At 39.7% G+C, this 72089-nt stretch overlaps 1 pseudogene; it reads right to left on the minus strand.

Annotated features, from left to right (window-relative positions):
• Positions 1 to 35990: 35990 nt before the first annotated feature.
• On the minus strand, positions 35991 to 37009 carry LOC117086268 (annotated as a pseudogene).
• Positions 37010 to 72089: the final 35080 nt, after the last annotated feature.

Below are 72089 nucleotides of genomic sequence, written 5' to 3' on the forward strand. Positions count from 1 at the left end.
AGGAAAAGTACAAGGCCCCCACAAGGGTCTAGAGGAAAGAGTGACTCTTTGTAGGGCTTGATAAAAGCAAGAGGTAAGTCTTTATGTGGAGGGGGATTCTCCAGACCAAGAGGAAGGAAAGGGACACTCCAGGTCGAAAAAATGTGCAAAGGCTTGAAAGAGGCTGACGTGAGTGACATTTGATGCTCATTAAGAAGTGCAATGTGTCCAGAATTTCAGGGGAACTGGAATGGAATGGCAAGAGATGAGTCAGGTAAGGCTGAATTCCAAGCCATGGGAGCAAGATGGGTGACCATGCTTGGGTATCTCCCAAGGATATCAGGTGAATGACACCAGCCTCGCCATGGCAGAGCCATTGCTTTGGGCCATCGGGAATATAGCTGAAGCAGCCAGGGAGAGGTTTGCACAAACTGAGTTAGCCTCACAACTCTAACACTTCCCTTGGATGCTTGGATGATAACAGCCTGGTTTCTAGCCCTGCCTCATCTAATCCATCCTCCATTTGACTGACATTGTGGTTCCTAAAGCAGCCTCCACCTACTGCTCTACTGTTCTCAGAATCAAGTCCAGTTTCCTTAGTGTGACATATAAGGCCTTTTGTAATCTGGTCCTGGCCTTGTCTCTCCCCAGCTTTATTTCTCTGAACTTAGTCCTCCAGCTACGCAACTATTTGAGTCTGTCCGCAAAGCCTTATGCTATTTCATGCCTCCCTGCTTTTCTCCTGCCTAGGATGCCCCATCTCCACCTCCCCTTCCTTCTTGACTCATGGCTTAACATCTAAGACACAGCTTACTCAGTCTTCCTCAAAGACCCACTCATTTCTACCTCCACCCTAGGCTGATTTCAGTGCCCCCTTCTATCCTTCTAAACCACACTGTATACATCCACATTACTCTTTTCTCATGCTGCTAATAAAGACATACCTGAGACTGGGTAACTCATAAAGGAAAGAGGCTTAATTGACTCACAGTTTCATGTGGCTGGGGAGGCCTTACAATCATGGCGGAAGGGGAATGAGGAGCAAAGTCACATCTTACATGGTGGCAGACAAGAGAGAATGAGACCCAAGCAAAAGGGGAAACCCCTTACAAAACCATCAGATCTCATGAGACTTACTCACTACCATAAGAACAGCATGGGTGAAACTGCCCACATGATTCAATTATCACCACCAGGTCCCTCCTACAACATGTGGGAATTATGGGAGCTAAAATTCAAGATGAGATTTGGGTGGGGACACAGCAAAACCATATCAATGTCCTTGGGAGAAGTGAGGAAAAATCAAAATTTTTGTGTCAGGGAGAGATTTTTCCCTCTCATTCCCTCTGCTTCTCTGTACCTTGGTGTCCTTCAGACAACTACTTAACCTTGCTGTAGCTTTGCTTTCTCTTCTATGAAATAAGGATCATAATCTTGTTTTGCATGATTACCATGTGGATTAAATGGGGTTGTGTATCTGAAGCATGATTGACAATGTCTGCCTTGGCTGGAGTTGCCTACCACTGCAGGTATTATTGCAGGCATGTCTCTCCTGCTGTCATTATTATAGCATTTCTATTTTTTACATCAAAGTTATTTGTTTATGTGCTCTGTGTGTCTGCTTTTTCCCTTTGTCATGAGGGAACTACCTTCTGCAGTCTCTGCATTCCTATGCTCAGCACAGGGTGTATCTTGTACTAGGTGCCCAAAAGATATTTACTCTGAAATCAACTATAAAATATTTTAAAATATTTTCTATGATATATAATACCCACACATGGTCATAACAACGGTGGTGATGGCAATAAACATTTGCACAACTTTACAGTTTAACAAGGAACTTTAGCATATTATTAAGTTGTGTTCCTTGTTTCATTTTTCTTTACCAAAGAACATCTTTATTTACCAATTCCTCCACTTAAAAAAAGAATGTGTTACTTACTGCATTCATTAATGTTTGTAAGAAATGTACCTGTGTGCTATTCTTTTGATGAATTTGACCTATAATTTGATTACATAAGAAAACATCTCTGCAGGGACTCCCTGAAGAAACAGGAAAGAGCATAGGAGATGAGGAACAAACACAGCCAATGGTGAGGCCCTCAGTAGGGTGCAGGGAGGGGGTGCTGTTGTTAATAAAAAAAGAAGAAAGAAGATTTTCATCTAAAATGAGAAAAGAGAAGAGAGAAAACAGCTGCATTTATATAAGATGGTATGATTTGCTTCTATTCATGGGCATAATGGGAAAAAATAACTTGAACGTTGGGGTTAAAATTGGGTTGAATTGAAAAGAAATCCAGCTGGATAAAACGGCAGATCTGAACGGAAATATAAGGTATCTCTGAAATGGCATTAAAATGGTGAGGAAAACAGTCATATTTTAGGAGGGGTGATTGCTCTATGACCCAGAGGAGTCTGGGCTATATTATTCATTTAAAGTTCTCCGGTTTCCAGCCTGTAAGAGTTCAGAGACTTGAGCTTCGCTGGGCTCAGTCTGCACTAGGCAAGGGTGGGGCTGAGCTGGCTCCACTGGCATTGTGGCAATCTATGGAAAGGTTCCTGTGCTTCTGACCCAGTATTTCTCCACCCTAGTTGTGCAGTAGATCAGTATAAATTGAAGCCCCAGTTTACCTTCACTACCTCCTCTCCACCACTCAGCTTATCATGACCTGCTCAGCAAATAGCTCCGCAATTCCTAGGAGCTGTCCTTCAGTGCTTTCCTCTCAACTCCCTTATCCAGTCCATCAACAAGTGCTCTCAATTCCACCTCCTAAATATGTCTCTAATCTGAACCCATTCCTCCGTTACTTTCAAACCACTAGTCCAAGCCTTCGATATCTTTTACATTCTAATTGGTCTCTCTGCTTCCCCTATTGCCCTTTTCATACTCAATCTCTTAATAGGAGCCAGAAGGGGTTCTTCAAATGGATCAGATCTTCAGTGGCTTGAAAAACCAACCCTCCCAAAATGACTTAGCCAGCTCTGCATTATGTGGCCCATGCCTTCTGCTCCAGACCCTTTTCTTACCATTCTACTGTTCATCCACCACACTCTAGACACTGGCCTTTATTCAGGTTTTCCCCCAGCCATGCATCTTCTATTATTCTGTGGGTAGCAGGGCCCCAAAGGCTCACTTATGTCCCTCAAGCCTTATGGTTCATGTGCATACAACTCAGGTGACTAACCTTGACCTCCAATGACCTGTCCCTTATCATACCCCCAACAGATGTGGTTACTTTGTCCAAAGAACTTGGCCTTCCCCCTCCACCTGGTCTTTGCCGGATTGGTGAAAAGAGACAAATCTAAACCATCTTTAAATCCCATTCCTTCCCGCTTTTAGAGGTTTAGCAAGTAGCTGGTGCAGTGGGTCTGCTATCCACTCTCCTGGAACAGCTCCTGTAGTGGGTGCAGCCCAGCTTTGTCAGGGGGATAATGAGTGCTGGAAGATTGTGTACTCTGTGCTACTTCAAGACGTTTAAGCTTCCCCCTCTGAAGCCCATTTCATATATACTGCAAGGCATAGTTTCAGTGTCTTTCTGCCCCTTTTGCCAAATCACTAAATTCATCTCATTCTCATCACTAGAAAATCAGCTCCAAGGGGGCAGGAACCCATCTGACACACTTACCTCTATATCCCCTCCCCTCCTAACACAGTGTTCAAGAGCACCAACACTACACCCAATAGCCTGGCAGAATCTTAGCCTAAAACTTTCTGGATGTTTTGAAAGAGATACATCAAATTTCTGTACCCCCTTCTTATTCCTTGTAAAATAGGAAAAATCGCTTTCTACGTTTGGGTAGATTAAATGAGCTAACATACACCAAACACTTAGAATAGTGCCAAACACTTGAAAGTTCTCACATAGGTTTGAATGATTCTTTTTATTGGCCTGTGATAGATGCCCATCAAATGTACTTTGAAAGAATGAATGAATGGACTCTGCAGGTATCAGCTTAAACATCATCTCTTTAGCAAGGTTTTCCAAGAAATCCAAGCTATAGTAGGTTCTTTTCTATAAGGGCACATTACCCCAGTTTGGCCTTCTCTTCTTTGTCTTGCTCTCAGGATCTCTCTCTCTGACTAGACATGATCACTCTGAAGGCAGCCTGTGTTTGCTTCATGGACACATTTTTCCAACAAGTGTTTAGCACATGAAGTTGCCCAGGGTTAAGTACTGAATGAAAGAAATGCAACAGGAAGACTGAAAGGTTTTTGGAGTGTGTCTGAGTAGTCGTGTGTATCCAAGGAATGTAGGACATCAGAGGTCAAAGTTAGATATCCTCAGATCTTATGCACATGGACCAGAAGACTTTGGGGATCTAAGGGCAGTTAGATGAGGGAGCTTTGGAGACCCAGAGGCCAGTGACTAATGGGATCAATTAATTTGAAAATCCACACATACACACTTAAAATCAGAACAGTACCAAATATAGCCAATATAGTCATGGTCTTTGGAGTCAAAACTGGTCATAAATTCTGGTTCTGCCACCTACCGGCCATGTAACTTAGGCAAATGACTTAACATCTTTGAGTCTCAGTTTCCCTATCTATATAACAGGGATAATTATCATTCAGTTCATAGGATTATTGTGAGAATTAAATGACAGAATGCGTAAAACTTGCTTATGATTTATAGTATTGAATTCTTATGTCTATTCAGCTCCCCACTAGATCATCACTAAAATGAAAGTAAAAGAATGAAAGAGGAGAGGTAGGAGAGGAAAAACAGCCTATGAGAAATAGCAACATATATCAGAAGCTGGAAAGTGCATGGAGTAGGGGTCGGTGACACAACAGAGCAGAAAAAGCAGAAGCAGAGAGGAATGAGGGTACAGAGCAAGTCTGTACAATTTACCCTGTTGAACCCTAGAAAGGCTTGAAACTTGGAAACATCGTGAACTGCTGGGCCAGAGGTGAGGATCCAGATGAAAATCAAAAGAATTAACTGAAAGTCTGAACTAGAGCAGTAAGACTTCTGGATGTCTCCACCTCTTGCTGCCCAAAGACAGCTCCTTTCCTCTCCTCCACAGAGACTGGAGGTTTAGTCTCCAACCCTGAGGGCACCAGTGAGGAGGAAGTGGAGGAGTGAGGCATCAGGTTGAAATCGGAGGGTTTAGGAGAGAGTCTAGACTGAATAGTGAGACACTGCCTACCTGCTTCAGTTCCTGACTTGTGTCTAGAACTTCATCAGCCAGGGGTATTCCATTCTCTGTCCACTAACACACACAGGAGATCAGAAAATTATTCTATGGAGAAACGGAATTGCAGAAAACTGCTACAGATATTGGTATCCTGACCGTGTACGGGCCTCTCCAATTAAAAATCCAATTTGGCCAGGCACAGTGGCTCATGCCTGTAACCCCAACACTTTGGGAGGCTGAGGCAGGCGGATCACCTGAGGTCAGGAGTTGGAGACCTGGTCAACATAGTGAAACCCTGTCTCTACTAAATATACAAAGATTAGCCAGTGGTGGTGGCACATGCCTGTAATCCCAGCTACTTGGGAGACTGAGGCAGGAGAATCACTTGAACCTGGGAGGTGGAGGTTGTAGTGAGCTGAGATTGGCCATTGCACTCCATTCTGGGAAACAGAGTGAGATTCTGTCTCTAAATAAATAAATAAACCCAGTTTGCCTGTAAACTACCCTGCAGTGAGGCTTTCTACTCTTGTTTTAGTGACCCATTCTCAAATATGAAGTATCATTAGATACTTGAGAAATGTGTGAAAAACACCAGATAAAAAGGAACTCAGAAGAAACAAAGGCAATAGAGAAAGCAAAAAAAAAAACAAAAAATTTAAACTTTTTCTATTAATACCTTTAGCTACATAAGGCAAGATCTTGGGTCTATGAAAAAGATTAAGATTATATAACAAGGAGTAATAATGAAAAACCACTTTTCAATTTTAAAAATATAATAAATGAAATGAAAAATTAATGAGAAAGAGTGGTAGAAATATCAAGAAAACCTTTCAGAAACTAGAGTAAAAATCAAATAGATGAACATTAGGATAGAAGAAATAAGGAAAATTAGAAAACTAATCTAGGGAGTCTAATATCTAGCTAATAGGGATTTTGGAAAGAATAAAGAGAATAATATTGAGAGAAAATGATCAAAGAAATAATACAGAGAAATTTCTCAGAACAGTAGGACATTACTTTTCAGGTTGAGAGGGCCTACCCAATCCCCAACACAGTGAATAAAAATAGATTTACAGAAATTTTAGACTACCAGTGAAAATGAGAAGAATTAAAAATTTCACATAAAAATACAAGTCAGTACAAAGAAACTAGATTAAGGATGGCATTAGAAAATAGAATAAATATGCTATATGCCAGAAAACAAAGAAAAATATTTTTAAAATTTTGAGGGAAAATTATCTTCAACATATAATTATCTAATGAGTCACTTTTCAATGAAGCCTGAGTGTAAAATAAAGCCATTTTCAGATAGAAAAGTACTTAACATTTTTATCTCCTACATATTCATTTTTGGGAAGCTTTTGGAAGATGTATTTCAGTAAAACAAGGGAATAAGCTAAGACATAGAAGTAGAAAAATCCAGAATCCAGGGAACAGGAAAGCTAACAGAGAGGCAGTGAAGGAAAGTTCCAGATTGCAACCATGGAGCAGTCCTAGGGAGTCATCCAGTCTATGTTCACATTTTCAGCCACAGCATGGGAAGTGGGAAGCCAGGCAGAGCTCAGTAGATTGTAAGAGCTGAAGAAACAGAGCTGGGAGGCTGGAGAAGCCAAGGCAGCTAATAAAATTCACAGGGTATAGAGTACCAAAGAGAAAAGTGTTGTGGAGAGAACTCCAGAGATTTACAGAGGATCTTTCTCAAGTATATAGTTGAGTATTGATGCATATCTGTAATACAATGCATGCCTATGAGGAAACTATTAAAGATCAGAGGAAGAACCACCCCAAAGGATTAGAGGGAACAGTATTCAGAGCTTATGCAGAGCTGGGAATAGTGCCTGTACCCGACAGCCGAAGTGGAAAACCTTGTAATTCACAAGACATTCATGAATAATGGTTTTGCCTCAGTAGTGGAGAACAACTAAAGCTACGTGGCACCCCATCAAAAATTATCAAGCATACAAAAAAGCAAGAAAAAATTGCTTTAATTAGGAAAAACATCTATCAATTGAAACTGACCCAGAAATAACAGAGGTGATATAATTAATAGACAAAACATTAAAAATTATTACATCTGTATTCTATATAGATTTAATAAGTCAGAGGAAAGACTGAACACGTTAGGTAGAGACATAGAAGAGATTTAAAGAAGACCCTAATCAAAATTCTAGAGATGAAAATTGCATCTAAGATGAAAAGTACACCGAATAGGATTAAAAGCCCATTAGACATTGCACAAATCTTATTCAAACATTACTTTGATTATGGAATAGCTACAAAGTATTTTTAAAGCTCTGAAGGAAGCAGTGCTCTTAATTATCATTTATAATCAACACTGGACTTTCCTATTGACAGTACCTGTGAGTTAATTAAGAAGTCACCTGGCATTGATGTCGAGAAACCTGACATGTCCTTCATCAAAATAGATTCTTTTCAAGCCATAGAGGATAAGTGCTACCCATTTAATGATACTGAGTGGTTGGCTCATTAGCTTGTCATGACTACTTCCCCTTCCTAAACACATGCATGCCATGTTTTTAACCTCTTGTACTATAAATAAAAGAGTCTAATGGGAAAAGCCCAGGATTTTGAGGCCTGGTTTTCCATATTGTTCAATCAATTTTGAATGTATTCTAGGCATGCTGTGAGGTGCCAGTGACTCAGTGACAAGACACAGCACCTGTCTTTATAATGCTCAAAATTCAATGGCAAGAGACAGATGAGGAAATGTGCAATTATGATACAGTATGATATGGTTATGATGGGAAAGAACTGGGTATTAACGAAAGCATACACCATGGTATTTAGATTTGGAAGCTAGAGAAGTTTTGGAGGAAATGAGGTCTTTTATGAACCTTGAAATGTGAGCAGGAGTTTATCCAGTGAAGAGTTGGAACATGGGTCAAGCAAAGGCCCAGAGCCAAGAAAAGGCAAGGCATATTTCAGAAACTGCAAGCAATTCAGCATGGTTAGAAAGCTTGAGGACTGGTCTTGGTGAGAGAGAAGGCTGGTGAGGCTTGATTTAGATATTGTCCCAAGGGAAAAAAAAGGAATGGAAGGAATTTATAATGTTATCACATTTACTTTAAAAAATGTTGACTCAGAATAAGATATCAGAGTTGAAGAGAGGGCAGATGCAATAATCCCAGTGAGGTGAATGTTAAATGGCATGAGGCAAAGGCTGCCACTATGGAGAGAAATGGATACTTTCAAGAGAAATGTAAGAGCTCAATTCAACAAAATGCCCTTGGTTAATGATAGGGCCTATGAAAGAATGAGAAGGCTTAGGTCATTTTTGGCTTGAGCAACTGTAAGTCCCCATCCCTGAGTCACTCTAACGAGCTTTCTTTCCTGAATGCCCACCTGACTGCTGGCTACTACTTGTAAAGTCCCTCAGTCCCTGTATGGGCTAGTGTCTGTTTGAATTCACATTCTTGGAGCTCACCTCAGTCCCCAATGTTACCTGGCAACGACTGTGCATTTTTTGAGTCAGCTTTCATTCTGCTTCTCCATAGTGCTTCAAACCTCCCACCCTCTTTAAAACTCCCGTCCAATCACTCATCATTCCCTTTTCAGTCCACAGACTTGCCTTCTATTTCATTAAAAACAATCAAAGCCAACCAAACCAACTGATGCTTGTTACCCTCTCACCCCCTATATGCTAACTTATCGTTACAGCTTTCCCTTGACGTGCAGAGAAAAATGTGCCCTATTGCACTGTAAGCATAATTTCTCTGCCTCTGCACTAGATCACCTCCCTTTTCATTTCTTCAGTCACTTGGCTTTGGGGCTCCATCAATTATCTCCTCCCTCTGCACTTCCCCTACTCTTCTGTTTCCTTCCCGCCAACATCTAAATATTCCCAAACTTCTGCCATCTTGGAAAATCCTCCCTTGAGTCTTTCTGGCTTGCATGGCTCTTTCTTTTCTGTTCAGTTTGCCTAAGACCTAGCCACCCTTTCTCTCACCACTTCTGAATTTCCCATTGATTCCTCAGCCTTCAGAGGCCACCTATGGGCTAAGCCTAGTGCATTTCTTTTTAGCTTTGAGATTACTTTTCTTATTTCAGCAGCATTTAACATGACTGAAACCACTGGACACATTCTTCAAATTATTTCTTCCCCTCACTATTCCTTCCATTCCCTTTTGCCTATTCCTCTCCCTTTGCTGGAATGTAATAAATTCATATTACCTGCAGTTTTATATTCAGGTCATTTTATTTTCTACTTAAAGGATTTTAACCAATATTTGGCTTTCTATATTTTTATATAATAAATGTGTGAATATATCTCTTTACAAACCATTCATTGTTTTTGGATAAAGCCAAAGTTCCTCTAAAATGCCACCCTTCATCCCTTCCTACATTGCAGAGGTAACTGTGTTTATCTTTTGGTGAGGTTCACTCCTGAGTTTGTTTTCTCAGTTTTTACGTACACACCTATGAGGGGTCTTCAAAATGTTCATAGAAAATGCATATTATGAACAAACTATGCATGGTTTTCACACTTTTTTTGCACCAAAATAAACTGATACTGATGTGTTATGCCATGTCTGAACAGGATCTAGTTTGAGGCACTCAGAAGGATAATATATCAGTTTGAAAAGAATCCTTATCAGAGAAACATGAATTCTGCTAAAATTGAAGCAAGAGCAAACATCAAATTTATGGTGAAACTAGGGTGGAAAATTGATAAAAATCATTGATGCTTTATGAAAATTTGTGAGGATAATGCCCCAAATTATTCAGCAGTTTACAAATGAATAATTTGTCTTAACAAGGAATAAATCCAATGTTGAAGATGAAGCCCACAGTAGCAGGTCATCCACATCAACTTGCAAGGAAAACATTCACCTTGTTTGTGTTTTAATTGAAGAGGACTGATGATTAACAGCAGAAACAAGAGCCAACATCATAGACATCTCAAGTGGTTCAGCTTACACAATTCTGAATGAAAAATTAAAGTTTAACAAACTTTCCACTTGTTGGGTTCCAAAACCATTGTGTCCACCAAATCATCTGCAGACAAAAAAAAGTTTTCGATGAAAAATTTAAACAAATGGGATCAAGATCCTGAAGCATTTTTTAAGAATTATAACAGGAAATGAAACATGGCTTACCAATATTATCCTTAAGACAAGACATAATCAGAGCCAAGGTTACTAAGAGGTGGAAGTGGTCCAGCCAAAGCAAAAGTGAACCAGCCAAGAGCAGAGGTCATGGTAACAATTTTGGGGGATGGTCAAGGCATTTTGCTTGTTGATTTTCTGGAAGGCCAACAAATGATAACATCTGCTTATTCTGAGAGTGTTGAGAATGCTAGCTAAAGCTTGAGCAGAAAAAACAAAAAAGTCTGGGAAAGCATTACTAGAGAGTCCTGTTCCACCATGACAATGCTCCTGCTCACTCCTTTCAGCAAACAAGGGGAATGTTGGGAGCGTTTCAATGGGAAATTATTAGGCATTCACTTTACAGTTGTTATTTGATGTCTTCTGACTTCTTTTTGCTGCCTAATCTTAAAAAAATCTGTAAGGGACACCCGCTTTTCTTCAGTTAATCATCTAAAAAGATTGCATTGACATGGCTAAATTCTCAGGACCCTCAGTTCTTTAGGGATGAACTAAATGGCTGAAATCATAGCTTACAAAAGTGTCTTGACTTTGATGTGAAATAAAATTTACATATTTTATTTTTACCTTTTAGTTCCACTTTCCATAAACTTTTTGAAGTCCTCTAGTATCCTCAATCTTTAGGGCCTTCCTCTACCCCAGAGGTCACCACTGTTTTGGTTTGATATAAATGGTACCAGATCTTTTCCCATGCGTTTATAGACCTGTATAAATCCATGAGTATTTAGTTTGGCTTCATGGAGGTTTAAAAAAACTTACATAACTTATTTTTGCAAATTGTCTTTAAAACGATGACAATGTGTCTTGAAAAATCTTTCCTTGTTACTACTAATGGACCAATCACATTCTTTTAACATACAACAAAGCGTTCCATGGGTACTGTATTAGCTTCCTATTGCTGCCATAACAAATTACCACAAACTTAGTGGTGTAAAGCAACACAAATTTATTTATTTATTTTAAAATATTTATTTCAGGTTCAGGTGTACATGTGAAGATTTGTTACACAGGCAAACTAATGTCATGGGGGTTTAAAATTTACGGTTCAGAGGTCAGAAGCGGAAATGGGTTTCACCGGGATAAAATTAAGGTATGGGCAGGTGTGCACTCCTTCTGGAGAAAGTGTAGAAAGAGAAAAGTGACAGAAAAGAATCTCTTTCCTTGCCTTTTGTAGCTTTCAGAGGCCACTTGCATTCCTTGACCGTAGACCTTTCCTCCATCTTCAAAGACATCAGTGTAGCATCTTCAAATCTCTCTCTGATTCTAACATTTCTGTTTCCCCTTTTCATGGATAAAGATCCTTGAGATTACATTGATCCCACCTGTATAATCCAGGATAATCTCTCATGTCAAGAGCCTTAATTTAATCAACTGCTTAGTCCCTTTTGCCACGTGAGGTAACATAATCACAGATTCCAGGAATTACAATGTTGACTTCTTCTGCATATCTCAGGGCCCATAGTCTGTACCTGTAAACATCTTTCTTTTTTCTTTCTGCATTCTCCTTGGTGATCTTTCTTATTCTCCTAGATGATGTTACATTTCTATCTCCAACTCCAGTTACAGCTATTTATTGAGTATATCTGCCCTCTGAGATCCCACAGGCTCTGGAACCATGCCGTTTGTCTTCTTCAGGTCTTTGCACATTTGCTCTCTTGGTTTGAGGACTTTTCCCTCCTTTCAAGCCACACTATCTTCTTTGTCCTTCAAGACTCAAGGTGTTTGCATCCTTCCCCAGGATGTTTTCTTTCCAGATCAGTTCTCATACCTTCCAGAACTATGCCTATTGCAGTTTTCATCCTGTATTCTAAATGCCTGTGTTTTACCTGTCAACTTTCTGGGCTGATCTATTATTTCTTGTAACCCTAGTGCTTGGACCAATTCGTATATAGAAAGGACTTCATGTGGCCCTACTCCTGGCCTGTACGTCCATGCTGCTAAACCAGTGATAAGAGATGAAGGAGCTCTTGTGGCTGGCTCCCAGCTGACTCTTCCAGACCATATTTTGACATTTATGTTTTCTTCTCTTTCATTCTGTCGTTATATTTGTAGCCACAATGTTTATATTTAAACACACTCATAGAAGATAGAAAGGTTGAAAAAAAGTTTTTCAAGGGGATTCCACATTTGTTCTCCAGAACATTATTTTCTGACTCCATGTCTCTTCCTGCAAAGGTTCTTCCAGGGTGGGTGCTCTATGAAACAAGCTTCCTATTTAGCTAAGCCTCAGGCAAGCTCATACTCTTTTTTCTAAGGGATAGAATGTGTGGGTCTGCAGTCCTATTCTAGCAAATCTCTTGATACAGCAAACATTTCCTGAAGTCCTATTTCCTTCCAAGTATTTTGAAGCTTGCAAACGCAGATATAATGAATGGAGCCTTTAGCGTGAACAATCGCTGAACAGCATAAGTTATTTTAATGGGCCCATCACTTGAAACTAAACTTCCACCATCTGTTCTACCCTTTTATTGCAATGCAAAAAAGAACACCATTCCCAGTGGCATCATAAAAAGTTCGATATAAGTGATTTAAATGCATGTTTTGGTTTTGTAGTCAGTGCAATATACATCTGAAGGAAGGCTCATATTGGATTTATTTTTTATGGCAAAATCAAAATTCAGAGTGGAAGAGCTTCTCTGTTAACTGAGTACCTTTAGAGTTGGTATGGAATAAGTTCTATCATGTCATTCATTCATTCATTCATTCATCTTTCTTTCTGCAAATATGTATGGAATGCCACCATGTACTTGGCACTATACGGACACTTGGAATATAGAAGTTAACAGTGACAACTGGTAAGACCCCTAGTACCTCTAAAGGAATGTAAAATAGGACATTTCATGTAAATACACATAAAAATCACATGAAAACATAAATTTCATGTTCTGCTTCAGAATACTAATGTGAAGGAATAAAAAAAAGTTTGCAGTCAGCCAGCTCTTGATTTAAAATTCCCAACTGCTCCACAATGTAACCTGAGACTGTTTTCTTATTTAACAATGACTTACATACCAAACTTTGTCTCCTCATCTGGAAAATGGGAGTAATAATATCTCCCTCATGAGTCTGTAGCGATTGAAAAAGTTGTATACACAAAGCTGTTAGCTCAGGGCTTGGCTTATGGTTGGTGTTATATGTTAATTCTCCTTCTGTTTTCTAAATAGCATTTTTTATGGATTTGGGGAAATTACATCTTAAAGTAATATTTCCCCTTTACTACATGAAATAATACACTCATAGAACACCAGAGTAGAAAAGAATCTAAGAAATATTCAGCTTTCAGCCTGGGCAACATGGCGAGACCCTGTCTCTACTAAAAATACAAAAAATAGCCAGGCATGGTGGTGTGCACCTGTGGTCCCAGCTACTAGGGAGCTGAGGTGGGAGGATTGCTTGAGCCCGGGGGCAGAGGTTACAGTGAGCTGAGATCGTGCCACTGCACTCCAGCCTGTGTGACAAAGCGAGACCATGTCTCAAAATAAATAAATTAATTAATAATAAAAAAGGAAAATTCAGCTTTAACTTAATGTTCCATATCGTATAGATAAATTTCATTCCAGAGAGAATTAGCAACTAAAGTCTCGCAGTATGCAACAGTTCCTAAAGCATTTTGGTTGTGTACCTATCAATAAAAAAATTTTAAGCATGCACTTCTAATATATATATATATATATGTTATATATATATTTGAAATCATGGATAGATACATTAACATATTATAGTCTGGGCACAGTCCTCACTCCTATAATCCCAGCCCTTTTTGGAGGCTGAGGCTGGCAGATCACCTGAGGTTGGGAGTTCAAGACCAGCCTGACCAACATGGAGAACCCCTGTCTCTACTAAAAATACAAAATCAGCCGGGCATGTTGGTGCATGCCTGTAATCCCCACTACTCGGGAGGCTGAGGCAGGAGAATCTCTTGAACCCTGGAGGTGGAGGTTGCAGTGAGCCGAGATAGTGCCTAGGCAACAAGAGCAAAACTCCATCTCAAAACAAAAACAAAAACAAACAAACAAAAGACCAAAAAAACCATATTACATACATTACTATATATAATAGAAATAAAAAAGATGAGATAATATGAACAATATTTATTGTATCACTGGTTTTAGTGGCTTCCTACTATGCTTGAGGCATGCATATTGGTCTCTGGGGGCACACTGTATGCTTGGATGAAGCTTATTATTAACATTAATATATAATTTCACAGTCAAACACTTTTTGAAAAGATATTGAAGAGATTTTTAACTGACTGCATTATTTCTATCTTGTGATGGGGCTGACCGAGAACTCATACCAGGAGGACAAGCATCAAACTCTGCCGTTTTCTTGTTTTTCTCCTGTATTATGCTCAACCCACCATTTCTTTGCAGGGATATTTTCAGCCACTTCTCCATTTCATGCTGATTAGTCCGATTAGAACTGGACAATAAAATGCATATCCACTTAACCAGGTGCATGTTAATATACTGACAGGGAGGAGACGTGTGAGAGAGCTGCAGCTGTCCCTTCCCTTCATGGAACTTGTCCTTGAGAGCACTCTTCGCACATTATGTGGCATGTGACCCTCTCACATAGTGATCAAAGGTGGGTGAGAGTATCAATATGTATATAAAACATTAGCAAAGCTCTTATTATTTCTCAAGGATGAATAGTTAAATCGTTTTTCTTAATATTTTCTTTTCGCTGTCCCCAAAATGGCCATGCTCACCTGACACTGAAGGACACTGAATTACTGGAAGTGGAAGGACTAGAGTCTATTGATTTCAGCAAATGTTTTTTCCTCAGAAAATATAATTAAGTAAACACAAAAGAATTTTATTTCATTGTAGTCTAACTTGTTCAGAAAAATGTGCATACCAAAGTGCACACCTTCATGAAGCTTCCTAAACTGAATCCACCCATGACCATCATAAAGATCAAGAAATAGAACCTTCCCAGCACCCACTGTGGTTGTGTACTTCCATCTTCCTCCACATAACGCCTGTCCTGACTTCTAAATCCACAGATTAGTCTGCTTGTTTTTCTAATTTTATATATAGGGAATCATACAATGGAAATTATTTTGAATTTGGATTTCTTTTGTGTAACATAATATTTGTGAGATGTATCTGTGTTGGTAGGTGTAGTGTGGTTCTTTCATTTTCTTTTTGTTTTTGTTGTGTAGTATTTCATTGTTTGAGCATATAATTGCTTAGGTATCCATTCTAGAGTTGATGAATATTTGAGTTATTTTTGTTGTATGGTATTATGAATAATACTCCATTAAGGCTCATACATTTGGGGTGTACGTGTGTGTGTATATACATATACACACATATATGTACATACACACATTTTAATTGGATATATACATGTATATCCATTTAAATATATACTTAAAATATGTTTATATATAAAATATATTTATATATAATTATAAATATGTATTATAAATATAAGTATAATTACATATATAAACAGTGGATTTGCTGAGTCATAGATTAGATATATATTGAGCTTTACCAGGTAGAGTAGAGCTCATATTAATCAACCATTGTCACATTAACGGCATGAAGTTAATCACATCAAAATGAGCAACATATAACAATGAGCATTTCTTACTCACCCATCTGTGGGCTGGCTGGGATGCTGCTGATTTAAGTTGGGCTTACTCAGGCTTTGCTTGGGTGTCTCTCATCGTTCTCGGACCACTGGCTTCTCTGGGTACATTCTTTTCCCAGCAAGAGGCTGGAACCAAGATGGCTTGCCTAACTGCAAAAGCATATTTCAAGCCTCTGTCCGTCCACCAATATCCTCAGTACAATGCAAGTCAAACCCAAGGGATGGGGAAAAATCATGTCACTCACCATGCGGTCTTTGTGAGTATGTGAATATATAATCTATTACAGAGAAATGAGGAAATTCGCATCAGTAATTAAACTGGCCAGATAGTTTTTTAAAGTGTGCCAATTTACGCTGCCAGGAGTGGTTCTTAAAATTCCCGTTACTCCACATCTTCAACATTTGTCATTTTCAGTCTTTTTAAAGATAGTCATCCAATACCATGGTTTTAACTTATAGCTACCTAATGATTAATAAGGTTGAGTACCTTTTCATATGTTTATTGCCTTTTCTAAATTGCTTGCCCAAGATTTTTACCCATTTAAAAAATCAGGTTGCCAATCTTTGCCTTATTGATTCATGGAATATATTCTGACTAGGAATTCTTTGTCAGTTATATCTTTCCCCACTCTGTGCCTTGCCTTTTCACTCTTCTAATTGTGTTTTGGATGAATATACACTTTTTATTTTGAATGTAGCCCAATTATCAATCTTTCCCTTTATGATGAATGCCTCTTATGTCTTCTTTAAGAAGTCCTGGTCTACCCTGAAGCCCATATGAAGTACACACCTTCATATTGGTTGCATGTTATACATTTTCCATAGAAATTTATGGGTATAAATTGATCATAATATTTTGTTAATTTTAGTGTCTATAGAATTTGTAGTCGTGTCCTATTTTTCACTGATGGTATTACTTTTTTGAAACTTCTCTTTTTCTTGATGTGTTTTATAATGGATTTATCAATTTTATTAACTTTTCAAGTATCAACTTTTAGATTTATTGATTCTTTTTACTGTACATTTGTGTTGTATTTCAGTAATTTAGAATTTTGTCTTCATTATTGTCTTCTTGACATGTTTTTCTTGTCATCATCTTATATCATGACTTCAAGCCTGTCTTCCTGTCTGCTAGGTTTAATTGAGGCTATACGTTTTACTCTGAGCATGATTTTAACTACATCCCACATGTTTTGATAGCTCTCATTTTTATTATTCACTTCAAATTATTATTTAATTTCCATTTTAACCTTTTTCTTTCACTTATGGGTTATTCGATAGTGTAAAGCTTAAATTGAAGATATTTGGAGATTTTCCAGTTAGCTTATGCCATTAATGCTCTTCTTGCTTAATTTCATTGTAATCAAAGGATATATTCTCATTTAAATCATTTAGAATTTGTTGAGACATACTTTATGGTACAATATATGATTGGTTTTGGCAACTCCTATATGTCCTACCTACCCCAAAATAATATGTTTCCTGCAGGTTATGAATGCATTTTCCTATATAAGTTAATTAGATTCACTATTGCATACATGTTCAAATCTTACATTTCCTTAGTTTTGTTTATGATGCCATATTCCACTGATTACTGATAGAAGAATCTTAAAATTTCCCACTATAATTGTGACTTCATATGTTTCTCCTTTGAATTTGGATCATTTTTCACTTTATACATTGTGAAACTGTGTTATTTTCTGCATAAAAATTTATATTAAAAATATTTTCTTGTATATTGACTCTCTTATAATTACAACATCCCTTTTATCAAAATTTGTTTTTACTTTTTATTTTTAGATATTGGCTCTCATTATATTGCCCAGGGTTGTCTCAAAGTCCTGGACTCAAGCAATCCTTCTGCCTTGGTCTCCCAACGTGCTGTGATTACAGGTATGAGCCACTGCACTCAGACTTCCCTTTTTATCTCTAATAATATTCCTTGCCTTAAATTCTATTTTGTTTCATATTGGTTGCACATTATACATTTTCCATTCTTTTACTTTTCTATATTCTTCTATATAAGGAATATATCTTGAAAGTAGCATAGAGTTGGTATTTTTATTTTTTCCAATCTGGCAATCTTTGGCTTTTAATTAGAGCACTTACTTTGTTGACATTTTATGTAGTTACAAATATATTTGGCTTTAAATCTATCATCTTACTACCTTTTAAAAATTTGTTTCACTTTTTTCATGTTTGGTCTCCCTAATTTCTTGCCTTCTTTTAGATTTTTAAAATTATTTCAATTTCTTCTACTATTTGTTTGTTACTTTTACTTTTTTCTACAGCCTGAGATGAGGATCCGAGTTCAAGTTATTTACTGCAGGGATGCTCTCAGGAGGAGAAGAGTAAAGAAAGTAGAATAGGTCAGGGAAGAAAGTCAAGCAAGAGTGGCTCTCTGCTGTAGACTAGGTTCAATATAATCTAAGGGGAATCTCTGGAGCACAAATTGCACCATAGAGTTAGTCCTCCTTGAAGGAAGAGGGCTTTTTGTACTCCTGTCAGTCAAACATTGTTCAAGCTCTGTTGTGGTGGCTGGGGAAAGAATGAGGGTACATAGCCCACATTTCCCTTTTTTTAATAAGGTTAATTTTTTAAATGTTTGCTCACCATTTGTGATTTTTCTCCTGTGAAATGCTTGTTCAAATATATTGTCCATTTATCTATTGGATTGCTGGTCTTTTTCTGTATTTCAAGCGATTCTCCTGCCTCAGCTTCCTGAGTAGCCAGGATTACAGGTACTCACCACCAGGCCCGGCTAATTTTTTTGTATTTTTAGTACAGATCGGGTTTCACCATGTTGGTCAGTCTGGCCTCATACTTCTGAACTTAGGTGATCCGCCCATCTTCACCTCCAAAACTGCTGGGTTTACAGGCGTGAGCCACTGTGCCTGGTTGGACTTTTGAATAATTGCCATTCTGACTGGCATGAGATGATATCTTATTGTGGTTTTGATTTGCGTTTCTCTAATGATCAGTGATGTTGAGCTTTTTTTCAAGTTTGTGGCCACATGTATGTCTTCTTTTGAGAAGTGTCTGTTCATTCCCTTTGCATAAATGGGAAGTCTTAATGAGTGTATTTGAATATGTTAGTCTCTTCTATTAGAATTTGTGAGTTTCATTTCATTTTGTTCTCTTGTTTACCAAGTTAATTTCTTTTTTTTTTTTTTTTTTGAGGCGGAGTCTTGCTCTGTCGCCCGGACTGGAGTGCAGTGGCCGGATCTCAGCTCACTGCAAGCTCCGCCTCCCGGGTTTACGCCATTCTCCTGCCTCAGCCTCCCGAGTAGCTGGGACTACAGGCGCCCGCCATCTCGCCCGGCTAGTTTTTTGTATTTTTAGTAGAGACGGGGTTTCACCGTGTTAGCCAGGATGGTCTTGATCTCCTGACCTCGTGATCCGCCCGTCTCGGCCTCCCAAAGTGCTGGGATTACAGGCTTGAGCCACCGCGCCCGGCCTACCAAGTTAATTTCTACCTCAATCTTATAAAATACTTTTTAGTGGTGTCTTCTAAAAGATTTTACAGTTATGCCTTTAACATTTAAATCTTTGTTTAAACTGGGATGGATTTATGTATGGTGTGAGGCAGGGCCTCAAATTTAATTAGGAATCTTAATTCCACTTGTAATCGTAATTCCCCCTTGCCATGTAACATGATATTTCACAGCTTCTGCAAATTAGAACATAGACATCTTTGGAGTGGAAGAAATTATTCTGCTTCCTACAGTGTGCTGTTTGGCCTCAAAGTTTCATATCCAACTTACATGCAAAACATAAGTTGGAATGTTTTGCATGTAAGTTGAAATGAAAACATTCACAATTGTCTAATTCCTCCTAACAGCCACAAATGTGATAAGTAATTACAGAATACACAGTAAAAAAAAAAAAAAAAAAAAAAAAGTCATCTAAATTTCATCAGCTTAAAAAGTCTTAAGTCTCACCATCTAAATCATTTATATCAGGTATGAATGTGGCTCTGTGTGTAATCCATTCTAAGGCATAATTCTCTATCTGAAACCTGCAAAACTCAAGAAGTTGTCTGCTATCAAAATATATAGTAGTAGGACAGATATAAGATATCAGTTACAGATATTCCCATTTAAAAAGGGAGAAAATTGAAGGAAACAAGCAAACAAACAAAACCTGAGTCAGTGGTTCCAAGCAGTTTTGAAATCCAGCCAGGAAAACTCCATTTGATTCTAAGGTCTGGGAATAATTCTCTATGATTTGAGGCACCTCCCTCTGCGCTGTAGGATTCAACCTTTAGACTCATGGATTTATTCTCACAATCATAACTCCTTTTTCTTAAAAGATAGCACACATTTACAGCTGAGTAGTTTTACCAGCCTGTTTTTTGCCTGTAGAATCTGGGGAAGGGGTTGACAGACTTTCATTTCATCCTTTCCCTGCACCTTTCAGTCCAAGATGGCAGTATTTCTGCTGATATGAGATTTCAGTAACTTTGTCGATCACCCATGTATGTCATGGGGATTCGTGCCATTAGACAAGAGGCTCCTCCACAGATCTTTCCTGGATAATCCCAACTCTGTTCTTGGCTTCTGCTTAGATAACTGAAATGATCCATGAGTAACACTTCTAGTTTCTTAAAAACCCCATCTGTGCAACTGAATACTCTGATCTTCTGATCCTTCCAAAGCACTAGCATAAGGCTGTCCACCACACCCTTAATTTTCTCTCCAGAGCATGCTTCCCTGAAAGCGAATATCCTAATTTTAATATCTTTTATAATATGGATAAGCCAAGAATTTTCTGAATTATCAAATTCTAGTTTCTTTTTGCTTAACAGTTCAACAGTCTATCTATTTCCTCTTGCATGTTACTATAGCAGAGAGAAGAAACTAAACTTCACCTTCAATACTTCGGTTGAAATCTTTTCAGCTAAATATCCAAGCACATTGTTTACAAATTCGCTTTCCACATACCTGTACACAATTCAGCTAAACTTTCTGTCACTATATAAAAAGGATCTCTTTTCCTCTGGTTTTCGATAATATATTCCTTATTTCCATCCCTGCCCTCACTGGCAGTGCCTTAATGTCCATATTTCCACCAACGATCAGCTTATAATGATTTAAGCATTCTCTAAAATGTGGTAAGTTTTCCCTGTCATGATCCTCACTTTCTTCTGTGTCCTCACACACAGTCATTAACAGAAATATCTCTGCCAAGAGTGTTTGTGAGGCAATCTAGGTTTTCTTCTCTCATGCACTTCAAAATTCTTCCAGCCTCTGCCCATTGCCCAATTCTAAAGTTAATTCTATATTTGCAGGTATTTATCTCAATAACACCACATTTACAGATACCAAAATTTAAATTAGCTCCCTACTTCTCTTATAACAAATTACCATAAACTTTGTGATTTAAAACAACAAAAATTGATTATCTTACAATTACGAAGGTTAGAAGTCTAAAACAGGTCTTACTGGGCTGAAATAAAGACATTGGCAGGGCTGTGTTCCTTCTGGATCTTCTGGAGGAGAATTCATTTTCTTGACTTTTCCAGGTTTTAAAAGTCACTCACACTTCTTGGCTCTTGTCCCCTTCTTCCATCTTCAAGACAGTAATGGCCAGTCAAGTCCTGCTCATTTTGCCTCCTACCTCCGCAGTTAAGGACCTATGTAATTACACTGAGCCCAGATAATCTAGGATAATCCCATTGTTTTAAGGTCAACTAATGAGCAACCTCAATTTCCCCTTGCCATGTAATAGAACATATTCTAGGGATGCATATCTTTTTTTTTTAACTGTCACTGAGTCATAGGATGCATATCTTTATGGGGACATCTATCTGCCCCATGACATGCTTTTTATAGATTTCTGTGAATATCTTTTTTTTTTTGAGATGGAGTCTCATTCTGTCACCCAGGCTGGAGTGAAGTGGTGCGATCTCGGCTCACTGCAACCCCCACTTCCCAGGTTCAAGCAATTCTCCTGTCTCAGCCTCCCAAGTAGTGGGGGTTACAGGCCCATGTCACCACGCCCAGCTAATTTTTTGTGTTTTAGTAGAGATGGGGTTTCACCATGTTGCCCAGGCTGGTGTCGAACTCCTGAGCTCAAGCAATCCACCCACCTTGGCCTCCCAAAGTGCTAGGATTACAGGCGTGAGCCACTGTGCCCAGCTGTGGATATCTTTTAATAACTAGTTTTAAATTAATATTTTTAAAACAAATTAAGGATGTGTCTTTAAAATTTCATGAGACACAATTACATATTCATTCACTAATTTTTTCATTCATTGTGAAAATGTTTTGAACACTAATCGTTATTTTGGGTACTCTAATGGGAGTTGTCAAAATGGAACCATCTCTGAGAGGCAGTGGAGCCTGTGGCTAAGCTCACAGATTCTAGAATTTAATTGCCTGGGGTTGAATTCATTGCCTCAGCAGCAACACTACTTATAAGCTTTCTGATCTTGGGATAGTTACTTATCTTTCTATGCCTCAGTTTCCTTATCTTAGCAAGAGGCTTGAACTAGTGCCTGACATATCAAACATCACATTAAGTGTTTGCCATTAACATCATTTTCATTTTCAGCCCTCAAGGAGCTCATGGTTTAGTTGTGGATTCAGACAAGTAAACAAAGTGTGATCGTTTCCGTGACTAAGGTAAATTTTAGACATAACGAAGCTTACTGCATTTTGGTTAGACTATAAAAATCAGTTTATCTGAGAATAAATAAGATATTTTCTTCTCCCTGACTATCTTCTTCCTTTCTCCTGTGTTCCCTCATGAAATGTTAGCGTTCTGCTCAACTTACCTGTGTGAGTCTAGGTGCTCTCCTACCCTTCCCTTCCCCATCCTTCACGTCTCTCAGACAAGTCCTGTTAATTCGATCTCACTAACATATAACTTTTCTCTTCCCTTCTTTTCATTTCTTTTCATGTCCCTTTTCCATTCTTTTATCATCATTAACTTTGAATGTTTAGTAGTTTACTAATTGGGCTACCTACCTCTTTTATCTCACCTCTTTCTTCTATCATTTACAAAGCGTCCAGAGTGATTTTTCTAGAACACAAATTTGATTGCTTTCTGTTCAAAACATTTTCACCCGCAGGATTAAATCCAAACCCTTTCACGTGATATATGCATCAGTTAGTATGCTTTTGTCCATTGTAAATTAAATGTACCTAACTTGTGACATGAGTCCCTAGTAAATACATAGGGGCCTATTTTTCTCACATGATAAAATGTCTGCAAACAGGTGATGGCTGGTATTTGTTCAGAGCCTCAGTAAAGGATCCAGGGTCTTTCTACCTTTCTACTTTGCCACTGTTAACATGTTGGCAACTCTCATGCATGCTACCTCATGGTCACATGATGCTTGCTACTGCTGCAGGCACCATATTCATGTTGAAGGCAGGAAGAAGGGGAGAGACAAAATATTTCTCTTTACATCTTATTGGCCATGACTGGATCACATGTCTGCTTGTTGGCCAGTCATTGAGGAAGTGGAATGATATTATCTAATTGGTTTAGACCAGTCATGATTTAATCCCTTGACTGAGAAGAGGATTGCTTTCTCAGAGATCAAGGGATTTCTATACATGACCTGAATCAAGGTTCTGTTAGCAGGGAAGACATGGTGAATGACATTGGGTGAGCCACTGGCAGGGTTTGCCACAGCATCCCTGCCTGATCTGGCTTTTGCTTACCTCTTCAAGCTCATTTCTCACTATTGTCACTGTCAATCCACACACCAATCTCAGTCCTAATCCATCCAACCTGGGTCTCTGTTACATGTAATTTTCCAAGATGCTATTGTTGCCTTATGCATTTGTGCCTTTCTCTACGTTGTTGCATCTGTCTGACAACCCCCTGTGCTGTGTCTTCCTAGCTAACGTGTTCTCATCTTCCTGGAAAATATACCCTTATCCTGCAAGAAAACTAGAGTATCTCTCCCTCTGTGAAGACTTTCCTGAGTCTGCTTCAGCTTCCACTCTAATCTGCACACACTTCCTTTCCAGTAGGTATTGTATTTGTTTGTTGTATGTTTGTTTTCCTTCCCAAAACAATAACCTTCTTGAGAGAAGACCAATGTTTTACTGTCTTTGTATTCTCAAAGTGCATTGTGGCTGGCATGAAGCTTTTCTTTGAACATATTTGGCTGTGACAGTGGAAGGGATGTATTATCTGGAGCTTGAAAGATGAGTAGGGTTAGCTAGAGAGGCCATGAAGAAGGTCATTCAAGCAAGAGACAATGGCTTATGTTTTCTAAATGACCTTTAGGAATGTGCGAATGACCTAAGGTGTTACCTTAAAAGTCATTTCATTCTCTGATCCCCATGCCAGCTTACATTACCCTGCTGTATTTCCACTTTCCTTATCACAACCTTGATCCCCTCTTCCTCCCATCACTTCCCCACCTAGCCAGTCTCAGCAAAGGGCACTACCATTCATCATTCATTCACTCAGTTGCTCAAGCTAAAAACATAATGGTCATTCTTACTTCCTTTCTTTCCAACACGACTTTTATTCATTCCAGCAGTATGCCTTGTCAGCTCCATCTCCAAGTTACCCTGTCACAACCTCTTTTTCAGTCAGTCTTGGCCATGATCCTACAAGCCAGCAGCATTTCTCTCTTGCACTTCCTTAAAATTCTTCCTTCTGTGAACACTTTGGCCCTCTCTCTTTGCATTCCATTCTTCGCCCAGCTGCTAAGGTAACATTTTGCAAATCCAAACAGATCACACCTTTCCCCTGCTTAAAATCCCCCATCTATGTCCAGGTGCAGCTGCTCACGCCTGTAATCCCAGCAGTTTGGGAGGCCAAGGCGGGTGGATCATGAGGTCAGGAGTTTGAGACCAGCCTGGCCAATATGGTGACACCCCGTCTCTACTAAAAATACAAAAATTAGCAGGGCATGGTGGTGTGCGCCTGTAGTCCTAGCTACTCGGGAGGCTGAGGCAGAAGAATCACTTGAACCTAGGAGGCGGAGGTTGCAGTGAGCCAAGATCACGCCACTGCACTCCAGCCTGGGCAACAGAGTGAGACTCCGTCTCAAAAAAAAAAAAAAAAAAAATCCCCCATCTCCCTTAGAAGAAACCCTTTTCTTGGTTTCCAAGGCCCTATATGTTCTGCCCTTTGTCTCTCAGACTTTGCTCCTGTTCCTCCCTCCCTTGATTCACTGCTCCAGACCTCTTTGCCTTCTTGCTGTTTCTTGCTGTCCTGTCTGCCTGGACTACTTTTCCCCCAGTGACTCCCATGACTTGCTCCACCTGATAATCCTCATCTCTTCTCATTCAGACAATGTCACTCAAAATATACTGGTAAGCAATGAGGGATTTGGAGTCAGATTTCCTGGATTAAAATTCACAATTATCAGCAAGGGACATTAGATAAGTTTCTTAAATTGCCTTTGCCTCAACAACTTTAAAGTTTGTAAGTACTTAGGAGGGGGCTTGTCCGTGGTAAATCATATGCAAATGTGGCTCATTATAATTTTCTTAACTTAAATATAACTCTTCAGAGAGACTTCCTCGATCACTCAGTGTGAAAGAGTAGCCTCAAGTCTCTCTCTCTATCACATCAGTCTGTTTTTAGTTTTTTGTAAAATCTATACCATTATCTTGTTTGTTCATTTCTGTGTTGCTTCCTCCTCCCAGAATTGAGCTTGAGAGATCAGAAGGTGTGTTCCTGCTGTATCTTCAGCATCTGGAACAGGTCTACCACCTGGTAACATTTCAATTGGTAACACACACACAGGCGTGCTATTGACCTTGGAATAAAATCCAGACTCCCAGCTCCATCCTACAAGGAGGATATTGTCTCCTCTCTGTCTTTCTGACCCCACCTCTAACCTCCCTTCTCTTTCCTCATGAGGCTTCTTCCTTAGCATGAGTTTCTTCCCACAGGATTCTTTTGAGCACCTTGCAAATAAAGTTCTCAGACTTTCCTCAGAAGACCTAATATTGCTCCTATTTTTTCTGAATTTGCAGCCAGCACCCATCTTAGGTCTTTTGCTATGGGTTCCACTCTTCTGGATGTTACAACTTCCTCTTTGAGTCCATGTCTGTTACACAGTTCCTGTCTGTTAGCCTCTCTCCTCCATTCTAGAATCCCACTTCAAGGGAGTTGAACAGCACCATGCTCTTTGGTTACAAATTGAATTTTAGGAACGTTGTAAATAATGTTAACATACTGCCTGGATATTCTTGTCTCCTTGTCCTTTATACACAGATTATGTTTGACAACTCACCACTGATACAGTCCATGATTCCAATTCTTCTTTTTAAAAAATAATTATTATTCTATTTCTGGACAAGACTCCTAACCAGGGAGGTAAACAACTAAATTGTTATGACATTACATGTCTACAGAGAGAGATAAAATGATATAATAGGAGAATAATTAAAAAGCTATTGTGTTGGTTAATTATAATTTTAAAATAACTTATTCTTTGTAGGAAATAAAAATAAATAAATGGAAATCCTAAGAAATGATGGCACGCTATGTAAATAGATCTTTTTGATGACACTTAAATGTAAATACTCTTTAAAAATTGGGTTCTGATTTTGAATACACTTGGAATTTCATGCCTGGTTCCAGATTAATAATGATATAATAAAATTCTTTAGTATTTAACACATTATTGTGACACAGCGCTTCCTTATAATTTTGGGAAGTTTAATGCCAAACTGAAACAGTAAGCGTATTAACCCAATTCTTTGAGAAAAAAAAGAAAAAACTGGAATAAAATAATTAAGTCCCCTTTGCCTCCGAATGAACTGGCATGCAACTGTATCCAATTTCCCTCTGCTTTTCCTTTGATCTCTTTAAGCTCTCCCTTGGTCAAACCTCTTCTGTTTGAATTGCACTAATTTGTAACTCGGCTTCCTCCATCTGGGGATACAGATTTGTGCAGGCCCGTTCCACGCTGGGCTAAATGCGTTCGGCACCTGGCTGAACATATTGGTTTCAGCATATTTACCCAAATTGTTAGTAAAACATCAGAAACAGTCGGCTCCTGCGTATCAAATTGCAAACGGGGTCCCTATCACTTAACGCTAATACAATTTAGACTCGAAGTTCACAAACAGAAGCACGGCATTTCCAATCGTATCAGCTGCAGCTTCTGGAATCCTGGATTTTGTGTCTAAAACATCCACAGAGAGGGAGAGAAATAAGGGCAGTAATTGGTTGGTCTCAGCCTTGTGTTTTATACATATTCTGCGGATAATTTTTTGACTTTTCCTTTTCATCTCCTTTTAACGTCCCCAAATCCTTTGACTAGGGCTGTGTCCCGAGTGCTATAGCCACTCTCATTTCCTGTGGTTTTTTCAAATCCATTCCTTTTAGCTCCCTCTGTTTGGTTGAGGGATTAGAGCTTCTTAGCCTTGAAGCCAATTTTGGAAAGCAGGTTGAGGGTCAATGGTGAAGAAACTGCTTCCTCCTTCCATTTTTGTCTAGAAGTATCCTTTTTGACTTACATGTCTAGAAACCAACAAAAGCCCTTTATTATTATGACAGTTGGAAAATGGCCCAGTTCCAGCCCAATCCTTTGTAGCAAAGAGGTCGTTCCCCCATTCTTGCCTTATGCTTTAGAATTCATTATTGTGATGCCTCCTTTACTTACATTTCTATCTGGTGATAATAGGCTTTTCAGCCTTTAGGCTTCAAGGTCCCTGGCTGCAGAAGGAAGGCCAAGAAAAAGAGAGAAAAATGTGGGATGGCTGGGGAACTTACCCTGGGACTGGTTTCTCTGTGTAGATTCTGAACACTGAACTCACTGTATCCTACTCATCTCTCTTAAAAAATCAGAATCTATGAATGAACCAGTTTATTTTCTTAGTTTAGTGTCTGGCTGGGGTTTCAGAGCCATGAGCAAAGTTAGTCACTTGTTATCCCTTCTAAGGAGTGGATGTGGTGGTCCCAAGATGGAAAGAAGCTACTCTATGCTGCTGTAGGAATGGGATCTTTAGCTTGCCCTGCCATGTCCTATGACACAGAAGAGACTTCTCCCCTCCCACACACAGGTAGGAACAGAGTCCAACCCTTCTGCCGCCCCCTACTACCCAGTGGACACAGCAGCCTTAGGAAATCAACTCTCATGTTTCAAGAGCCAGGATTTTCCAAAGAATAGATTGCAATTGTGTCTGTGGTTATAGGTCAGGATTTGTGTGCTTTATATGTCATTTGTGTAGCCAGGGAGGTAATTTTTTTATAGTATCCATCAATATATTTATCCACTCACTGCTTAGCCATTCCTTCATGCGTTCATTTACCTGTCCTCATGCCGGAGTGCTCACCACCTTCTGGATCCCGCACTGGGTCCTGCACTGGGTCCTGACAGTAGATGCTTACTAAATGATAAGCAAGAGCTGAATAAGAAAGTTGGAACAAGGCTGGGGAGTGTCCCACAATTCGTAACCAGGAGACATCAGTCACAATCCTGACTAGGGTGGTGAAAGTGTAAGGGGGTGTAAAGGGTCAAATAATTCAATTAGCCAATAAAATATTTTGTTGAAAGCAGTGAGGATGAGATGAGCAGACTTTTGTGTATTCCCTCAGTGATGAGAGTTGAAAGAGGTTGTCTTAGGAAAGGGGTGAGGTGAAACTGGGATTGCAAAGTCAAATGCCAGATGAAAGGCTTGGCTCTGGTGGCCGCTTGGATATAGTGGGCCCATTTTAGAGAGGTCCTCTGTGAATCTTATATGTGTATCCTTTTTCTTTATTTCTCCTCATCACAGGAATCCATTTCCCTTAGGAAGGCCATCCCTTAGGAGACTTGATGACAGTGAGCAGAGACTTGACATTGCAGACCCTGGAAGTCAGATTCTGACTTTCCTAGCTTCCACGCAACCAATGCTTTGGTATGTGCCTTGGACTCAGGTAATCAGATACAGGTGCCTTAGGCTGTGAATGGTGAGCTACTGATGTGAAGAAAAGCAGAGAATTCATTCTGGTAGCAAGTGGCAACAGCTACAACAGCAGCATCCAGCTTCTAGAGGAGCAGTGGCCATGGTGATGGTTTCACTGTCTGTGTCTATCAGGCAGTACCAGTGGTGCACCCTGCCATGCCTCATCTCAGCAATGACACGGTGTTGTTCTTCTGCAAGGAAGTTGAATTTTGCCATTTTCCCTATAAGCACAGCCTCTGCAACTGGTTTCGCAACATTCCTTCAGCTCTAAAGAATCCAGTATCCCAATGGTAGACCAGTTTATGGTTTAAATTTGCCAGTGGTTTTCTGTTGCATGAAATAATCTATTGCCCAAATTTACTCTCTTGAAGCCACATCCAAGTGTGCATAATCCCATTCAAAATCTTACTTTTAATCTTTAATTTTGTTTTTAATTAACTTTTTATTTTGTAAAAACAACTGTACCAAAGTTGCAAGAACCTACCCTTCATCTAGATTTACCTACTGTTAACATTTGTGCCACATTTTTGCTTTTTCTTCCTCTCTACCACAAATGTGCTCACATTCTTATTCCTTTCACTATTCTTATTTTTCTCTTTTGCTGAACCATTTGTGGAGATCTGACATTTCACTCCAAATATTTCAGTGTCACTACCCTAAAGAAAGTGACATTTTCCAATATAATCACAATGCAATTATCGAACTCAGGAAGTTTACATTTATTAAAACTGATATCCAATATATAGTCTGCATTCAAATGTTGTTAATTGTCCCAATGCTGCCTTTTCAGCTATCATTTTTCTCCCTAATCCAGAATCCAATTCAGGATCATGCATTGCATGTAGTCATTATGTCTATTTGGCCTTCTTCCTCTTTCTCTTTTTTTTTAAATGATATTGACATTTTTGAAGGGTACAGTCTGTTGTTTTGTAGAATGTCTGTTAATTTGGGTTTTTCTGGCTGTTTCCTCTCGGTTTGATTTAGGTTATGTTGTTCCCAAGTCTTTGACAAATCCCTTGAATTTGCAACCTGTGTCTCAAATCCCTGACAACATTGAATCTGTAATTTCATTTGCTAAAGTAGGCCTGAGATGGTAATTCTATTCTCTTTGGTTGGATAAGTGACTTTGTAACTACAAGAAAGGATAAAATATAAGCATAGAGATGATACAAAATAAATTTGGTGTTTAAACCTTCATGTAAATTGTGATTATACAAGTGTAATGAAAACTTTTGTATTCATTGTGTTGTTTGGATAAACTTGGTAGGATGTTTGAAACATTTAAGATATAATGACATTCTAGAGAATCTGGCTTAAGATTTTAATTTAAATTGTAAGATGGTTTTATTTAATTACATTTGCTTAAAGCTTAAGATAATTGAAGTTACTAAATTTATATATTGCTTTTGAAGATATTGAAATGCTTACCTGTATCTGATCTACTAATTTGATAAATTCATATTTATTAAAGTTGGAAGAGTTAGCTTGAGAAAATAAAGTATATTCAATTTATGATCATAGTTTGACATGTTTAAAGAAATTTAATTAAGTTTTACGTAGTATGAGAGATTTTAATTTGCTGTTTATAAGCTTTTATGACTTTGATATGTCTGAAAAAATTTGTTGAAGTTTAAAAACAATGCTTAGGAAAAATTAATCTGTGAAATTTATGATATAAATGAGCAGAAATTAAAGGGTGAGAATGTTTTTAATTTTCACTCCCAATTGTTAAATTTATAAGCAAATATACTGGACTTGAAAGTTGAATTTAAAGGCTAAAGGAATGACACATTTTAAAATTTAAAAAAAGTAAGTAAATTACTATCAATAAAAATCCAAGTCATGGTAAATTTTGCTTTTTTCTATATACCAATCCTCCTTTGGACATTAAAAAAAACAGTTGATAAGTTCTGGGTACACAGTTCCTGATATGATTATTAAGTTATAGAAAAGATAGACAGATGGACACAAAATCATGATACAAAATTCTCAGTGCAATCGAAGAGGCAGACCCAGCGGGTTGGAGAAGGCACCTATCTGATCTCAGGGTGGAATAGGATCAGAGAATGGTCCAGGGGTGAACAGGAATTTATCCGCCAAAGAGGAATGGAATGGCTTTCCCAGCATGAGTTGGAGAATTGAAACAGTGCTAGCGAGAGGGAGGTATGGAAGGCAAGAGATGTTGTGCTTGACAAGATTTAATCAGGTCTCACACTGCATAAGGTTGTGAGAAATTTTTTCAAGTGATTTATTTATTTATTGAGTGCCCACTGTGTACCAGCATCTCTGTTTCTCTTTCAGGGCAAAGACATGGAAGATGCAGGCCGTCGCTGTATAGTAGCTGTATCAGTCTTCTTGGGCTGCCCCAATGATTCTCTGGTCTTGGGTTTTTCTGGTTGTCTGGCTGAACGGCTTAAACAACAGAAGTTAATTTTCTTACAGTTCTGGAGGCTGGAAGCCCAAGATCAAGGTACCAACAAGGTTGATTTTTAGATCAAGGTGCCAACAAAGGTTGGCCTCTCTCCATGGGTTGCTGATGGCAACCGTCTCACTGTATTCTCATATGGTCTTACCCGTGTGCACATGCAGAAAGAGAACGAGAGAGAGAGTGTGCAAGCGAGCTCTGGGGCCTCCTCCTCTTCTGAAAAGGATACCAACTCTATTGATTTAAGGCCTTACTCTAATAACCTAATTTAACCTTAATTACCTCCCTAAAGGTCCTATCTCAAAATACAGAACCTATGAATTTTGAGGGCATACAGTTAAATCCATAACATTAGCATACATTATATTGTACTCAAGTGAGTCAGTTTATCGATATGTCTACATGACAAGGCTGACACTGCCGTCAGAATTGGAGTACAGACTTACATTTTTTTTTGTATTTCCAACACTTGGCATGAAGCCTAAAACACAGGAAGCACTAGATGTGAGTAAGCACTAGAACCTAAAACACAGGAAGCACTAGAAGCCTATTATGTGAGTAAAAGAAGTTACTAAATGAATAAATGATGGCAAGTAAACGCAGCATGACAATTCAGTATGATATGGTTTAAACTTTTATTCAACAACATTATCTGGGGCCCATTGTCTGCCATGTTTTCTAGAAGCTTTGAAATACCAGTGAAGAAAACCACTAAAACTCTCTGTGGTTTAGGTAAAATTCCCTAGAAGTTGCTGAAACAGGTATCTTTGTTCAAGTAATTTTTTCCAGGAAATGGTCATAGGAGAGGGAAATGAAGGAAGCAGAATAGGGAGGGAATAAAAGCTAAGTAAGAATGGGGCTGCATCTGGCGGTTAGCCTTAGTTTGTTCCCATGGGGAAGCTGTGAAGCACAAATAACATAGCAGAGTTAGTCCTACCTTGAGTCAAGGGGTGCTTAGTCTTTTGTAGACCCATGTCAGTCAGTATTAGCTGAGGTCTTTCCTCCAGAGGATATAGGATATAGTTCCACAGGATGATGGTTGTTGTACTTGCCCATTTATAGGATGTAGAACTATCAAGATATTCTGACAGATCACCTTCATGCCAACCATTTTTTTTGGCCCCATTATGAAGCAGCAGTTTTATATCCTCATGAGGATCATGGTCTATTATCCCTGCTGTTACACAGTGTTTGCTTTCTGTGACTACTGGTCTATTTGCATTAGGATGCCCAATGACCATGTAGCACTCTCAACTGCATCCCTTGGTGGAAACACCTCCTTCTCTGGAGACTAGGATTTCTGTAGCTATCGTGTATAAAGGTATAGACAAAGGACACACAAATTTCCTAAGCAGCTCATGCTACTCCCATCCCTATTTCTCTCACCCATATGTTCTATCTATTGGGTACACATCACCATATAATGACCATTGGTTTACAGTATATACCCCATCATAAATTATAGCACCCCATCTTCAGAAGGATGTCATCTTTAGTCTGCCCCTCAGCTGTATGTTCAAAAGGTTGTTTCATCACTCTATCAGGCCAATAGCTTCTGGATGGTTTGCTGTATGGCAGGACTGATGGATTCCACAGTTATGTGCTCATTACTATTTTCAAGATGTCCAGACATTCACAGTCCTTTTGGATTTTAGCATGACAGAGAACGGAAAAAATTAACAAAGTTCCACAGCAACTCTGAATTTGTACCATTATTTGTAATATGAGAATGCAAACTGCTTCTGATCTTCCTCTCATGTGGGTATGGAAAAGAACACATTCATTAGATCAATAGCCACCTATGATATATCTCAAGCTGTGTTAATCTCCTTTAGTAAAGACACCATATCTGGCACAGCAGCTACAAATGAGACTACACTTGGCTAAGTTTGTGATAGTCCATTAACATCTATCATAATGCATCCCATTTTTGCCTTAGTGAATAAATGGGATATGACAGAGTCTATTACTCCTGCATTACTTGAGTATTTGAAGGTGGCATTAATATCTGTCGTATACTCCAGGATGGGATCTTGGTTTTGATTTACTATCTTGGAGCAGGGAGTAGTTTCAGGGACTTCACCTGGGCCTTTCCTACTACCACAGCTCTTACTCTCCATGCCAGTGTGGGAGTTCTGTCAACTGCTGAGTATGAAATTGTTGTTTATGCCTTTAGGAATCAGGGAAATAGCAATGGATAAGAATGAATCCACTGTGAAATGGACCTGGGCCAGGATTTCATTTATTGTTTGACCCCCCATAGGCACTCTCAGGGGCAATATTGGTACTTTGGGTTCCTGGGTACTAGTGCCTAGTGCCTACTCAGTTCTGTGTCCTACAGTCTTTGAAGGATTTGGGTATTCCCCTTTCTGCGGTGTACAGTTATTTGAATACATAGCCATAATTCTTTTCTTTTCACTGTTGCTGTTTTTTGCTTGTTGGGAAGAACTGGGAAAGCACTACTATGCTCACTGGCTGTTGTGTTGTAGGATTCTTTTGTTTTCCGTGGGAATATGATCTTTCTTTAGTTGATGTGCTCTGGATCTGAGAACTCCTCAGGGCCGTAAACTGGGCAGTCAAGACTTTCTACCATTTGAGACCAGCCTGGGCAACAGAGCAAGACCTTGTCTCTACTAAAAATTAATAAAATGAATCAAACAGGTGTTGTGTTGCGAGTCTGCAGTCCCGGCTACTCGGGAGGCTGAGACAAGAGGATCCCTTGAGCCTAGGGGTTCAAGGCTGCAGTGAGCTGTGATTAGACCACTGCACTCCAGGTGGGAAACAGAGCAAGATCGTGTTTCAAAAGAAAAAAAAAAAAGAGACTTTTTACAGAGGCAGCAGACCTTAGTCTCTTGATCATCCATTCTCTGTGAACCTTTTTCTTTTTTTTTTTGGAGACGGGGTCTTGCTCTGTCACCCAGGCTGGAGTACAATGGGGTGATCATGACTCACTTCAGCCTCAAAATCCTGGGCTCAAGATCCTCCTGCTTCAGCCTCCTTGGTAGCTGGGACTACGGGCGCATACCACTACACCTGACTAATCTTTGTATTTTTTATAGAGATACGGTTTCATCATGTTACAGCCCAGGCTGGTCTGGAGCTCCTGGACTCATGTGATCTGCCCGTCACAGCCTCCCAAAGTGCTAGGATTACAGGCATGAGCCACCGCACCTGACTGTCATTCTCTGAACATTTTTGGTCATGTATTTTAAGCAGTACACTTTCTGGTTGCCCATCTATTTTGCACCTAAAAATACTATGTTCTGTGAGCCATTGCCATGATCCCTATGGGACAGATGCCTCTGGCTGCCATTTCAGTCTTGCTATCACAGTAACTGGCTTCACATTATTCTTTTTCTGACTGTTAAGGGCTGTCTCCTGGCCTCTTCTATTCCAGAGTCTTATCCTCATTGCTATTAGGGAGCCCACTTCCGTAACAACTTCTCCTATCATCACTCCTGACCTACAGAGGACAATTACTGCTCAGTTTTGCACTGCCTGTGACTCTCTCACCAGAGTCCTCTATCATTTTTGTTAGTAAAATGTCCTCTGAGCCATCTTTTTTTTTTTTTTTTAAATTTGGCTACATTTTTATTTGAGCATGGTCATTTTCAAAAGAAATTACAAATTAAAAATTCAATAATACTTTTACAAAGACAATTCAGAAAGATTTTTTGCATGGTATCATACATTGTATTTAACTGTCCCTCTTTTTAGCTAAAAAAACAAGATAAAGAAAGTGGAATTTTCAGTCGAAAATACAGTGTTTTCATAAGATCGTATCAAAAGTTCCCAAATTTGGAACTTCCAGTAATTGGAAAAAAACAAAAACAAAATAATAAAATTGAAAAATCCCATCTCACAATTAATGTTCCAAAACACAATAAATGCTCTTCTCTTTACATAAAATTTGCCCATATGATCAATATCATGTTCCTTTTTTACTAAAATATAGCTGTATACTGAAGAACTATAATACTATGCACTATAGTATGAAATAAATAAAACTAGGAAATATAAAATGAGCCACACAAATAAAATGTTATTTGACCTAAAATTAAATGAATGCAAAAAAAATTTTTTGTTGTTGCAAAAACAGTTTGGTGTAATACTGACAAAATTAATGAACAAAAAAGTACAGAAAATAATTGCACAAACATATGTAAACTAAGGAACTGCTCCCTGTTCTTCTAATACTGACATGGGTGCTTCAAAGAACAGGGTGAGCTTAACACTGAAGCTGGTGCAAAGGTAACCCATGTTACCCTCTTAATACTGTAAAAGGATGGCAGTGGCAGAAACACAGAGTAAAAGGTTTGCCTATAGGGCTTTTAAAATCACCTTACAAAGGCTTTATTTCTCATCTTACTTTTTCCTTTACGTCCAGGTCACTTTAAGACTTCGGTATCTTAAATTCACACATGCAACACTTCAAGGTTCTTAACAGAAAAAAAAGAAAAGAAAAATTGAGGCCTAAAATTGTATGGTTACTTAAGCTGGAAAAAAAAGGGGGGGCGGGATATGGATGAATAGCAAAAGGAAAGTACAGAGAAATCATAATACTGATACATTGTAGTGCGAGCAAATTAAAAAGGATTAAAAAGGAATAACAATAATGATGTATGGTAGTGCTGGCACCTTTTAAAAATGTACTGATGTAAATTAGACAGTTTTTTAAAGTTTGTAGTGATAAGTAGGGTGCAATTTTTACAATTTTCTATTGTGCTTAAAGTATAAATGCTATTAAATACAGGAATTAGTCTCTGAACCACACAGGTTTTAGGCCTTAACGCTGTACAAAATTTTTGCATAATGCAGTTTTTAACAATACCCAGCTCCAACTCTGTCTACATCTGTCTTGGCAGAACCGCCCCTTCTGTCCCTCTCCACAGCTTCCTGGAAGCGTCAGGCACGTGCATGAACAGCTTAACACAGCAGTGTTTTCAAACAGGTAACAATACTACTGGAAAAAAAAAAAAGGAAGCTTCAAACGCAGTAGTTTATTCCATGCCATCTTCCATATTGTCCTCCTTGTGGTCTGATTTGGTTTCCATTTTCCCATCCTCCGAACTACCGTACATGGAGTGATCTCCAGTTTCTTCTTCATGTTGTATCGTTTCGGGAGCCGTATCCATGGACTTTCATTTTCACTTTCTTCCTCTTCCGCCTCGAACCCCTCGTCGCCATCTTGTCTGCCCAGCTTCCCGTAGCCATCCTCGCCTTCCTTCTCGCGCTCTTTCTCGCTCTCGCCATCCCTCGCGATACTCGTCCGCTCCTCCGAGTCCGAGTACCCTGGAGGAGTAATGCTCTGCAAGTAAGCCCGGTTCATGAGCAGTTCGGTGGGTTCCAAGTGCCCTGTCTCGCGCGCCTTGCGCCCCGCCGCTTGCCGCTCCTCCGCCTCCCGCTTGCGGTAGGAATACTTGTGATTCCTGTGCTGCGAGTATGTGCCCGAGTGTGAGAAGCGCTTGCCACGTTTATCATACTGATAGGGCTTCTCCCCCGAGGGAAGCCTTGAATGCGCGATAAGGCGGTGCTTGTGTATAAACGCTTTCTTACAGATCTGACACTGATGCGGTCTGTGTGTTCGTATTTATGTCGCAGAAGGGAACTGCTTTTCTGGAATTTCTTGCACATAAGTCACATGCATACATGCCCTCTGTCTTCTTGATCTTCTTGAGAGACAGACAGGAGTCGGAGTGTGTCTTAACTTCGAGGCCTGACATGTAGTCTTGTGCTTCATCAAGCAATTCTCCCTGAAATCCTTGTTTCCGTTGGTACTTTCTCCTTTGTTGCGTATCAGCAAAGGTAGTTGCTTCAGTTGGGCAGGTGTGGGGTATGTGTGGTAGCAAGCTCATTTAATCCAGTGCTGGGTATGGTCGTAGCCCAGGAATACTGGTCTAAACTGGTGGCATGAAAGTAGGAGGGGGAAATGCGCTTTGAGGTGGAAGAGCTGTGTATAAAGATTTGGCGCTAAAAGGGTTCATACCGAACACTGGGTTAGTGCTCTTGTCCAGATTATTTGAATTTGAAAACTTCTTGAAAAAGTCAAGTTCAGAGGTTCATCTGAGTTTTCAGATGAGGAAGAAACACTGTTATGGTCTAAACTGATGAGCCATCTTAAGAACATGTGTAGTTGGTACGTTTTCTGGTCTCCTATGATAGACATATTCTAGCATCCCTGCTTCTCTGAGGCTCAGGATTCCTTCCTCCAGAGTTTTCCATGGCTGCTGTGATCTCTCCTTTCTGCAAGATGGGCCACAACATATCCCAAGTTCTCAAGAGTTACTCCAGTAATGTATTAGAACAATCACGTGGTGTCCTTGCCAGATGTTAAACATTGTGTTACAGAGGAATGCCTCACGTTGAAAACATGGTCCCGCGTGCTCAGGATCCACCAATCTGAGTTCCTGACAATACATGTTAGCACATGGTCCTACAGCTCCTTTGGTAAATCATTCCTTTCTTTGCTTAGCAGGATTGCCACTTCTCTTGTCATTTCTGGCTGAAGTTTGTCTCTACTTAAATGTCTGGTGGTCAAGGCAACTATTACATGTTAAGCACCTGCTTCATTTTAGGTCTCTACATAGTTTTCAGGCAAGAAGTTCTCTACCTTCCAAAAAGAGAGTGGGACACTTCCGTAGGTTCAGAGGGTTCAAAGGAATCTGGATGTTACTCTTCAAATGCATCTACCTGGATATCCCTATCCCAAATCTTAGGATTCTACTACTTTGTATCAGGGCCCTGACTTTTTCACTGTATACTTGCATAGGCTGAAAATTCAAGATTCTCTTAAATTCTACAATTCTTTAAAAATTCTGCGATTCTTAAAATGAGATCTCGTGCCTAATCTTAAGCAATGTCTGCCTGCTGGCTGTAGGAGATAAAAGTCTTTAAATGCTGCCAAGAATACCCTATGACTCTCTGCTTTAAGATGTTGAATAATAGATCCAAGCCTGTCATTTTTTTTTCTTTTTAATAAAACAATGCTGCTTAGAAACAGCTACCAGTTGCAGTTCTTATTATTCTACATTTCTCAAGTGTCAAAGATACTGCATCAGCTAGTACACCTCCTTCCAATTGTGTCTCATCTTAGTCCAGCAAAAGTAGAAGTCTTAGCAATTACAATGCTTGAATATGCCAGGGACAATCTATAATCCAGCTAAGACTAGTAGTGGGATCCTTATTGCCATTCAGTCAGCAAGTGACACAACTTGAAAAATCCCATCCTTAGAGCCTCCTAGGACTACTCCACTTTGGGTACCAGCTGTCTTAGGCCAGCGTCCCTAAAAACAAAGTACCCATCCAAAGATGGGTATTGGTACTCAAGTGGTTTGTTGGGAAAATGCTTTTCAGAGCAAGTGAAGTGAGGAAAGAATGATAAAGCAGAAGAAAAGCTAAGCAGGGATGTAGCTTCAGAGGACAACTAGTTTCAGTGTGATCTCAAAGTGAGTTTTGGAAAACAATTTGTACTACAAAGTTAACCCCACCTCAAGACAATGGACTAGCTATTGTTAGTCATTGGCTGTGGTCTGCCTCCTAAGAGAAGTATAGGTAAGTTATTTTTATTTTTTTAAGCTGAATGTAAAAAAAGAATGTTTGCCGTTGGGAATGACCTAGTAGAAAGACTACATTAAAGTTGAAAAGTAAAACTAAGAGGAAAATAAAAATGAGATACAGAATTGCTGCAGCTAAATGGATAAGTGGATATTTAAACAATGTATGGGTTCACCTAAGGTAGGAGCATGAAATTTCATATGCAAAAACAGCAGAGAAGGAGGAGCAAAGGCAGAGGCTACAGTGAAGTGTGTTCAGGTCCCAGGTAGGTGTCCCATGAGGTTACAAAGCAGAAGTATCAACTCTGAGTGGTGCTTGCCATAATGGGGAGATGTCTTCCTGATACACATCAAATTTGATCTGCATCTTAAGAATAGGAAGCATTGTTTAGATGGAAAAGGGGGAAGGGAAGAGTTTATACATTTGCAGTTTTTCCCTTCTGAGGAATTTATATTATTTTCCAAATTAAAGCAGCTTCTCTAAAAAATATTTCACAAATATCTTTCTGAATTGAGGGAAACAGCATTTATTCAAGATATACTATATGCTGAACGTAGAGCTCATCCCTATTGGAAATAAAAACAAAACAAAACAAAAAACAGAAAAGCAAGAGATACAAGCTATCACCCTGCCTTTATAGCTTGAAAAGCCTTTGTCAAGCTGCCTACTAGGGAACAAAATCCTCAGGATCCACTTCCCGGCACTTCCTTACAGTTTTACTAATTTAAATATCACAATTCCTTCTTCTCAGCATACCCTCGCAAAGTACATTTGTCCTTGTAGATTGCATGTATTAATTGTGCATTTCTTCACTTTTGTTCAGGTGATTGTATCACCTTTACTCTGCCTTCTAGTGGCTGCCTGCCTTGGTGAGTGTGCGCCATATTGGTGATGAATACACTATCTGTGCCATGTTTTGTAGCGTTAGTCTTATGACGCACCACCTAGCCACACATTACATGTACATAATCAAAGTAATTGGGATAAAAGTGTTGTTGCTGTTGATGATGATTGGTGATGGTGATGATGGAGAGAGTCGTCATGTGAATTCTCAGCACCTAACAATGCTCTGCAGAGAAAAGACTTTTAATTTGCTGATTAGATGGATGGATGAAGGGTGAATGAGTTAATGGGTAACATAAAACTAGATTCCTCAGCTACTTTTACCCCTCACCTGGATATACTCTTTTCAATGTGAAAAACCTAAACATCTATTATTCAGTTATGAAAATTTCCTTGTCTTTTTTACAGATCATTATGCTGCCAAGGGTTGAGTTTACCGTTTGCTGTGACAAGAAGGATTGTGCTTCAGTGAAAAGAATATGGATTTTGAATGTGAGGACTGGTGTTAAAATATAATTCAGTTACCCCGTAGCTGTGTTATCTTGGGCCAGTCACTTAACCTCTCCAGTCTTTCTCCATATCTACAAAAGAATAATAACAGCACACTCCATTGTACAAGATTTTATAAAGATCACATGAGATAATACATTAGAAGGTGGCTTGTGTGCCAAGAGCAGCACAGAAATGTGAGCTGCTATTCTTTTCTTTGATGCAGGCAATCCCAGCCATCCTGTCTTTTGAATTCACAGGAGCTTAGCTTTTCAGATATGCTATTTTTTTAAATTTCTGCCCAGAAAACATAAAGATAATGTGAATGCTGCTAATCCACAGGAAAATAGTAGAACAATGACAACCTTTGACCTCTGTAGAACTCAGCAGCATACACAGTGCGTTCCCACACCCACACATTCTCTCATTCGGTCCTTACACAGGCTCAGGGAGTAAATGTCGAAGTGTCTTCATTACTGCAGTAGGGCTGTGTTCCGGACAGCATTCCACTCTGGAAGGAAGGCCACTGACGGAGCAGAGTAGACCCTGCAGCTGAGTAATGGAGCAGAGTAGACACTGCAGCTGAGTTCCCCGTGCAAAAAGGAGATGGGCTCCCAGTTGCCAGGGGTGGAGGCAAAGAGGGTGGAGGTCTGCTGTCTGGATTATTGTTGACTCCAACTATGATGTTTAATTTATGCTTCAACTTGACTGGGTCATGGAATGCTCAGACATTCAATCTAACATTATTTCTGAGTATGTCCATGAGGGTGTTTTTGATGTATTAGTAAACTTTATTTTGTAGAAGAGGATAAAGAATTTTACCAATAAACTTTATTGTTTAGAACAGTTTAACATTTACAGAAAAATTGCAGAGACAGCACAGAGAGTTCCCATTTATACCACACTTGGTTTTCCTTATTATTAACCTTTTACATTAGTATAGCATATTTGTTACGATTGAAATGTTACAACCAGTATTGATATATTATTATTAACTAAAGAATGTAATTTATTCATCATTCCTTAATTTTTACCTAATCTTCTTATGTTCCAGAATTCCTTTCAGGATCCCACATTCCACTTGGCTGTTATATTTTCTGAGGTTCTCTTGGCTATCATAATTTCTCAGACTTTCCTTATTTTTTGATGACTTTGATGCTTTTGAGAATTGCCAGTCAGGTATTTTGTAGAATGTTCCCTAATTAACATTTGTCTGATGTTTTTCTCTTGCTTAGACTGGGGTCAGGGCTTTTGAAAGAAAGACCACAAAGGTAAAGTCGTACATTGGTATCAAGGGTAAACACTATCAACATGACTTATCACTGCTCATGTTGACTTCATTACTTGATGGGGTTAGTGTTTGTCACGTTTCTTCTCTAAAGTTACTCCCTTCTTCTGTACCGTATTTTTTGGAAGGAAGCCACTTTGTGTAGCTCACATTTAAGAAAGAAGGAGTTATGTTTTGCCTCTTTGAAGGCAGAGTATCTTCATAGACAATTTAGAATTTTTATTTTTTTTATTTCCATAGGTTTTTTGAGGAAAGGGTGGTATTCTGTTACATGAGTAAGTTCTTTAGAGGTGATTTGTGAGATTGTGGTGCACCCATCACCTGAGCAGTATACACTGAACCCAAGTCGTAGCCTTTTATCACCTTCCCACCTTTTCTCCCGGAGTCCCCAAAGTCCATTGTATCCTTCTTATGTCTTTGCATCCTCATAGCTTAGCTCCCACTTGTGAGTGAGAACATACAATGTTTGGTTTTCCATTCCTGAGTTGCTTCACTTAGAATAATAGTCTCCAATCCCATCCAAGTTGCTGTGAATGTCATTAATTCGTTCCTTTTTATGACTGAGTAGTATGTCGTTACATATATATCTATCTCACAGTTTCTTTGTCCACTCATTGGGTTGGGTATTTGGGCTGGCTCCATATTTTTGTGGGCAAAATGGGCATTTGGGCATTGAGCAAGTAGGCATTTGGGCTGGATCCACATTTTTGCAATTGTGAATTGTGCTGCTATAAACATGTATGTGCAAGTATCTTTTTTGTGTAATGATTTCTTTTTGTCTGGGTAGATACTCAGCAGTGGAATTCCTGGATCAAATGGTAGTTTTACTTTTAGCTTTTAAGGGAATCTCCACACTGGTTTTCATAGTGGTTGTACTAGTTTGGATTCCCACCAGCAATATAGAAGTGTTCCCTTTCCACCACATTCACACCAACATCTATTATGTTTTGGTTTTTTGATTATGACCATTCTTGCAGGAGTAAGGTGGTATCACATTGTGATGTTGATTTACATTTCCCTGATCATTACTATCTATCTATCTAGCTATCTATCTATTTATTTATGTGTGTGTGTGTGTGTTTTATTATACTTTAAGTGCTAGGGTACATGTGCACAACATGCAGGTTTGTTACATATGTATACATGTGTCATGTTGGTTTGCTGCACCCATCAACTGGTCATTTACATTAGGTACTTCTAATGCTATCCCTTCCCCAGCCCCTCATCCCTCGACAGGCCCTGGTGTCTGATGTTCCCCGCCCTGTGTCCAAGTGATCTCATTGTTCAATTCCCACCTATTAGTGAGAACATGTGGTGTTTGGTTTACTGTTCTTGCAATAGTTTTTCTGAGAAAGATGGTTTCCAGCTGCATCCATGTCCCTGCAAAGGACATGAACTCATCCTTTTTTATGACTGCATAGTATTCCATGGTGTATATGTGCCACATTTTCTTAATCTGGTCTATCATTGATGGGCATTTTGGTTGGTTGCAAGTCTTTGCTGTTGTGACCAGTGCTGCAATAAACATATGTGTCCATGTGTCTTTATAGTAGAATGATTTATAATCCTTTGGTTTTATACCCGGTAATGGGATTGCCGGGTCAGATGGTATTTCTAGTTCTAGGTCCTTGAGGGATTGCCACACTGTCTTCCACAATGGTTGAACTAATTTACACTCCCACCAACAGTGTAAAAGCGTTCCTATTTCTCCACATCCTCTCCAGCATCTGTTGTTTCCTGACTTTTTAATGATTGCCATTCTAACTGGCATCAGATGGTATCTCATTGTGGTTTTGATTTTTATTTCTTTGATGACCAGTGATGATGAGCATTTATTCATGTATCTGTTGGCTGCATAGATGTCTTCTTTTGAGAAGTGTCTGTTCATATCCTTTGCCCACTTTTTGGTGGCATTTGTTTTTCTCTTGTAAATTTGAGTTCTTTGCACATTCTGGATCTTTGTCAGATGGGTAGATTGCAAAAATTTTCTCCCATTCTGTAGGTTGCCTTTTCACTCTGAGGGTAGTTTCTTTTGCTGAGCAGAAGTTCTTTAGTTTAATTAGATCCCATTTGTCAATTTTGGCTTTTGTTGCCATTGCTTTTGGTGTTTTAGTCCTGAAGTGCCTGCCCATGCCCATGTCCTGAATGGTATTGCCTAGGTTTTCTTTTAGGGTTTTTATGGTGTTAGGTCTAACATTTAAGTCTTTAATCCATCTTGAATTAATTTTTGTATAAGGTGTAAGGAAGGGATCCAGATTCAGCTTTTTACATATGGCTAGGCAGTTTTCTCAGCACCATTTATTAAACAGGGAATCCTTTCTCTATTTCTTGTTTTTGTCAGGTATGTCAAAGATCAGATGGTTGTAGATGTGTGGTGTTATTTCTGAGGCCTCTGTTCTGTTCCATTGGTCTATATATCTTTTTTGGTATCAGTACAATGCTGTTTTGGTTACTGTAGCCTTGTAGTATAGTTTGAAGTCAGTGTAATGCCTCCAGCTTTGTTCTTTTTGCTTAGGATTATCTTTGTTTTTTTTTTTTTTTTTTTTTTTTTTTTTTTTTAGACGGAGTCTTGCTCTGCCACCCAGGCTGGAGTGCAGTGGCCGGATCTCAGCTCACTGCAAGCTCCGCCTCCCGGGTTTATGCCATTCTCCTGCCTCAGCCTCCCGAGTAGCTGGGACTACAGGCGCCCGCCTCGTCGCCCGGCTAGTTTTGTATTTTTAAGTAGAGACAGGGTTTCACCGTATTAGCCAGGATGGTCTTGATCTCCTGACCTCGTGATCCGCCCGTCTCGGCCTCCCAAAGTGCTGGGATTACAGGCTTGAGCCACCGCACCCGGCCAGGATTATCTTTGCAATGTGGCCTCTGTTTTGGTTCCATAAGAACTTTAAAGTATTTTTTTCTAATTCTGTGAAGAAAGTCATTGGTAGCTTGATGGGGATGGCATTGAATCTATAAATTACCTTGGGCAGTATGGCCATTTTCACGATATTGATTCTTCCTATCCATGAGCATGGAATGGGCATGTTCTTCCATTTGTTTGTGTCCTCTTTTATTTCGTTGAGCAGTGGTTTGTAGTTCTCTTTGAAGGGGTCCTTCACATCCCTTTTAAGTTGGATTCCTAGGTATTTTATTCTCTTTGAAGCAATTGTGAATGGGAATTCACTCATGATTTGACTCTCTGTTTGTCTGTTATTGGTATATAGAAATGCTTGTGATTTTTGCACATTGATTTTGTATCCAGAGACTTTGCTGAAGTTGCTTATCAGCTTAAGGAAATTTGGGCTGAGACAATGGGGTTTTCTAAATATACAATCATGTCATCTACAAACGGACAATTTGGTTTCCTGTTTTCCAATTGAATACCCTTTATTTCTTTCTCTTGTCTGATTTCCCTGGCCAGAACTTCCAACACTGTGTTGAATAGGAGTGGTAAGAGAGGACATCCTTGTCTTGTGCCAGTTTTCAAAGGGAATGCTTCCAGTTTTTGCCCATTCAGTATGATATTGGCTGTGGGATTGTCATAAATAGCTCTTACTATTTTGAGATACGTTCCATCAATACCTAGTTTGTTGAGAGTTTTTAGCATGAAGGGCTGTTGAATTTTGTCAAAGGCCTTTTCTGCATCTATTGAGATAATCATATGGTTTTTGTCATTGGTTCTGTTCATGTGATGGATTATGTTTATTGATTTGCATATGTGGAACCAGGCTTGCATCCCAGGGATGAAGCTGATCTGATTGTGGTGGATAAGCTTTTTGAAGTGCTGCTGGATTCAGTTTGCCAGTATTTTATTGCGGATTTTCGCATCGATGTTCATCAGGGATATTGGTCTAAATTTCTCTGTTTTTTTTTGTTGTGTATCTGCCAGGCTTTGGTATCAGGATGATGTTGGCCTCATAAAATGAGTTAGGGAGGATTCCCTCTTTTTCTATTAATTGGAATAGTTTAGATGGAATGGTACCAGCTCTTTGTACCTCTGGTAGAATTTGGCTGTGAATTCCGTCTGGTCCTAGACTTTTTTTGGTTGGTAGGCTACCAATTATTGCCTCAGTTTCAGAGTCTGTTATTGGTCTATTCAGAGATTCAAGTTCTTTCTGGTTTAGTCTTGGGAGGTTGTATATGTCCGGGAATTTATCCATTTCTTCTAGATTTTCTAGTTTATTTGCATGGAGGTGTTTATAGTATTCTCTGATTGTAGTTTGTATTTCTGTGGGATTGGTGGTGATATCCCTTTTATCATTTTTTATTGCATCTATTTGATTCTTCTCTCTTTCTTCTTTATTAGCCTTGCTAGTGGTCTATCCATTTTGTTGATCTTTTCAAAAAACCAGCTCCTGGATTCATTGATTTTTTGAAGGGTTTTTTGTATCTTTATCTCCTTCAGTTCTGCTCTGATCTTACTTATTTCTTGTCTTCTGCTAGCTTTTGAGTGTGTTTGCTCTTACTTCTCTAGTGCTTTAAATTGTAATGTTAGGGTGTCGATTTTGGATCTCTCGTGCTTTCGCTTGTGGGCATTTAGTGCTATAAATTTCCCTCTGCACACTGCTTTAAATGGGTCCCACAGATTCTGGTATGTTGTGTCTTTGTTCTCACTGGTTTCAAAGAACATCTTTGTTTCTGCCTTTGTTTCATTATTTACCCAGTAGTCATTCAGGAGCAGGTTGTTAAGTTTCCATGTAGTTGTGTGGTTTTGAGTGAGTTTCTTAATCCTGAGTTGTAATTTGATTGCACTGTGGTCTGAGAGACAGTTTGTTGTGATTTCTGTTCTTTTACATTTGCTGAGGAGTGCTTTACTTCCAATTATGTGGTCAATTTTAGAGTAAGTGCGATATGTTGCTGAGAAAAATGTATATATTCTGTTGATTTGGGATGGAGAGATCTGTAGATGTCTCTTAGGTCTGCTTGGTACAGAGCTGAGTTCAAGTCCTGGATATCCTTGTTAACCTTTTGTCTCCTTGATCTTTCTAATATTGACAGTGGGGTGTTAAAGCCTCACATTATTATCATGTGGGAGTCTAAGTCTCTTTGTAGGTCTCTAAGGACTTGCTTTATGAATCTGGGTGCTCCTGTATTGAGTGCATATATCTTTAAGATAGTTAGCTCTTCTTGTTGAATTGATCCCTTTGTCATTATGTAATGACCTTCTTTGTCTCTTTTGATCTTTGTTGGTTTAAAGTCTTTTATCAGAGACTAGGATTGAAACCCCTGCTTTTTTGGTTTCCATTTGCTTGGTAGATCTTCCTCCATCCCTTTATTTTGAGCCTGTGTGGGTCTCTGCACATGAGATGGGTATCCTGAATACAGCACACTGATGGATCTTGAATCTTTATCCAATTTGCCAGTCTGTGTCTTTTAATTGGGGCATTTAGCCCATTTACATTTAAGGTTAGTATTGTTATGTGTGAATCTGATCCTGTCATTATGATGCTAGCTGGTTATTTTGCTTGTTAATTGGTGCAATTTCTTAATAGCATCGATGGTCTTTACAATTTGGCATGTTTTTGCAGTGGCTGGTGCGGGTTGTTTCTTTCCATGTTTAGTGCTTCCTTCAGGAGCTCTTGTAAGGCAGGCCTGGTGGTGACAAAATCTCTCAGCATTTGCTTATCTGTAAAGGATTTTATTTCTCCTTCACTTATAGAGCTTAGTTTGGCTGCATATGAAATTTTGGGTTGAAAATTCTTTTCTTTAAGAATGTTGAATATTGGCTCCCGCTGTCTTCTGGCTTGTAGGGTTTCTGCCAAGAGATCCACTGTTAGTCTGATGGGCTTCCCCTTGTGGGTGACCTGACTTTTCTCTCTGGCTGCCCTTAACATTTTTTTCCTTCATTTCAACCTTGGTGAATCTGACAATTATGTGTTTTGGGGTTGCTTTTCTTGGGGAGTGTCTTTGTGGTGGTCTCTGTATTTCCTGAATTTGAATGTTGGCCTGCCTTGCTAAGCTGGGGAAGTTCTCCTGGATAATATCCTGAAAAGTGTTTTCCAACTTGGTTCCATTCTTCCCATCGCTTTCAGGTACACCAGTCAAATGTAGATTTGGTCTTTTCACATAGTCTCATATTTCTTGGAGGCTTTGTTCATTTCTTTCTACTCTTTTTTTCTCTAACCTTGTCTTCTCGCTTTATTTCATTAATTTGATCTTCAATCACTGATACCCTTTCTTCCACTTGATTAAATTGACTATTGATGCTTGTGCATGTGTCATGAAGGTCTTGTGCCATGGTTTTCAGCTCCATCAGGTCATTTAAGGTCTTCTCTACACTCTTTATTCTAGTTTGCCATTCGTCTAATCTTTTTTCAAGGTTTTTACCTTCCTTGTGATGGGTTCAAACATGCTTCTTTAGCCTGGCGACGTTTGTTATTACCAACCTTCTGAAGCCTAGTTCTGTCAACTCGTTGAAGTCATTCTCCATCCAGCTTTGTTCCATTGCTGGCGAGGAGCTGCAGTCCTTTGGAGGAGAAGAGGCATTCTGATTTTTATAATTTTCAGCTTTTCTGCTCTGGTTTCTCCCCATCTTTGTGGTTTTATCCACCTTTGGTCTTTGATGTTGGTGACCTACAGATGGGGTTTTGGTGTAGATGTCCTTTTTGTTGACATTGATGCTATTCCTTTCTCTTTGTTAGTTTTTCTTCTCACAGTCCGGTCCCTCAGCTGCAGGACTGTTGGAATTTGCTGGAGGTCCACTCCAGACCCTGTTTGCCTGGGTGTCACCATCGGAGGCTCAGAACAGCAAATATTGCTTCCTGATCCTCCAGAAGCTTCGTCCCAAAGGGGCACTCTCCTATGTGAGGTGTCTGTTGGCCCCTACTGGGTGGTGTCTCCCAGTTAGGCTACACAGGGGTCGGGGACCCACTTGAGGAGGCGGTCTATCCATTCTCAGAGTTCAAACGCTGTGTTGGGAGAACCACTGCTCTTTTCAGCACTGTTAGACAGGGATATTTAAGTCTGCAGAAGTTGTCTGCTGCCTTTTGTTTGGCTGAGCCTTGCCCACAGAGGTGGAGTCTAGAGGCAGTAGGCCTTGCTGAGCTGCGATGGGCTCCACCCTGTTTGAGCTTTCTGACCACTTCGTTTACCTACTCAAGCCTCAGCAATGACAGACGCCCCTCCCTCAGCCAGGCTGCTGCCTTGCAGTTCTATCTCAGACTGCTGTGCTATTAATGGGCAAGGCTCTGTGGGCATGGGACCCATTGAGCCAGGCATGGAAGAGAATCTCATTTTCTGCCAGTTGCTAAGACCTTGGGAAAAGTGCAGTATTTGGGTGGGAGTGTCCTGTTTTTCCAGGTACAGTCTGCTGCAGCTTCCCTTGGCTAGGAAAGGGAAATCCCCTGACCCTTCGTGCTTCCCGGGTGAGGTGACTCCCCGCCCTGCTTCAGCTTGCCCTCCTTGGGCTGCACCCACTCTCCAACCAGTCCCAGTGAAATGAACCAGGTACCTCAGTTGGAAATGCAGAAATCACCTGTCTTCTGCATCGGTCATGCTGGGAGCTGCAGACCATTCCTGTTCCTATTTGGCCATCTTGGAACGGATCCCCCAATTATTAGTATCTTTCTAGACTATTTAGAATTTTTCTGTATGGGAGATTTTGTCTCTTCTCCCACAATTATTTTATTTATTCAATTATCTGTTGTATCAATGTGGACCCATGTTCATATATTTTATACCTTGGATTATAATAAGTTTAACCTGCTTTGGCTATTTGGAATTCTTTCTGTGAGCTCCTATTTCTCTTTGATATGTCTCCATCATTGTGTGTGTTTTAGTATTTCCTTACTTTCTGGCACTGCAAGATGCTACAGTCTCATCTTGTGTATTCCTTGCCCCAGTGCTAGAATCAGCCATTTCTTCAGGAATACCTGGTTTCTTTTATTGGAGAATGATTTTAGAAACCAAGATCTGGGCTAAGTGTGTTCATTGCTATTGGGGTGCTGTTAGTTCCAGGCCTCTCAGTTGACAGAATAAGGAAATAAATGTGTGTATACTAATTCATGTATACATAAGTAGTATGCATAAAATTTATTAATATGATATCTACATATAGATATAATATTAATTGTATTAATTGTACTTATATTTTGCATAATATTGATACAGATGATATAATCTGTATCTGTTTATACTGATGTCTCCAACTGCAGTCCAAAATCATAGGAATTATTCTAGCTTTTCCCTTGGATTGCCTGTAACCTCCTACTATAACAGTGAGAAACCTGCTGTTACCATCTGCCATTCATTTACTTAACTGTTCAGTTCTAGCATATATGTGTAGTAATATCAGAATTGTTAACTTGTGCAACCAGGAGGAACAACTTTATCAGCTATAGTGTTTATGTATAATTAATTTTGTTTTTAGTTTTATAGACGCTAATCATTTCCAAATGTACTTAAGTGAGTACCTTTCCCTTCCCTCCAACTTCTTCACTGAAGTTGTTTCATACATTTATAATACACTTAGATTGTTTTTTCACATTGTGTGTTTCATCCTAGGATTCCCCTGACCACTTAAATATATATAATATATATTTTTAATTTGCATACATTAAGACATACTCTGTTTAGTAAAGTTGAATGAGTTTTGACAAATGCATAGTGAGACAGATATATTTACAGTATCATACAATAGTTTTACCTGCCTAAAACAATGTCTACCCTAAGAATACTAATTACAAATTCAAATTCATCTGGGTATGTACAGAAATTTTGTACTGTCTGGGTATTCACAGTCATGAAAATCCCTGGCTAAAGTGTCGTTTAATTTTCATTTATATTTTCTATGTTTTTGTTTCCCTGATTACATTACTTCTAATTTCTTCATATCTATTGAAGCAGCTTCATTGTCTGAGGTATTACCCAGAGTTCTTTGTCTCACATCCAAGAAAATTAAGGAGCATGGACACCAAGGGTGAGGTTGGAGTGAAAGTTTAATAAGCAAAAGAGGAAAGCTCCCTGAAGCAGAGAAGGGGCCAGAAAGAGAATTGCAAGCTATGAGGCTGAGTCTGGGGTTTTTATGGACTGGAAAGGAGAGAAATGTGCTGACTGGTCTGTAGGCCATTTTGGAGAAAGCACCACTTAGAAAGAGGTATGAGAGTGTGAAGAACTAACTGGAGGCAGAGGTGAAGGTTTGGCCCCAGACCTTGGCCCAGGACCAATCAGGGAGTGGAGTGAAAGCTTGCCAGGGACCTTGGCTCAGAACCAATCAACAGCTGAAGCTATGATTCACCTGATGTAAATGCAGACTTCACCCATGGCCAACTAGAGAAAGGTAGGCATATGTAAAATAGGTGAAAAGTAAGAGACCAATTGGTGAAAAGTAACAGACTTAGATGTGCCAAGAAGAGAAAAATTCTGAAAAGGGGTGGAATTTGTTCATATGGGTTTACAGAGTAAGCGTTTCCATTCAAGGACATGAACTTTCTCTTATCTGGGGCCTGCAGTTTGATTTCCAGGCTGTTCTTTGTTTTAAGGAGTTTTACCAAGGACCTACTCTAACTGGCTGCTTGACTGTTCATTAACTTTCTCCTCTCTCACTATCTTTTAGTTCACAGTTTCACTTTGGATTTGTAGGGTCTCCATTAATGTAGCAGAAGCAAATACCAATTGTTTCTAGAAGAAAAGACTTTAAACTCAGACCTCAAACACTAATCACCTATAAAATCCTACAGAAGGTGAGGTAACATACATTTGTGTGCTGTGCATGCACACACACACACACACACACAAACACAAAAATCATCAAAAGCATCAGCAAAAAAAGATATCATGAATAAGTCAACAAACAAAAAAAAATGTGGGATAATATCCCTGGACTCTGGAATTTTCAGATATAAAATACAAAACAAGCATGTTTAAATGTTAAAAATCTAAGAATATTTTAAAAATGATAACAGTACAAAAGACTACCGTAAGTGACCCATCACAGTGGGAAAGAAGCATATTTGATATATGGAAATTAAGGAAAGTAAAACTAATATTAACAACTCAGTATAAGGATTAATGTAAATTAGACATTGCAAAAGAGAGAATAAATAAGATGAAAGGCATGAGAAAATTAAAAAGAATGAACCTTGGGAGAAAAAGAGAAGGAAAATATGAGTAAGAACAAAAGAACATGAAAGACTTAGGGAGTGAAACATAAATCTAGGGGAATTTATAGATAAAGAGATGACAGAAAAAGGAGAAAGAAGTAATATTTTCGAAGGTAATGGCTGAGAGTTTCCAGTATTAACAAAATATACAATTTCTTAGTCAAGGGTCCAATAAATCCCAAGCAGAACACTTAAAATGTAAGTCACACCTAAATATATATTGAAATTGAAGATTGATAAAGACAAAGAGATGATCTTAGAGTGAGTCAGAGATATAAGATAGAAATGTACCAAGAAACTAAAATTAGATTGACCACTGATTTCTTAATAGTAACAAAAATACCTGGAAGATGAAAAATTCTTCAATGTATTGAGAAAAAAGAACCCTTAAATTATAATCATATGCAAGCAGAATTGTTTTCAAAAATAACTTCGGAATGAAAACATTTTCAAACAAACAAAATGTGGATTAAAAAAAATTTTTTTTTATTAGGCTTTCATTAAAGAAGTTTCCTTCCTTCCTTCCTTCCTCCCCCTCCCTCCCTCCCTCCCTTCTTCCCTTCCTTCTTTCCTGATGGAGTCTTGCTCTGTCACCCAGGCTGGAGTGCAGTGGCATGATCTCGGCTCACTGTGAGCTCCGCCTCCCGGGTTCACACCATTCTCCTGCCTTAGCCTCCTGAATAGCTGGGACTACAGGCGCCCATCACCTCGCCCGGCTAATTTTTTTTGTATTTTTAGTAGAGATGGGGTTTCACCGTGATAGCCAGGGTAGTCTTGATCTCCTGACCTTGTGATCCACCCGCCTTGGCCTCCCAAAGTGCTGGGATCACAGATGTGAGCCACTGTGCCCAGCCTAAAGAAGTTTCTTAAACAATGCAGTTTGTAGAGATGAAAAATAATTCCAGAAGAAGATTCAAATAGTTAACGTGTGGGTAGATCTAAACAAGCGTTAACTCTAAGTGGTAATATTGATATGTTTAATTTGTGGAGATGAAAGAAATCAAAGTAGAAATAAAATTCTGAATACTTGTACTGTATAAACTTTGAGTGGTATTTGTAGTTAGTAGCACTCAAAAATCATCCTGTGCAGGAGAAAGATAAAGATAGTATATTTCTCTGGACTTGTTAAAAAGTTAAATGCTACGTATGCATTTTAAAATTTCTAGGAAAACCAACAAAAGCATAGCGGCAGCGTACATGATTTCCAAGCTAATAAAGAAGGAAGAATGGAAAGCATATGAGAAGGAGTGGCAGGGGTGGGGGGTTCGAGAGAGAGAGAAATGGAATCAATTCAATAAGTATGTAGGAAATAAAAAACAGAAAAAGAGAATAAATAGCATGTATAAAACATAATAGCAGAAGGAATTTAAAAATCTTGATAATCAAACACCGCTGTGCAACTAATACAAGTGTTGCCTAGTTATACTGCACAAGCTGGTTTCTGCAGCAATGTCTGGAGTAAAAGACAGAATTGAAGAATAGGAGTCAGGATACGATGGAGTCTAATATATCATTCACTATGATAAAGAAATCTCAAAAACTAGCAATAGATGGAAACTTTCCTAAACTAATAAAATAATCTATAAAAACCCTACAGCAAACGGTGTACCCAAAGGAAAAAAATGTAAGGAATTTTCTTAAGTTCAAGAACAAGACCAGGATGTACCCCTTCTCCACTCCCCCAGTTGCAACTTCTGTGTAATCTTCTATTGGAAGTCATAGCTTATGTAATTAGATGAGAATTATAAGTGAGTTTCAAGGATTGGAAAGTAGGAAGCAAAGTTGCCATAATTCACAGATAATTCTGTTTACAAAGGATACCTAAATGAAGGTAAAAGCAAAGCAAAAGGCATAATAAGACTGTTTAGTAAGGCTTATGTATATGATACAAAAGTTAAAGTGTTTCTTTACATCAGCAACACAATGCAACACAATGCAACACAACATAAAACAAACCAAAATCAAACAAAAAAATCAACTTTAAGCTGATTTAAGCCAGAAAATAAAAATTTAAGTATGCAGTTATAATCTTAACCAAAACACAAAGTGCAAAGGGATACATTTTTGACAATGACATTACACATTATTTTTGTAATAAAAACTTTATTGAAAGATATCAAGAAGACTTAATATATAGACATAGCAGGTATATGTACAGAAATAATTCATATTGTAAAGAGGTTAATTCTCTAGAAATTGAGCAATAGATTCAATGCATTTTCAACCTATATCTCAACGTATTTTCTTGTGGAGCATGATTGAGAAGTTCAAAAGTTTTCCAGGGATTGTGCATTGGTTGTGTTCTGTGGGAACCAGATGCCATGATGGAGTGAGAGGTACAAGGGGTTTATTGGGTGAAATGGCTCGGAAAGGAAAAAGAAAGAGGAAGTAGGAGTAGACAGGGAAGACCTTTAGACTGCCATGTTTATCTGATCCCTGTAAAAGGAGAGAGGGAGGAAAGGAAGCACGAAGAGCCTCAGTCTGCAATGCTAATGTGAGAAATTTCCAGTGGTCCACACTGGTGAGTGTTGTTAAAATAATCGCCTATATAGGAGTCTCAATCTGGCCCAACACAGTGAGCCCACCCTCAGCCACCATTGTGCTCAGTGCTGGGACTTGTCTGTGAGTGGATAGCCTCAGGTTTAAAGCTGAGGCCAATTCTGAAGACATCTCCAGCTTACTGCACTCCCCATTGGAGGGTTCTCTCTTTGAGGGAAGACCTAAGTAGTATACTTTATGGCTGCTACAAAGGTCAAAGTGCCAAAATCAGCCAAGACACTTTTGATGATGAAGTCCCTACCCAGGTGCAGTAGAGACTTGCCCTTCTGAATATCAAGACTTATTATAATGAAGCTAAAGTAATCAAGATATTATAATTTTGATAAATACATAGTTAGGCAGGGCAATGGGACAAAATAGGGAGCCAGCATCAGATCTACACATATATGGACACTTGCTACATAACTGAGCTGGGCCTGAAAATCAATGAAAAAGGATGGGAAATTCTATAAGTGATACTTGGACAGTTATCAATCCAGATGGTAAGAAATGAAAATGAGTCCTCTATCTCAGGCACAAAAATCAATTCCAGATGGATTAAGTAGTTATTGTGACTAATACAACTTTCAAACTTTTAATAGAGAATATGAGAGATGGTTTTATGATTTTGAGATAGAATTTCTTGAAATACAAAAAGCACAAACCATAAAAAAAATTGACAAATTTGACTACATTAAAATTGACAACTTTTGATTATCAAGACCCATTACAAACATGGTAAAAAGTTAATCCACAAACCAGGAGACTATATTTTTATTTTATTTAAAAGAATATATTTTTAATACATATAATTGACAAAATACTATTATGCGTAATATCTTTTTTTAAACTCTTGATAATAAGCAAGAAAAAAGCCAAATTATTCCCAATGGATAAATGGACTAAAGACACAAACCAGAATTTAAATTAACTTCTCTCTTTTATCTCTCACACATGAAAGTCTTCGTGATTATCACATTGTCTAGGATAGAATACTAAATACACTCTTTTAAACTGGAAAGGAAATGAAAACAAGCTACTCCAAAAAGAAAACAAACTTAACCAATTAAATTGTGGTAATTCACAAATCATCCTTGTGTAGAAAATATTACAATTCTACTTATTTTTATTTTTGCTTTCTGCCTATAAAGGCAAGACCTTAACATTTACCTTTGAAGTACTGATCCCAGTTCTCTGGAATCCATCTTCCCAGGATGGCCATTCCCAGCTTTTAGCCTCAATAAACTATTTAAAACTGGATTTCCTATTGAACTCAGGAGGCAGAGGTTGCAGTGAGCTGGGATCATGCCACTGCACCCCAGCCTGGGCGACAGAGAGATTCTGTCTAAAAAAAAATCCAAAAAGCTGGATTCCAATTCTTTTGATTATTTCAGGTTGGCAGATGTTTTACACAGATTGAATTAGCATTATCTTCATTTCTTAGGTTTGGAAGAAAATACTTTAATACATAATAAGTACATGATATGATAAAAGCACTTTATCAAAAATATATCAGCAAAATTTGATGAAAGTAAATAGTATTTTCTTGTCACAACTTTTTCCAAGTGCATCAGGTTAAGCAAGGTGCCTCCAAGTGAAAAAGTTACAGGTACAATGCATAGTTATTTGTTAAACCTTCCTGAAATTGATATATAATAAAGTGTCTTTGCTATCTTTCCTAGAAACTGAAAAAAAGGAATAATTAAAATGACTGAAAAAGTTATTGCTAGTCAAATAGTTTCCAATTCTTTACTTTCAAACGAATTGACAAAAGACCTTATCAAATTGTTAGCTGATGGGCCCTTGAACATTTTTAAGATGCCAGATTGCTAAGTAAATTTTTGCATAAAACAGAGAGAATTCACAGAATTGAGCAATTTTTCTTTTGCAAATTTTGTTTTCACTTCCAGGTTTAATAGAAAAGGAAATGTTTCTGAGTCCTGCAACTTTCTGGAATGCCCAGAACAATTGTAGCATTGTTCCAGCCATCTCTGTTAGGTGAGGACCATCTTCTCAGCCTGATCTAGGGAGCCTGGGCTCTCTTGGCCAAAAAAAGCCAAACTCTGTGAAATAATTGAAGAAATGTATTCTGAACCAAATGTGAGGACTATAACCTGTGACACAGCCTCAGGAGGTCCTAAGAACATGTGCCCAATGTGATTGGGTTGAAGTTGGTTTTATATGTTTTAGGGCACATATGATATTAATCAATACATGTGAAATATACATTGGTTTGGTCCAGAAAGGCAGAACAAACTCAAAGTGGGGGCTTACAAATCTTAGGTGGCTTCAAGGATTTTCTGATTGGCAATTGGTTGAAAGAGTTACATTATTATCAAAAGACCTGGAATTAATAGACAGGAATGTCTAGGTTAAGATAAGGGTTTATGGAGACCAAGGTTGTTATTATGTAGATGAAGTCTCATAGGTAGCCTCCCTTAGAGGCAATAGATGGCAGACCATTAAAAGGTGCTACACTCTTAGCTAGTCTCTTTCAGGATCAGAAAAGGACCCAGAAACAGAAGAATATTATCTACAGAATATAAATTTCCCTCACAATAGGCAGCTTTGCAGGGCCATTTTGGAATATGACAAAGAAATATATTTTGGGGTAAAATGCTTTCAAGGCCTGGTATCTGTCATGTGATGCTATATTAGAGTCAGATTGGAATTTGGCATCTTATTGCTGCAAAGAGTCTGTTTTGTCAGTCTTAAGATCTCTGTTTTAATGTTAATGCTGGTCAGTTTTGCCTGAGTTCCAATGGGAGAAAGGTAGAGTGAGTCATGTCTGATCCTCCTTTTCATCATGGCCTGAATTAGTTTTTCAGGTTTCTTTGGAATCTTGTTGACTGAGAGGAGGGATCTTTTTAGCGGGTTGAGGGATTTAGAATTTTATTTTTGGTTTACAGCCCAATATTTCGGAAGACACAGGAACCCACTTTCCACCTTCTGTGTTGCCTGCTGTTTTCTCACCCACCTCTATCCTCTCCTTTACCTCAGCTTTCAGCCCCCACGTCCACAGAAGATTAAAGCGCATTTGAGAATAGAAACTGGTAGAAGTTGACAATTACTAAAGCTTTTATGTTAGAATTTGCCTTATCACCGAGTTTTACCATATTTACAGCATGACAAATATTACAGTCTTTGCAACACTATAAACTTCGGTTGATTAATTTTAGATGTCCACCTAGAAGTATTTAAAAATATTTGAGAGAATTTTCTTTTCTTTTTTTTTTTTTTGAGACGGAGTCTTGCTCTGTCGCCCGAGCTGGAGTGCAGTGGCCGGATCTCAGCTCACTGCAAGCTCTGCCTCCAGGGTTTACGCCATTCTCCTGCCTCAGCCTCAGGAGTAGCTGGGACTACAGGCGCCTGCCACCTCGCACGGCTAGTTTTTTTTTGTATTTTTAGTAGAGACGGGGTTTCACCGTGTTAGCCAGGATGGTCTCCATCTCCTGACCTCGTGATCCGCTCGTCTCGGCCTCCCAAAGTGCTGGGATTACAGGCTTGAGCCACCGCGCCCGGCCTTGAGGGAATTTTCAAAAAGTTTGTAGCAGATGCTCAGGCCAAGAAAAAAATTGAGCTTCACCCTAGAATTTTTTGCACATATGCAATAGGGTCCATATACAAGAATAAAAATGCTGAAAACATTTGAATGTCACTTTCCAAAGAGTTGAGAAAAAAAGTATGCTGCATTCAAACAATGAAATGCCATACAGCACTGGAATTCAAGAAATTAGAGTTATATTTATCCTTTTGGTTCCCCAAGTTGAGTTTGAAGAGCAAGTTATAAAAGAATATATCCAATATGATTTATTTTATCCAAAGTTCGAAAACTGGCAAAACTAAATGTTATATTGTTTGGGAATAACCATGGCAAAATCCTCAGAACAGATAGAGAATGATTAACATAAAATTTATGATAGTGGGTTTTTTTTTTAATGAGAGAGGTTAAGACGGTGATGTAATCCGTTAGACATACACGGAGGGCTTCACCTGTGCTGACAATGTTCTGTTTGTTAAACTGCAAGAATGAATACTGGGCTTTTTATATTCTTTTTATTTTTAAATTATAAGTATGCATTCTGTTGTTACAGTAGGTAGCTAGTCAGACATGAGCAGGGCAGGAGAGGGCTCCCCACCACCAGGAATGTCAGGCGGAGTGTGAATCTTTTGTTTTGGAGAGAGGGGATGCCATTTGCCCTGTTCACTTAACGGGCTTAGCCCCTGTCCTCCTTATTCTGCTCTCAGTTATAAAAGACTGAAGAGGCTAACCTGAGGACCTTCTGCACAGGGGCACTGGGTTCCCAGGCTGATTTTTATAATTTCCTCCTAGTTCATTTTAAAACCAAACAGTATTACAAAGGAAAACTAGTTTTTTTGTTTTAAAGTTTAGGGGAATCAAACTTTTCTTGAGTTTGGGGGATGCATCCAAGGTTCATGTCCTATGGTATGGAGACACGATTACCCATCTGTGAAGAGAGAATAAAGGAGAAAAAAAGAAAAAAGTGTTCCCTCTACTTTCCTACTCTCCTGAATGGGGTGTCCCCTATCGTCTTCTGGGTCCTGGAGTGAACCAGTCTTACGGTGTACCCTTGGTCCCATCTCATCACAATTGCCCACTTGAGGGTAGGGGAGATATGCAGTGAACAGTGGGCCCCCTCTTCATCCCTGGGGTTCTGAAATAACCAGTCTTACCATGTACCCCCTAACCTTTCATCTCTGTTCTAATGGTAATCTCTTAGCCTGGGACCACCCTTCAACTCTGTCCCCTATGGGTTCCTTGCACCCGAGGCCTTGGGCCAGCCTATATCCTTATCTCTATGACCTTATAGTGTCATTCAGAGCATTCCAGCAAAAAATAAAATAAAATAAATAATAAAATTTAAAAAAAGATTATCTTTTTTCAGATTCCTATTTCCCATGGTCTTTTAAGTGACAAGAAGCGTGTTTTTTAGATAACTGCCACATGGGGCTGAACTTCCCTCTCCACTCCCTTCAGATATAACCTTGAAGGTCTTGGTGCATATTGAGAAGGGTGTGGAAGCAACTGGAGAATTGGAGGCTGCAGGAGGAAGTGGAAGGAAGTGAGAGGAATACTCATGCTCGCAAAAATAGCAGCCCTTGGATTCAAGAGGGCTTTATGTGCCCTCTGGACATAAAGGAGGAACCTCTGGAGGACTTGGGACTTGGGGTAAGAACTCACAAATGGCAAAAGAAGAATTTCTCTCCACCCGAAGGGGTGCTAACTCAAAAAAAGCAAGTAGGTGGAACCCTTAAAGGGCCAGAGTGAGACCCTGTGCAGGCGAACAAACTGCTTCAAATGCCCCTGGAAAACTTGGCCCTGGGGCATAACAGGAATGAAAAACATATGGTAAGTCATAAAGATCTGGCAGAACTGGAATTCCAATTAGTGTCTGTCCCGGCAATGTGCCAGCAGACAGCGGAAGGGTTGAAGGTCATCTGAGACTTAGGGTAAAAAGAAGTATAAATCTCTGGGGAGATTTATACTTGTTACAAGGGAGCCTGTGTCTTTGCTCCCACACAAATGCAGCAAAAGCCACAGGTGCACGAATAACAGGGCGTGTGTGTTTAAGAAGTTATGTGGCATGCGAAGTGAAAGCAATGAGGAGGCAGGGTGCTTAAGGCCTTCTCGGAACACACACAGAGAAAATAGGAGATTGGGCAGTGCAGGTTTTTGTGAAAGAGTCAACTGTGGTTGAAAAAGTGGAGGAAACCCCAGACATTGCATGGTTTTAGGCTTTAGCCCTACTACTCTTGCAAGCCTCCTGTCCAGCAGGGCCATTAGTGCCTTAGTTATACTCAGTGCAGACCCTAAGGTCCTTCCCACCCCCATGAGCCACCCATCAGGGTGAGCTGAGAAATCAACTGAGGGGAGCAGAGTCACTTATGGCCAAGAGAAATTGCTCTGGGGGTTGGTTAGTAAGCGGCAGAGAGGGGAGAAGAAAACCGCATATAGGAATTGAATGCCTCCAGCCAAAGAAGGCGAGGCACAGAGGTCTCTTAACACTAGGGGATGTATCAGAGTCACACAGCACCAAAGTATGTCAGCGGTAGAAGTTATCCAAGTCACGGCACCAAAGTATTTATTGGTGGTGGATCCATATGGATCTGCGGCAACCTCAATTCTTGCTTCCTCAGAGGAAAGAATTAGACTGAAGGGCATAAGGCAGAAGGAGACTCTGAGGCAAGTTTTAGAGGAGAAGTGAAAGTTTATTAAAAAGCTTTAGAGCACTTTATGCATGGTGACCTGCTAGCACTTGGGAGGGGAGCATGCGCAGTGTGTTTACTGCAGTTGTACGCATGCTCACCTGAGGTGTTCTTCCCTTCGTGGTGGAGTGTTCCTGGAAAGTCATCTATCAGTTAAACTCCACCATTTTGCCTCTTAGTTTGCATGCTCGAGCCCACTCACTCAGTTCCTGAGATCGTACTGGGAAGCTGCTGATCACCAGCTTCAGGTTTTTTCTATCTGTAGGGAGGTTGCCTTTCTCTGGTGCTGGCTGTGATCAATTATTATTTTAGAGAGACAGTTAACAACTGCCTGACCGTCTCCTAATGATTGCCTGACATTCCTGGTAGTGGGGAGCCCTCTCCTGCCTTGCTCATGTCTGACTAGTCACCTAATGTAACAACATCAATACATATGTCTAAGTAGATAGATGCTATTCTTTAATATGACTATTTTACGACTGTTTTCAGAAGAAAAGAAACCCAAAGTGTCTCAATCCAAGGTGAAGTACTAGTGTCAAGGGATAAAATAAAAAGTGAGATAAGTGAAAGGCAGCTGAAAGTTCAACACAAGGACCCTGCACATTGTGGTTCTGTGCTTTCTTGATGGGTGTTTTCTTCCTCTCCTCAAGAGTCTCCAAATCATGTGGAAGCAGAAGCCATGATGGCAGCAATATACTTGCTCTGCATGGTCTTTCTGTTTTGATACCAGATTCTTTATGGCAGCTGGGGCTCAGAAGCAAATCATGGTTAGAGAAAGAGTCTGGCAGGGAGAAGGCAGGTTGTCAGCCTGAAGTCTCAATGAGAAACGAATGTGCTTATCAGGAGCCAAACTGGAAACTGAGGCAGATGCAGTGATGATTACGGGGCTAGAGGTCTTGTAGGGGCAAAAGGCTTACCCCAGACTTGTTGAATTCCACGACTATGATAGTGTTGAAGAAAAAGCGAGTCAGTGATTCTTGTTAAAGCGTGGTGATAAGAGTTTACTCAAGACCATCATGAGAGGTATAAAGACTGCTGTAATGAGATTTTGCATTAAAGGAAAGAGATTGGGCTCAATGCTGAATATAGACAGCATGGATAGATGGGAACATATAGCCAGGGAGCATTGTGGGGGTCAGTGGATGGAAAATGTCTAAAAGGAAACAGCAGAGGCAAGGGGGATTCTGTGTAAACTGACCTAATGGGATTCTTGCTGAAGACAGGCTAGGGTGATCAGATATCACCAGAGGATGATGGAGGATGAGGAGCCTAATCAGCTATTGATCAGTCATTGATGTCAGGAACTTCCTGACAAATTGACTCAGGAAAGTTATTTGTCAAAACTGTATTTTACAGGGAGGTACACAGATGGGCCTGGGAAGTTTTCAGGAGCAAAACTAAAGTTTAGCCAAGCAAAAAATCTTGGTCAATAATAAAAGCAATTCCAGATACCACCAGCCTGTGAACCTGGGCTTCCCAACAGACAATCTGTCTTGTTTAGAACTTGTTTAGGACGGACTGTCAGCATGCACCCTGGGCTTTTAAATCAGACTGACCCCCTCAGTCACTGCATCTCCCCAGTCTTAGCCATGCCATGAACCATCTTATTTTTTGTTTCCAGAATTCCTTTTGTTCTTGCCCCTTGCTCATCTTTCTCATCTTTAGTGGATATATGGGCTTAGAGCCTTTGCATTTTCTACTGTTTCTGCTCCTTGAACTCCATATCTGATGTCTGAGTAAGACACCCTATTAAGCTTGGCCTTGCCTAAAGATGAGACTTAGGTAATGTCTCACTCCAGTTCTTCTTCCGCCTGGGAGCTCCACCTGGGAAAGGCTGGCATCAACCCACTGCAGTGCCTAAAGGGTCACTTCATGCTGGCTTTGAAGGTCACTGAGGAAGTCAAAGGTTGGCGACACACCCACCCAGAGTAACATTCTTCTTACAATGCCTGGAGTAACTGCTGTGAGGATAGTTGCTATGGACTGAATGTTTGTGTCCACCTAGAGTTTATGTATTGAAACCTAATCCCCGATGTGATGGCATTTGGAGACGATGCCTTTGGAAGGTGTTTAGGCCACAAGTGCAGGGCATCCTTATAACAGGCCCCAGAGAGCTGCCTTGCCCTGTTTGTCATGTGAGGACACAGTGAAGAGATGGCATCTCAGAACAAGGAAATGCAAATTGAAACCACAATGAGATACCATCTCCCACCAATTAGAATGGCAATCATTAAAAAGTCAGGAAACAACAGGTGCTGGAGAGGATGTGGAGAAATAGGAACACTTTGACACTGTCGGTGGGACTGTAAACTAGTTCAACCATTGTGGAAGACAGTGTGGCAATTCCTCAAGGATCTAGAACTAGAAATACCATTTGACCCAGCCCTTCCATTACTGGGTATATACCCAAAGGATTATAAATCATGCTGCTATAAAGACACATGCACACATATGTTTATTGTGGCACTATTCACAATAGCAAAAACTTGGAACCATCCCAAATATCCATCAATGACAGACTGGATTAAGAAAATGTGGCACATATACACCATGGAATACTATGCAGCCATAAAGAAGGATGAGTTCATGTCCTTTGTAGGGACATGGATGCAGCTGGAAACCATCATTCTCAGCAAACTATCACAAGGACAGAGAACCAAATGCCGCATGTTCTTACTCATAGATGGGAATTGAACAATGAGAACACTTGGACACAGGAAGGGGAACATCACACACCAGGGCCTGTCGTGGGGTGGGGGAATGGGGGAGGGATAGCATTAGGAGATATACCTAATGTAAATGCTGAGTTAATGGGTGCAGCACACCATCACAGCACATGTATACATATTAAACCAGCACGCTGTGCACATGTACCCTAGAACTTAAAGTATAATAAAAAATAAATAAATAAATAAAAATGCAAAAATTAACTGGCCATAGTGGCAGGCACCTGTAATCCCAGCTGTTCAGGAGACTGATGTAGGAAAATTGCTTGAACCCAAGAGATGGAGGTTGCAGTTAGCCAAGATTGCGCCACTGCACTCTAGCCTGGGTGACAGAGCAAGACTCCATCTCAAAAAAAAAAAAAAAAAAAAAAAGCAATCAGTGTTACAGAGGAAAAGAAACCATATGGGTTACAGAGCTTTGGGAGTAAGGGGGAATTCCAAGTCAGGGGCTTGGCAGAGAAAGGGAAAGCCTAAGTAAGGTTCTTGAGAATTCTACCCTCACTATCCAGATCTTCTTTCTTATACTTAGTTAGTTATCTGATAAGATTGCTTTTGAGAGGGGAAAGAAAAAAGGTTTTAGGCAAATAAAAAATTTGGAGAAAAAAAAAAGCAAGGAAATGGGCATTCATGAGACACTGAATCTGCTGGTACCTTGCTCTTAGACTTACCAGTCTCCAGAACTGACAGAAATAAATTTATGTCATTTATAAGCCATTCAGTTTATGGGACTTTTTTATAGCAGCCCAAACAGACTAAGACAACTGTTGAGGGCTTTGCAGGAGCCTCCGCAAAGAACATTGACTTGAGTCATACTCAGAAAAAAGAAGAACCAGGGCTACAATATTTTTCCCAGTGTCTTTCTGAGTGATTTTCATGGACCCTAAGTCCTTTTAATAAGCCATGCAAGTAGAGAACTAAACACACGTTTTCTAGTCCTCCACTTAGAAAGTCATAATGCAGAGTTATTTGTAAAGGTTCTGAGAAGTCCTTTAATAAATATCATAATTCTGTGTTGGCCTAACATAAAAGATGGTGGGAATTTCTCTTTCCTCACCCTCCCAACCCCTCCCTCCCTCCCTCCTTCCTTCTCCCTTGCCTTCCTTCCCCTCCCCTCCCCTCCCCTCCCCTTCCCTCCCCTTCCCTTCCTTTCTATTTCTTAAGATCTCAAAGGACTAGACTTATTTAGAATATACTTTGGGTAATATGGCTTTAGTGACATGACTCAGCCCACAGTAGAAAATGAGAGGTGGGTCTCACAGCCATTGTGCAGTGACCAACCAGCTGACCTTCACCCCTTGGTGCCCTTAAGGGGACACAAATCAACAAGCTCTGTGACATCACTGGAAAGAGCATGTTGGAAAGCCACCCTGCCAGATGTTCCACATTATTAGTTGAGTTGAATGAACTCATTATGCCTAATGAGAATTAATTTGTGTTATTTTATTGACATAAATTTACCAGTAAAATGTAGATCTAAGTAGTAGAATGGTCCCTTTGCACATAGTTTTAGAAGCTTTCAACATGTTTTCATAATAAATTACTTAATTGGCACCTTCTGTCATTCTGGTGACGTTTTGCCTACTGAAAATATAACTGGTTTTGATTGTTGATGTGGTATCACTGAATCATAAGGTTGACATTCCAAAACACTGTGCCTGGTTTAAGTCATTTTTATATAATCTTAGAGTATATTCATTCTTTCTACAAACATTAGGAGCATACCGTGTTAATTCAGAGAAACAGAGAATGGAACAAAACCAATTTCACTTCCCTAACAGAAATTTTAACAAGTGTGAGCCTCCTGCATGCAAAGTAGTACACTCAGCTTTCCTCCATTCCTTGGGCATTTATTCAGTAGGTATCATTATCTCCATTCTGCAAATGCAGAATCTGAGGCTTGAAGACATTAAACTTTTCCAGGGTCATTCATGCTGTGAAATTAAATTTGAGAGAAAAATACAAGATACTTGACACAGGCTGCACACTTAAGCAAGGAAATTTTATACTTCTTCAATCTGCAAACTTAAAAAATAATGGCAATGCCAAAATGGTGACTTTAAGCAAGAGCTACCAAACCTCCTGCCAGTCAATTTATGAATCATCAAAAATTTTTCTTTCTCAGTGGTGCTGTGATTTAAGAATTTTGTCATTCTGGCCAAATTCTCTTCATAGCCTAATTTGGTCTTCTTTGGGCAGTCAAGTCGAAAACAGAGGTTTTCTACATTTTTGAAAAAACAGGACTTGAACCTTGTCTTCAAATGAAGCAATGCACAGATGTCTAAGAGAAAAGCCACTCGAGAAGGGTCCTTGGCTCCCCTTTTCTTCAGCCTCTCCTTGCCTTTTAGAGTGGTAGCTCCAGCATATCTTCACAAAAGGAGATTAGGGCCATTTATCTGGTTGCAGAGGGTCCAGGGGCCTGATCTCAAACTGTAATTAAATGCCAAAGTTTTATTAGATATAAATTATTTAGGTTTTTGTTAGATACAGCTTATTCTTATTATAGGTTATATTATATTACATATAATTCATATTATGTTATAGATTATAGATTATTGTTACTATAGGCTTTCGTTAGATATAGGGTATTATGTAGGTTTTATTTGTTATAGGTCAGATACAGTTTTTTGTTAGATGATAGGTTATTTGGAGATCCTTGTGTCTGGGGTAACTGATGTAGAACATAAGTGGATTAGGGCTCCCTCTACCAAGGCACTCACTTATTTGCCACTTTTGTCCCCAAGTCCCTCTGCAGAATCAGAGGTAGAGTGCAGCTCTCTGCATTTGGAGCATGAGCATCCTGTGACCTTGGCAAGCCTCTTCTCCCTGCAGTCAGGCACACGAGGATGCAGCATCTTGCCCCAGGATTTCCTGAAGACGAATGAAATCAAGTCTACAAAGCCTTCTTTGCTCTTTGGGGAACAGGGGGATGAGGGAAAGAGAAGTGAAAAGATATCATTAAATTGAATTATCAGGCCTGGCCACACTGGGGCAACATGAATCCAGCCTGTTGCGTTTGAGGCTTCGGTTCACTTATTTACAAAAGGGCCCAGAGCCTCCCCCTTCTTTCTCTGCATCAGGAAAGAGTTTGGAAGTGGCTGACAGCTGTGTCTTCTTTCTGGCAGCCCTTATATTTTCTCTTTACACAAAACTCAAAAGAAATCCTCTGTCAGAAGGAAAAAGTGGAGGTAGAGGAGGTGGGATCATGTGACCAACAGCTAAGCTCCCATCCTTGACACAGGCTTAGGCGGTGATCCAGGCTGAGACAAGGATTGGTGAGTTACCTTAGCGAAGCCTCTTCTAAATGCTCAGACTCTCTGCAGACTGGAAGGATTTGACTTTGAATACTTCTGGAATCCTCCCCTCCTTGTTCTTGATTAACCATTGAGATGACAGTGTATATCTGAGGGAGAGGTGGCTCTGATTCTGCTTCAGCCAGAGAAAACTGAAAGTGATATTGGCAATCTCAGATGTCAGTCATTTAATTGATTTGTTCATTGAGTCACTGATTCATTCATTCATGTGTCAGGCATTGTTCCAAGCAGTCGAGGTGCAGACACAATAGCAAAATCAGGACAGCGGATTCTTAGTTGGGATTTAGCTGTCTGTGGATCCTCTGATAGGACAAGTGAAATCCAAGTGTGTGCTTTTCCAGAGAAAAGATGTATTGCTCTGGTCAGATTCTCAGAAGTTTAGAAGCTGCTAGTTCTTGGGAAATAAAGGCTCTTGTGGTAAAAAATACAATCTATTAATTCAATCAGTGCAGTGGGGAGGTAGTGGGATGTGCAGGTGAACATCTGAAATGCCAAAGGGGGCCAAAGATGTCCAAATCTCACAGCAGCTGGACACAAGCAGCAGCAACCATTTCTCTGGGATTTTTTTTTTTTTTTTTTTTTTTTTGAGACGGAGTCTCGCTCTGTCACCCGGGCTGGAGTGCTGTGGCCGGATCTCAGCTCACTGCAAACTCCGCCTCCCGGGCTCACGCCATTCTCCTGCCTCAGCCTCCCAGGTAGCTGGGACTACAGGCGCCGCCACCTCGCCCCGCTAGTTTTTGTATTTTTTTAGTAGAGATGAGGTTTCACCGTGTTAGCCAGGATGGTCTCGATCTCCTGACCTCGTGATCCGCCCGTCTTGGCCTCCCAAAGTGCTGGGATTACAGGCTTGATCTCTGGGATGTTTATGATGGCATTTAAAAAAAAAGTTTACCTGATGTCTGAGAATGGACAGGTGAATGCAGATCTTCTGGGAAACAACAAGAGGACCAAATATCAAATATCAATCATCAATCTCCTGTGGAGAGAGAAGTCGGAATGGAGAGGATATGCCTTAAGGCTTCTGAGGAGTCTGTAAGTATTTTGGGAAGACAATGTAAGTATTCTTTTTTCCCCATCACCATCACACCTTCTTTAGCAGAGAGATTTATAGTATTCTTTGCAATCATTGTCTTGACTCCCAAGGCTGAAAATGTTACCCAACCTGTGGATGCCAGTGGCACCGAATTATCTGCTAATCCATTTCCTGTCTGGAGGACAGAAACTGTGTCTCGTTCACCAATAAAAGCAGTTGTACCAAATAGATACTGAGTATTTCCAGTACTCTAAACACTGCCTGGACGTTTTGGGCCTTTCAGGATGGTCCCTAGACTCCACCCCTTGACACCTCCCTTCAGAAGATTATAGAACATCTTATTTCTTCACTCCTTGAATATGGGCTGGCTTTGTGACTTGTTTTGACCAATAGAATGTGGCAGAAGTGACAGGGTGCATGTTTTAGAGCTTAAGTCTCAAGAGGCCTTGCAATTTCTGCCTTTTTCCTCTTGAAAAAGGGAAATACCCTGCCCAGCTATCCTGCTGTAGAGACCACATAAGGAGACAAAGCCTGGAGGGCAAGAGAGCATGAGGGAAGAGATCCACAGCCACACAGAGGGCTTTCTGGTCACTGGAGCTGGGGCACTAGGCACGTGTAGATGTGACATGATCTTGTGTCCCCTAATTCGGTTGGACGGTCCCACAAATACCACATGGAGAAAACACACACTGTTCCCACTAAGATTTGCCAAAATTGCAGAATGGTGACCAAACAATGGTTATGGATGCTTCAAGCCTCTAAGTTTTAAAGTCATTTGGCATAGAGCAACAGATAATTGATATGGTGGCAGGTAGCTACTACTCAACAAATACGTATAGACAAATAAATGAATGAATCAACCTGGCCTCAACTCTGAAGAGATACAGATTACCTGCTGAGGATCCCAGGTCTATCACATGTACTTGGTAACCTCTCATATGACCAAGAGGAGCTAATGCAAATACTTGGACCGATTTGCACTGTGCTGATTGTCTTTATATTAGTGATCCCTGGTGGATATTTGGAAAATTCCTTTCTGCTTAACAGACAAGACAACAAACACACAGTTTTAGGGCAATGAAGTAAGTGCTATGGACAAAGAGTGTGCATGACTCCAGGGGTTTGTAGTGGAGGGAGCTTATGGCTGCCTAGAGTGGTCAAGAAAGTCTTCCAGGGGAGGACTTGAGAGGATTTTCTTCAATATCTGGAGCTGCAGAGAGAGGCTTCCAAGCAGTAGAATGAAATGTACAAAGACACATCAGCTGGGGAAGTTTTGCAGCATACATGGTACCAGGAGTGGCTTCTGGACTGTTTTTTATTCACTAAACCTTACTGACTAGTCTGAGATTTCCCATGTACGTGGGGGGCAGTGGATGGGGCAGCTGGATGGAGGTGATGCTGGGGTGGGGGTGGACAGGGACCTGAGCATAAGCATCCTTGTTGGCCCCTAAGAGTGGAACTTTTCCCTAAAGACTCAGGAAACCATTGAAGGATTTTAAGAAGAAGTTTGATGTGATCTTACTTATAAGGGCAGCCCTCAGCTTTTGAGATTTCAGGGGACCAGAGCAGCTTTCCAAGTCTTGGACTTTGATCCCACATGACTCTACTTTCTGTTTGCTGCTGGCTGCCACGCAAAAAGGGCATTATCTTCAAGCAACTGCATGTCCTCGGTCCATTCTTTTTCCACTATGCTTAGAAATCTTCAAGGGGTAAGTGCTAAGATAACAACTGCTAATTCATTAAATCATTAACTTGTTCTTCAGTCATTGATATGGGTAACAGACTCCTGAAATGGCATTTTCCTTATGAAACTGGTGAAAAAGATGTGTTTCTTGGCCAAACTTTAATCAGGCTCCTGAACCTTCTCCTAGGCTCATCTATGCACTTTCTAGTAAAACCCACTTTTAGCAAGTAACTGCTGAGTCACTTTGGCAAGAATTCCCCATCCTCGATACCTGACCAGCCTTGATATTTGATCAGATTCCTCATCCTCTGTTGTGTCCCCTGTGATGTCTGATCACCCTGTACCATCTTCAGCAAGAATCCTCTTAGGTCAAAGTTGAGCCAGAATCCTTCTTTCCCCTGATGTCTCCTCTTACTAATTTTTCATCCACTGGCTCCCCTCCCACTTCTCCCCAGGGCTCCTTAGCTATAGATTCCCACTTGCCCAGGCTGTATTTGGAGTTGAGTGCAACCTCTCTGTACTGCAAAATCCCATTACCATGGTCGCTGTGCCTATTTGTGGTGGTCTTGAATAAAGTCTTCCTCACCATGTTTCACAAGTATCATTGAAAATGTTTTTCCTTAACGCTAGACAACCAATGCATAGTGTTTTGAGTCTCTATGAATATCCCTTCACACTGATAATGAACATACAGGAAGTAGAGTCTCAAAGATGTGTTTTCAGAAATAATTGGAAAATATTTCTGAGTTAGCAAATTGTGATTTTCTGCAATGAGTTTCTGAGTTCACAGAACAAAATATTAGGGAACTTCTCTGAGTGGGATAGATACTATTCTGCTTCAGAAGGTATTAGACTTCAGAAGCCAGAGGAAGTCTGTGTATCCCTCTGATCCCTGGGATTTATGACATTCTTAATCAGGAAGAAGGATCTGTAAGATTTCTTCCAATTTCAAATGAAGGCAAAATTTATGAGTGGTCAGATGAATAGGCCATCTCTTTCTAGAGACAATTTCATTTCCAGCCTTCATTCAGAGTTAGGATTGATTTATCCCTTTGGTTTGGTGCCGAGCAGTCAGCCCTGAGCAAAGGTAGATGTGAGATGTTTATTAGCCTGGAGCATGAGCCTGATGGTATTCTGCTCCCAGTGGGAACTATGGTCCTGTCCACCCACCAAACCACGGCCAGGCTGCACAGAGTTGCACTCAGAGCAATGGCAGTCCCAAACTAATAAAAACTGCAAAGCAGTTTAATCTCAGTCTCACTCACAGCAAAAGTTTTGAATCTGCTTTTTTCATCTTTTGTACATAAATTTTACTGCCATGTGCCACCCTCAACCTCTGCTTTCCTCTAAATTACCCATAAAACTGTCTCTAAATGGGAGCGCAACAGACATACTCTTTTCCCTCTTTCTCCATTGCTCTTTAAGTTTAGTTCTTCATTATATTAATCAAAATTATCCCCCTTCCCTCATTATCTGTATTGAGCCAAAAAAGAGGCTGGGATAAATTTGACCGGAATTCCTCCTCCTTCTACAAAAAGATATGGGGATGGTCAGGGGAATGCTGAATTCTGAGCGCTGGCCTCATGAAGCCTTGCTTCTCACATGCTCTCTGAAAATCCTGACATGGACACAAGAACTGGCCCAAACAAGCCTGCAGGAGATGAAGATGGTGGGAAGCAGAAAGGAGCCATCCCACTGGGGCCATCCTTGACTAGCCAGACCAGCCTCCATGCTAGCTGGCTACCAACACAGGAGCAAGCTCAGGAAAACTTAGCCAAGCCTGGTCCAGATCAGCAGAGCCACCCAGGCTTCCTGCAGAACTGTGAGAATTAATACATGGCTATTGTTTTAGAGTTTGGGGTGGGTGGTTGCTACACAGAAATCTTGTGGTGATAGATAGCCAGTGCTATCTATCTATTCTCTTAAATCCATCATGATTCAGGCCAATGTCTAACTTGAATCTCACCTCTTTCCAAGTGAATATCTGTGACTCCTCTAGGCTACCATGATTTTCCTCTCAGACAAATGTCTTCACCAAACAATCAGGTGTCAATCTTAGTATTTCTCTTACAACATTTTCTGTTTTTCTCTTGTGTGCCAAAGAGTCACTGTATTATCTCACCACTCTACCCCCACCAAGATAATGTTCCACTCTAACGTCTCATTTAGCCCACAGGAAAAAATACATTTTGAACTGTCTACATAAAATTAATCGTATCAATTTTGAAACCTAACTCAGGCATTTTGTTCTGTCACAGTGGAATCTGTCAAAACAAAAACCAATGAAATAATTTAATGGTATCAAGGGGGAAAGTAGCTGGCAAGGTTAAATGGTACTAATCCACCCTCCCACCTTTGCACAGGCATACATTTTAAGCCTTTTTGTCTGGGAAAATCTGCCTTTTCTACTGGATTGTAATCTTCCTGAGGTCGGCATCCGTATCCTGCATCCCTCCTAAGCCCTCACTGACCACCAAAAATTGCTGGTTCTTGGTCATGGGTAACTGTCAATTACATGCTTGATGGATCCTTTAGAAAAGATAACCAGCCAATTTCTTCTAATTGATGGGTATTTTGCAATCCTTGCCTGCCTCGTCCTCTTCCCCTCATTTCTCCTTGATTACTGCCAGGGAAAATTCCTCCATCCCAACCCTAGGGAGTCCATTTCATTTCCTAATTACTTTCCCTGCTGAGAACTTTCTTGTCTTGCTGTATCTAACCCAAATTCCCCCTTCTGTAGCTTCAGGCCATTGTTCCTTAGTCTAAATCCTCTGGAAGGAAGAGTAATTCCCTTGATTAATTTATATTATAATCTCAAAGCTGTTTATACATCACAATTTCTGCTTTCCCTGGAGTCTCTTTTTGCTAGATTAGAGGAATAAGGTTTCTCTTTTTATTTTTTCTCTATACCTAATTTTTTTTTTTTTTGGCTTACAGACCTCTCAGATCTTTCTAGGTGCTGCAGTTAGATATCTTTTTTCCCAGGCTGATGTGTAAGAATTGCTTCTCATTTATTGAATATTTACTGTATGTGTTAGGCACTGGGCTAAGCATTTTCACACACATTATATTGTTTGACTCTCAGAATGAGACAAATGTTGTTATTAACCGTGTTTAGTAGATGAAGAAACGGAAGCCTGGGAAGGTTGAGTCACATCTACA

The sequence above is a fragment of the Trachypithecus francoisi genome, unplaced genomic scaffold (genome assembly GCF_009764315.1).
Source record: "Trachypithecus francoisi isolate TF-2019V2 unplaced genomic scaffold, Tfra_2.0 Lachesis_group1, whole genome shotgun sequence".
Classification (NCBI taxonomy): domain Eukaryota; kingdom Metazoa; phylum Chordata; class Mammalia; order Primates; family Cercopithecidae; genus Trachypithecus; species Trachypithecus francoisi.